At 42.5% G+C, this 72,089-nt stretch overlaps 1 protein-coding gene across 1 annotated transcript; it reads right to left on the bottom strand.

The window, feature by feature from the left end:
- Positions 1 to 19,792: 19,792 nt before the first annotated feature.
- Positions 19,793 to 66,190, bottom strand: IL1RL2 (interleukin 1 receptor like 2; the record flags this gene model as incomplete). Its single annotated transcript, XM_079720425.1, is given in 12 exon segments — positions 19,793 to 20,211; positions 22,066 to 22,227; positions 29,470 to 29,613; positions 33,794 to 33,930; positions 34,705 to 34,834; positions 45,229 to 45,303; positions 48,789 to 48,948; positions 60,997 to 61,192; positions 64,137 to 64,368; positions 65,416 to 65,473; positions 65,475 to 65,485; positions 66,082 to 66,190. Coding segments are annotated over 12 exon segments (1,833 nt in total).
- Between the last annotated feature and the right edge of the window lie 5,899 nt (positions 66,191 to 72,089).

Raw genomic sequence — 72,089 nt, 5'->3', positions numbered from 1 at the left:
TTAGAAAGTCACATCACTTCTGAATCACTGGCAAGGTCTTCCCTTACAGGGGTAGATGCAGGGAGAAGAGGAAAAGAGCAGTGGCTTTCCTGGGGTGGGGGGGGAAGAGTGACCCCACATAGGAGAATGAGTTATGGCCAAAGAGACCAGCACAGATGGGGGTTCTGGTCCACAGTGTAGAATGCCCTAGGACACCTGCCTCAGCTCACTGTACTTGCCAGGACAGTGAATGCAGCCTTGCCCGTGATAGTCCAGATGTGCCCTTCAAGAGCAGCACTTCACTAGATGGATCCCCACCCCATCATTCCGACCACCCTGTACTTACAACAGAGCTCAGATGCAGGTTTCTGTAGCCCAGACCTCCACCATCACATGCTCCTGAGGTAACAGCACCCTTATCAGTCCCTGAGCTGTGAGGGACAGGAAGTGACAGGTTAGAAGTGAAGGTACCTTTCACATGTGCCCTCTGGCAACAGGTATGCTTACGGCACTTTTTTTTTTTTAATTGGGGTATAGTTGCTTTACAATGTTGTGTTAGTTTCTGCTGTACAGTGAAGTGAATCAGCTGTATGTATACATATATCCCCTCTTTTTTGGATTTCCTTCCCATTTAGGTCACCACAGAACATTGAGTAGAGTTCCCTGTGCTATATAGTAGGTTCTCATTAGTTATCTGTTTTACGCACTTTGAACAATGTCCAAGTTATGCTTGGCTGGACATAGTACTTAGCAATTTGTGAGTAAAATGATTTGAGAATGTGCAAACTTGGAATCAAAGTAGTAACAGGAAAATTATCATCTTCCTTCTAATGCCAATGGGATTACAACAATGTGTGCAAGACATTATTTAACACTCTACAGTAAGTCCCCTACATACAAACAATTTCCATTCTGATAGTGCGTTCATAAGTTTAATTTGTTCATTAAGTCCAACAAAGTTAGCCTAGGTACCCAACCAGCACAATTGGCTATATAGTACTGTATTGTAATAGGTTTATAGTACTTTTCACACTAATAATACATGAAAAACAAAGACAAAAAATAAACATTTTTAATCTTACAGTACAAGTACTTTGAAAAGTACAGTAGAACAGTACTTCTTAGCAGTACCAGCTACATCACCGCTGTTTTTATGCTTGCTTCCGGACATCCTGGGCTTGAAATAAAGATACTGTACTACTGTACTCTATACAGTATGTACAGTAAAGTAAACAAAAGCACAATCACTTGTAGAGGATGAACGCACATGACAATGTACGCCAGACACGTGAACTAATTTACATGATTGGACATGCGAACACATGTTTGCATCTTTGAAAGTTTGCATCTTGAAGGTTCATATGTAGGGGACTTAGTGTATTGTAAATGGTAAAGAATAAATCTCCTGGCCATGATGCAATAAGACTAGAAATAATTAACAATGTTACACGCAAACAAAGAACCACTAGAAAAAAAGAAAGTCACTAAAATTGGTGAAGATGGAAATTGAGACTTAAAAAATCAAAACTTATTGTGGTAATCATTTCGTGATTTATGTAAGTCAAATCATTATGTTGCACACCTTAAACTTACAGTGTTGTATGTCAATTATATCTCAATAAAACTGGAAAGAAAAAAACTTAAAAATCAAAACTTAAATATTAGCCAGAAGAATGTCACATATCAAACTTCTGGGATACAGCTAAAGCTGTACTGAGGGGACAATTCTTTATATCTTAAAAATAAAGTACTTGAATTAAGTTATTAAGTACTTATCTTGGGAAGTTACAAAAATCAGCAATCACAAATAAAGTTAAAAAAAGGGTAGAAAGACTTAAAGATAAAAATAAAAAGAAATTAATTGACTAGGAGAAAATGTTTGCATTGATAAATCCAAGTGGTATGGAGGGTAGAAGGTGAAATAGACATCTCTGCCCGGTCAAAAGGCAGGAGGGAAAAGTGAAAGCAAAAGGAAACAAAGTTAGAGATGAAACAAAGAACAACAGTGTGTACATTTAGGACAGAGTGCTTTTAGGAGGATTACTTTTATCTTTCTATGGTAATTAATTTAAAATTTTTGACGTCTCCACAATTTCTAGATAATTGTAAAGTAGCAAAATTGATTAAAGAAAACTTTTAAAACCAAATTAATCAATAAATGTGACAGAAATAACAAATACCATGTAAGGATCGCCACCAAAGTGATACTGTACTCAGATAGTTTCATGGGCAAAGTCTTCAAACCTATAAGGAAGAAAGAGTTACCAGTCTATGTTAACACTTCCAGAGCCAATAAAAGATGGAAATCTTCATATTCACTTTATAAAGCCAGCAAAATTTCTACAGGACAGAGTTTTAAAAAGTAAAGATCAATCTCATTTGTAAATATAAATGAAAATTCCAAATAAAATTTGATAAATGTAATGTATTAACAAATAAGAGAACAATGCGTATTCAGGAATACAAAAATGGTTTAATACAAGGATATGTATTAATATGTTTAGTCACATCAAAAAGTCAAAGGAGAAAAAGCATATAATCATCGTAATATATGCCAAAGACTCATGATAAAATTCAAGCACATTCCAATATAAACTTTCAGTAAATTAGTCCTGAAAGATTATTAAACTTAAGACAATTTGAATCTGAAATAATTTAAAAATCTTAACAACAGCAGCCAACATCATAGCTAAAGTTAAAACATACAGACATATCTATTCTCATTTCTATTAATAAAATTCTAGACATTCTAACAATTAGACAAGAAAAAGAAACAAGTACCATAAATAATGGAAAGAAAAAGACAAGTCTATTACTATTTTTGGTTATGATCATTTATGTAGAAAAATAATTGAATCTGCCCCCAAATATTAAAACTAGTGGCAATTGGCCAGTTATAAAATAAAAATACAAAAATCAGCAGTACCCCATTAGTCAAGAATTAACGGTTAGAAGAAAACCAGGGAAAAAAGATACTAGTAACAGTCCCAATAACAAAAAAATACAAGATGATTCCTGAGAAGGAACTCTATAAGAAGCTTGGGCAAAGACCTATATGGAAAAATTATTAAATTATATGAAGGGGCCTTAAAGAAATATTGAGTTGAGAGATATTACAAGTTTTTAAAGAGGCATAATGTAAATTAATGCATAAATCCAAAGCAGTTCAAATCAAAATACCTTTAGAAATGTGTTGAAACTTGGGAAACGAATGAATAAACAAGGGAAGTGCGAAAGGAAGTATAGTAATAAGTATAATAGTAAGGGATAGCTCGCATTTCTAGGTGTGAAAACAAAGTATAAAAATATGAACAGTGTTTATGTCTGTATGCTAAGATTGTGAATGTTTTTCCTTGTGCTTTTTTGCATTTTCAAAATTTTACTCGAGTATTTATAATCAGAAAAGTCTTTTAAAATGTAATCCACATACGAAATCCTAACCCTCTCTCAGTCTGTGCCCTGCTCCAGGCTCCCACTCACCCCCTTCCATCACCCGCTCTGCTCACCCACGTTTCAGCCCCACCCTCCTTCCAGCTTCATGCTCTGGCTCCAGTTTGATTGGGGATCACATTTTCCCAAAAGTTTTCTCTGACCTCCTGTGCCCCATCCTCACTGCTCTTCCTACATCACATTAAAATCATGTGTAGGTAAGACAATTGATGAAAGAAGAACAGACTTAGATTGAAGATGGTGTTTCATTGCAAGAGGGAGATATATTTTATCTTATGCTGAAAACACTTCAATTTATTGCTTAATCAGATTATTTTCAAGATCTGTGTCACATTCATGTTTTAATCTTGTAGGGGAAGAAAAATAATTTTCCCTCTACTCTTCTAGGTTCTGTAACTGAGGTCTCCCTGCAATAAAAGACAGATTCACAAGAGAAAAACAAACAAAAGTTTAACAACAGGTATACCTTCTGCTATATGGGCGAAACCCAGGAAAACTTAGTAAAACTCCCTGAAATGGCCCAAGCCACCACCTTAAATATCATCTCCAGTTAAAGACAAAAGAAAGATGTTGGGGGCGGGGACCAGTTATGGGAAATTATCAGAAAAAGTACAATAAACAAGGGTCAGGTTGTTATGCAGATTTCAAAAGGGTGCCTTCTCCCTGGATGAGTTTCTTGTGATTCAGAGTCCTCCTCTTCCTGGTACTGAGGGGAGATTTACAAATGGAGACTTCCTTTATAAATGTAAATATCTCTTAGAAAATGGTAATTTCTACTCTGTTCCAAGTTTCTCCTGTATCTGCCATTTCTTAAAAATAATCAGCTCAAAATACTCCGTAAGCCAAACAGGCAGATTTTGAGGTGGCATATTTTGCTCCTCTCCAACCCTCAGACTTTAAAACAGCTTATTGTTCTCAATCAAAATATCTTTTAAAACACAAATCGGTAGCATTACGAGGGACGTTTATAGTTCTGTTCTTCAGTCAGATTTCAGTCCCGTGGGCAACGAGCTAGGACAGGCACTGAGATGCCCCAGGAAGGGGGCTGCCACCATGTACAGTCAAGGATACAGGCTTCTATCTTTTCTGTCTCACTGCTCCAACTAGGATAGGAGAGAGAGAGCAAGAGGAGGGGTGCATGACCTACACCCACCGTCAATCCGACCACTAGAGGCTCAGCTCCCATCTCCCCCTAGCGGCAGAGAGGAGCAGAAAGGCTCTGACTCAAATGATGACGTAATCTGGACTAGAGCTGCATCCTCTAGACCCCAAATGACACTTCAAAGCACCAAAAGTGACTAAGAAGCTATCAAATCCTGCCAAGTGCTCATTAAGAGAGCTGATGGGGAAGGGGGCTCAGCATTGGCGGGTGGGGGGCGACCACCTTAGTACCACAGTCATGGAGCTCAGTTACCTGGGGACACCTGTCTTCCACCTGCTGCCAGTCTTAGGGAGTGGTTGCGATGATGGAGTGAGATTTCATGTTGCACTTTTCCATCCTTGATGGGCCATGTCTAGAAGAATCACGAGCAAAGCACTTACCCATCCCACCGTACCAGAAGCTAAGGCTGTGAGTTGTTTCTAACGGACGTTTCTTGTGTTTCTGAGACAAGGAGGAGGAATGTAGAATCCGCTAGCCAGTCTGTTCTCCCCCCGTATTTTATTAGCATAGATTTTTATTGCTTTCTGTCAAATCAACGTTACAGTTCTTTACAGGAACCCTTAGAAATTGAAGAAAAAAGTGGCAGGATGCCCCCTGCAGGACACTTGGAGCAATCGCGGGCGCCACGTGGGCCGCCTGCTTCAGCACCAGCTTTAAGGGTCTGGGACATCCCTGCAGCTGTCTGCAGGGGGTTTAACAGTGCGTTCTTGTCCTTGGGAGCAGACAAGTAGCCACCTCCCAGGGGAGTCGGCAGCGTTCCCAAGAGGGGCTGCGCCACAGCGACCCGCCAGCCGTGATTGGGGGCGGGGCTCGGGGGCTGGGGGTTGCCCTGGGGCTGAGGAGGGGACAGCAGCTTTGAGGACAAGCCATTCTTCCCCAGATTCTCTGTCATCAGCAAGGCTGAACCTTCCCCCCTCCTGCAGCTACCGCCACCCTCCCCAACCTCGGGACAATTTCCCTGAGTACTAAGGGAAAACCACTTTAAATGATTTATTCTCCATTCTCCGAAACGGACATGTCTGGTGGAGGGTTTAGTCTTAGGTTTAATTTAAACCAACCAGCTTGGCAGATGCCACAGCCCTGTTCAAGGATCCCAGTGGCTTCTGGCCGCAGCTCCTTCCCACGTGGACGCCTGATGGCCATGGGGAGCCGGACCATGGGGGACGGGGGTGCTCAGTGGAAAACAGCTGGGTCCCCGCAGCCTCTTCATTTAGCAAGGTAACATCCAGGCCAGCCATGTCTCCTTGTGACCTTTGTTGCATTTAAAATACTACAGATGATACAGATAGCTAGAGATACAGATAAGATATACGATCTCCAATCAGTTAACTTTCTCCCCCATGATTTTTTCTTCTCTCCCTCTGCTCGGCACCCCCCTGCACCCTCTGCCCATCTCCCCTCCTTTTTAAAAAATATTTATTTATTTATTATTTATTTATTTTTGGCCTGTGGGATCTTTAGCTGTGACATGTGACCTTCTTAGTTGTGGCATGCATGCGGGAAGGGATCTACTTCCCGGACCCCTGCATTCGGAGGGTGGAGTCTTACCCACTGGACCACCAGGGAAGTCCCTCCTCTCCCCTTCTTGTTGCTACCTCACCTGTCCACTAGCTTGCACAGACCATCAGGGCACAGACGGGGCTGTCTTGTTCATCTTTGGATCTACGTAGGAGGCCCATTTGCTGAATGAACACATGGTAAAAGATGACAATAAAACCACAAAAGTCCTGTTTGGGACACGTGTTGGAGCACAGTAGCTCTGCCAAACGACCTCCCAGGGCTCTTTCCTGGTCTCTTGAGTGTCTACAGACTGGACTATCGCCGTTGGTTTGTAAGGTGAAGGCTGCAGCAGGTGTGTGTGTGTGTGTGTGTGAAAGATGGGGCTTCTAGGAACACAGGCAAAGCACATCTTCCGGGTTCCATGGCCACACCCTGAGAGGCGGGGCAAGCACAGCCCTGGGAGGGGCTCCCGCTCAGTGTTGGGCTGCTCACCAGTTCCCCGCTTCCCCGGGAGCCACACTGGGCAAAATGTCCCAAGGGAGACCAGCACTGCAGCAGTGCAATGGAAATCTGGCACAATCTCAGATTATAGATACAAAGAACATCAGGCCAAAAGTAAATGTCCCTGCGTCCCACGTTCCCATTGCTCATTCATCCACCGACCTCTGCCAGCACCATGCTGTGCTGGAGGCCCTCAACTTCCCCTGGGGGCACACATGGCCACTGTCAGAGTGAAGGGATGCGGATGCTTTATTTTCACCCTGAACGAGACGGACAGAGCCTGCCTCTCATTCAGTTAGTCATTTGTGGGGATTTTCCAAGCTGACTGATGTTACTTGAAACCGAAAAGGGGGAAAACTGAGAAGGGAACGGTTTTTCAAGCACAAAGGCTAGGAGCACATATCCTGCTATTGTGCACCCACCCCTTCCCCAATAAAGGATTTGGTTTTGTTGATTGATTCCAACAAGTAGATATTAATACTTACACACAAGACCTATAGTCTTCTCAAGGGCCCAAGCATCTCTTCTCAAGAATATCTGTGCCCTATCCACTATGGTGTGTGAAATGAACTCAGAGAGGGTGACATCAAAGCAGGGCAGGGACATCCTGAAAGCCCAAGCCTCCTGTTAGTTTTAGGGGCTCGCACTCCTCATAGGGGAGCAGCTCACCACTGCAGCTTATCTGACTGAACTCCGTCCCCTTCCCCACGGGGCCCTGAAACCAAAGACCCCAAAGACATTGGCCTCTCTCACCTGGGGTGGGGTGGGAAAGGAGAAAACACAGTCGGGTTGTGACTTGCTGTTGTGGCAGTAACTTAGGCTACCAGAGTGGGTGGCGGTAGCGGCAGCCTAGAAGCCACTCCCCTTCGTTTGGAGCCCCAGGCCTCTCCTCACCCCAATACTATGGCTCCTCAAGGTTTAGGATGCAGCCAACTGGATGGGGCAGCAACAGAACCCAAACCTGCAGGAGTGGCCCCGCCTCCACGTCAAAGTCCTGCTTGAGACCACACCCTCCAGGGCCTCCAGCAGCGTAGCACACTGGATCCCACAGGTGCCCGCTCCAGGGAGACGGGCCTGGGAATTGCACAGCTGCACCCCAGTACCGAGAAGTGTGTGACTGCGTCCTTCAAGACCCAAAACATCCCACCCCATCCATCTTGTTGATCATCTCTTTGAAACATGCAAAAACATATGAAACAAGAAATTTCCCATTGTTATGACCAAAATAGGAACTCAAACTGAAATTCTTCACTGGGACACCTTAGAATAAATACTTAACTCTCTGGCATCTTCAACCAACATATGGTATGAGTCACAACCACAAACTTTCTGGAGGGGAATTTGGAAGGATGTTTCAGATGTCTTAACCTAGAAATTCTATTTCTAGTCATCTATTCAAGGCAAATCATCAGATGAATGCACCACATTTGCCAAAGTAACCAATTGGAAACAACCTAAACATCCTTAAATCAAGGATTAGTTTAAAAATTATAATACATCTATCCAGTGGAATGTTATGCAACCATTAAAAATGGTGTGTGGGGACTATAGTTAATAATCCTGTGTTGTATATTTGAAAGTTGCTAAGAAAGTAGATCTTAAAAGTTCTCATCACAAGAAAAAAAAATGGTAACTATGTATGTTAAGGGATGTTAACCAGACATATTGTGGTGATCATTTCACAATATATACAAATATTATATCATTATGTCATACTCCTGAAACTAGCATAATGCTATATGTCAATTATGTTTCAACAAAAAAAGATATAGTTCTATTTTACTGGCTTGTAATTATGTCCATGATATGCTATTACGCTGATATATTACTATTTTATTGGGGAACAATTAGATATGTATTGTAAGATCAAATCCATGTAAATAGCCATATATACACCAAAACGCTAATAAATATTGTTTTTTAAATAATTTCATGTTTTTATGAATTTTTCCAATGAGTAAATAATCAGGAAAAGAAGAAGCTGATTATATGTTGAAAACAAAAGAAAACCAAATGCCTTTTTCCCTAGCTAGAAAAGAAAAATGTGTTTCTTTTTTCATAGGCAAATTTGCTCAAGTGTCTGAGAGTTAGTTGTTGTTTTTTTAAAAATCTTTTTAACTACTTTAATGTTCAAGCTTACTTTGGAGAAGATTTCATACGTATCCAAAAATAGAGAAAATAATATGATGGGCCCCCATGAGCCTCATTCACGGCCATCTTGTTTCCTCCATCCTCTGAAGGGCTCCTCTCCTCCCTACACTGAATTATTTTGAGGCAAATCTCAGACATCTTAGTATTTCATCCATAAATGCTTCACTGTATCACATCAAAAACACAAGGACTCTTTTGGAAACATAACAATGCTACTATTATCACACCAAAAAATTTAATGGTAATGTTACAGTATCAAGAAACACTTAGTGATACATTTCCTAGGGCATTTCTTTTTTTTTTTTTTTTTTTTTTTTTTTTTTTTTTTTTTTTTTTTTTTTTTTTTTTGCGGTACGCGGGCCTCTCACTGTTGTGGCCTCTCCCGTTGCGGAGCACAGGCTCCGGACGCGCAGGCTCCGGACGCGCAGGCTCAGCGGCCATGGCTCACGGGCCCAGCCGCTCCGCGGCATATGGGACCCTCCCGGACCGGGGCACGAACCCGTATCCCCTGGCATCGGCAGGCGGACTCTCAACCACTGCGCCACCAGGGAGGCCCCTAGGGCATTTCTTACAACTACATTACCCCTGGGTGATCTCTTACATCCTTAATTTATTCATTTTTCCAAGTGGGGAAAATATAGGATCATTGAGAGTAATAAATGAGAGAGTATATTAAAGAGATTAGCATAGAGTCTGGCACATTGTAACTGTCCTAAACCAGTAGCAACGGGTGATTTGCCATGTTTTCCACTTTCTCACTCACTAGGCATTTGCAGGAATTAGCCCTTATTTTGTGAATTTCCTGTTCATATCCTTTGGCCTATTTTCTAGGGGGCATTAAGAATGGCAACCTTTATCTTTCATATGCTTGTTCACATTCTTTTTCAGTTTATTCTACATTTTTCTATTTTACTTGTGATTATGTAGTAAAATATGTCCTTCCTTTCCTTTGTTTGGATCCAATATAATATACATCTATATTTTTTCAGTGTTTTGTGGTTTCGTGTTTTTTTAATTTGATTCATATAAACTTTGAGAATCACTCATCAAATGAGCCCTGTACTCTATACTTTCACTAAAAAAGCAAAAATATAATCACTCTCTGAATTCATGAGCTTATATATTTTTTAGTAGAATCAGGTTTTTCTTGAGGTGGAACTACTCTAAATATGTACTCAGTGACATAAGGTAATCTTGGGTTTACCATATTCACAGTAATACCAACTAGCCATTTTGTCTAGGGCTTAAAGTGCCTTCCACATATTGCATTTAATACGTACCATCCTCTTATCAAGGAAGTATTATTCTCATCTGGATTCTAAGGATGGAACACTGGGCTAATGGAACAGAGAGATTAGCTACCTTGAACGCAGGTTATCTGCCTCCCAAGCCCCTCTAACACCAGACTATGCCTCCTTCCTCACCTGCAAAGTGAGGAAGGTCCTTAGGGTGCCACCTCACAGAGCTGATGATGAATCAATGAGTATAAAGCATGCAGAAGAATGTCTGAAATGTTGTGAGTGCACCATAAATGTTACCTTTCATCTTCGTCATCATTACTGTAGTAACAAAAATAATAAGTGCAAACTAATAGAGTAAAAATAATATTAATTATTACAATATAATAATAATAAAAGCCAATGTTCACTGAGGTATTGCTAGGTACCAAGAAGCATTTTACTTGCTGGTTATCCTACAAGGTAGGTACTTTTATTATCCCCTTTTTACAGAGGAAGAAACTGAGACACAGGGTTTGTGACTTGCCTGAGAAGCTAAGAAGTCACCCGTTGAGCAAATGCACTCAGTTAGTAGGTGGTGGAGCTGTGACTGGAATCCAGGCAGTCTGATGGCAGGGCTACCTTTATGGAACCACCACCTTAGACCCCTGCCTTGTGGGCATATAATCAGGACCTCCTGTTCCCCATCACAGTTTGTGGAAGATGGCTGCCGTCTCGGAGGCCCAAGGATTAGGAACACAGTGACAGATTTAGAAAATGGCACTCTCTCAACGTTTGCCACAGCCTAAGAAGAAGAAAGAGACTCTTGGCCTTAAGGTGGAGACCCTGACAGGCTGCGCGCGAGCGCCAGCAAAGATGAGGATGCGTTCTTGGCCCAGCGATGCAGCCCCTGGCCCAGGGGGTTCCGTGCCGAGGGATGGAGAGCAGCGTCTCGGCCACCAGCAGAGAGCGCAGTGGCGCCGTGGGGAGGACCCACGTGTCCTCTGATGTCTCCAAGTTGGGGAGTGAACCTCGGTTTCCCTGGGTCTCCAGAGAGGACATGCTTTTTTCTTTCACAAGGTTCTTCACCCACGGGGCTACTTTCTTTTCCTCTTGATGTCATCCTGTTACACAGGCAGGAAGTTCTGTTCACTTGGCTGTTGGGAAGACTTCTCCTGCCCTGTGGTCACAAAACAACAAATAACACGAATTGACCCAGAAGTTAGGCAATCAAAGAGGAGCCGAAATCGGTACCTGATAAAGCCTGTTGATTGAAGAAAGTGGACTATCATTCCTGCGTGGTGACCCACAGGCTGGGAAGCTGGATCTGTGTTCGTCTAATTGCTTTGGAAGCACGTAGGTGGGTCCTTAAACAATCGAGGGACTGGGCTCCACATTTCGAAAAAATTGAGCAAAACTAGACAGAATAGAATAGAACCGATAATAGAACAGAATTTTGTTTTCATTCTTCATGTGCGTGCATGTGCTTACTGGGTTGCAATGTAAAATATAACTGATTCTGTAGTTCTCAGTTTAAAAAATGTGAAAGCTGCTGGTAGATGATGCGAGTCCTTCAGCCAAATCCTGGGAATCCAGGCTCTGCAGCCCTTGTCTGTCTTGCACGTGGCTTGGTCTGGGGGGCTGGCCATGTTTGATAGATATTTTGAAAAATCATCCAGCCCCTGCCCAAGCCTCGGTCCTTATTAATGTTTTTATTTTCCAGAAAGATGCTAAGGGGAGTGATGGCAGAGATGGTGGTGTTTGGGGGGAAGGCGAGTAAATCCCGCTGATGCAGCCCTAAAAACAGAGGGAAATGGGGGTCAGAGGGCCCGCGGGAACCACAGCACCATCACCATATAAATCTTCCATCCCCAGGGGTTTCCAGGTAAGTTCAGGAACATGAATAAATCGATAAAACAGTAGATGCCAGTGATGCAGGTTAAGAAATAATACATCCACTGAGTAAGGGGGAAAAGTTTTTCTTTTACACATTGTCCTCACATTTTTCTGTACATGTAACCACACTTTGGGTTTTGCCAGTTTTTCAGTTGACACCAGCACCGAGGTATAACTATCTTAAATGGTGACCAGCTGGTTACTTAGATGTAATAGAAATAGGTTTTAATTTTCTCAATGGATAGAAAAGAATTTTGATCACTTTCATGAGTGCTCAACAAATAAAACTATTATTTATATTTCAAAATTGAGAATGAAATTTTCTTCCTGGTCTGCTGATATTTGCAACAGTTATAGCTTATTATTTCACTGTGGACACAGAGGGGAAGGGGCATACACACAGGCTTCCTGTCCACCGAGACCCCAGGCTCTCACCCCATCCAACTCTCCTCTGTGGCTGAGCCCAGCTGGGTCTCCAGAATCCCACCCCAAGCCCCTCCTGCAGCAGGAAATTGGAAGCAGGCAGAGAAGATGAGACAGAGCGAAACGCAGCACGATCCATCCAGCAGAACACTTTAGTGCCGCCTGTTTCGGCCGGTGTGAGTGCATTCCTAACCCCCTTGGCCCCGTTTGGGGCCTGAAATCCGAAAAGATGCACGTTCGCGTCTTCCGAGGGGAGTAGGAGATGGGGGCTGGGCAGCCTCCTGATAAAGACAAGAAAACCTCCACCTTGTGGTCTGATCATCTGATGGCGTCTCCCGGTGGATTCCCTTTTCTCTTGCTCTCCCTTCTCCTTCGGTAAAGCTTTTTGGTCCTTGCAGATAAGTGTCAACCCTGCTCCTAAGAATGGTTAGGCCAGAGCACCAAAGGTGAGCAGTGGCCACTGTCATTAATAAGAGAGCCTCTGACAAAGACAGCTTAAAATGCAAACCCTTCCACAGCAGTCAAGAAAGGCAGGAAAAACAAAACAGCTGCTTGTCACATTAAAGCAGCTTGTTTATACCCTGCCAAAGTAGAAAAGAGCTAATTTTTGTGTTTTGTCAGAGTTTGAGTCAATGGTTGACCCAAACCAACAGATTATCTAGGAAAAAATAGACACATTACTGAAAAACCTACCTAAATGGATTGGTTTTGTGCCGGCAAACACGCAGATTATGGATTCCGCACTTCCCTTTACCGCTCACAGGCAGGCACTGTGCTGGCTTTCTCGATTTTGTGGATTTGAGTTAAAAAGTAGTAATACCAATAAAAGAGCCTTTGGGGAGAGGTGACTCAGGACAAGACCCAGGGCTACAAGGTCTGCTTCTCCCTTCCTCTGGAGGACGAGGAGGACAGGACGAGGGTTCGGTTTCACTATGAAAACGTCAGCATCCCTTACAAGCTGCCTGGGTTCGGAAAGAGAGAAGGGATGGGTGCACACAGAGTTTCCCTCCTTGAAGGGCCCCAGAAGAATTCCTTTTGAGATCTGTGGCTTGCAGCAGTTCAGGCCCAATGTCCTGCCGCTCTGAGAGCCCGGGTCACCACCCGACACAGCCCGTCACTTATTCCAGATGTTGTGGCTTTGTCACCTATAGAATAGTCTCTAAAAAGGAAACCAGGGAGGAATTATCCACTTTCTTAACTTTCCAGACACAGCCCTGGATAAATCAACCACACAAATGAGTGTTGAAGGAAAGTTTATAAATATGAAGCAGGATGGAGAGCTGAGGAAAGGTCAGCGGCCCGGGACCCAGCAGGAAGCCTTGTGAGTCACTGGGGTGGGGCATGGGGTGTGGCAGGAGGCACAAAGGGACAGGGGCTCCGCTGCCCACTCCCCACATTAGTCAGACAGTGCCTCGTGGAACCACAGAGCGTGCCAAGCACTTACACGTGTGTATCTGCATCTCAGTCTTTTGGGAAAAGACCAGCCCTCCCTGGACCCTTTAACTGATGTGACTCAGCCTTTACCCTGCCCTTTCTCATGGGCAGACTTACGGTGTTTGAGGCGAGAGACCAAAGGAAGTGGGGTTTGTGGCCAGCTCAGTCATTACAAGAAGGTGAACCAAAAGGTAATGTGGGGCGCAGCACCTGTATTTCACCTTCACTCTGACCTATTCACCTCTCACTGTAACCAAGAGGGACCCCATGGGGCCTTCCCGGGACAGACCTCCCCTGCCCCCATATCCTCTGCTGTAGCCCCTCTCTGAAGTACCCAGATAACAGTATCTGATGCACATTTCCCGAGTTGTTGTTACAGATGTAAAAAGCCTCCCCCTCTCCAACCAATGGAAGGTGTTAACTGATGACCATGAGCACATGGCCCCAGGCCTCCTGGAGCTGAAGGACTGACAATGTTTTGTTCTGTTTTGTTTTTAAATATTTATTGATTTGGCCGTTCAGGGTCTTAGTTGCGGCATGCGGGCATGTGGGATCTAGTTCCCTGATCAGGGATCGAACCTGGCCCCCCTGCATTGGGAGCACGGAGTCTTAACCACTGGACCACCAGGGAAGTCCCAAGACTGATCATGTGAACCCCTGTGACACCGCCCTGCTACCTTACCATCAGCCAGAGAATTGTGCACAAGCTGATCACAGACCCTCCAACACCCCTCCCTCACCTGGCTTTTAAACGGGCTTTGGGAGACTCAAGAGGGAGGAGATATATGTATACGTACAGCTGATTCATTTTGTTGTACAGCAGAAGCTAACACAACATTGTAAAGCAATTATACTCCAATAAAAAAAATTTTTTTAATAAAAATAAAAGCGCTTTTCTGAAACCCTTTGGGGAGTTTGGGCTTTTTAGGGCATGAGCCACCGGTCTTCTTGCATGGCCCTGCAATAAACCTTTCTCTGCTCCAAAGTTGACGTTTCAGTTTGTTTGGCGTCAGGCAAATGAACTTGCGTTAACATCACCCCTACCTCCAGGCCAGTTTCTGTCCCCTCTGGTTCACCCAGGGGACATGGGGCCCACCCCCAAGGACAGGTGACAAACCTCCTTTTACCTCCCTAAGCCCAGCGGCTGAAACATGAGTGAATGAATTAGTGGTGCCCTTCAGTTCTCCTACAACCTGCCTTTTTGTCCATGTCCATTGGCACTTAAACCTTCTTTCTTATGCACATCTGGGCATGAGCCCGTGTCAGCCAACAAATGAACATTCTCAGCCCTTACTGGCCAACCTACATTTCAGTGGCAAAGCCAGGCTAACTCCTTTATTTGTCTTTTTACCTTATTGCATCCCAGCGATTTCATTAAAAACGAGTGGAAATTAAAAGTGAAAGTGCTGAAACTACTAGTAATAAAACTGAGAATGACTTGGAAATCACTGGGTATTCACATGGCAAATATTTCCCATGAGGTTTCTACTTCGTTATCTTTAGCAGCTTAGTGATCTGTTTAGTTGCTGAGATAAAATATTAAAGAACGTCTCCAAACTAGTGGAAATGCACATTTTAAGGACTGTATTGTGGATGTCACTAGTTCCCTTAAATCTCCTTTGGGAATCAACCCACTCTCTGACATGGGTAATTAGCGGTGTCTCCGTCTTAGATAAATGGCTTTCTATACACATGCTGCGGCAAGTCCTTTCCTCCCACCATCACCCCAAACAAAGGGTGCCTCTGAGCCCCTGCTGTAGAAATTCCGGAAGGCTCTAAGGGAAGCACAGTCTTCAGGGAAAATTGGCAAGTCTCATTTCGGGAGTGCTGGGATGAAACAGACAGGAGAAGTGAGCAAACTCGAGGACCTGACAGGTTGTTTGGAATCAGAGCCACTGAGTGTCCGAGGAAGAAAAGATCCTGGTCTGAGAGGTGGTAGAGGCTGGAGGAGGGGTCCATGGCGCGGTCCCCAGGAGCCCAGGGTAGGGATGGCTCTGTCGATGGGGTCTCCTCATTTCAGGTACTTCCTTCAAAGACTCTCCTGGCCTGGGATCCTGCGTGGTAGAGTGAGTGCAGGTGAAGGTGATTCCTGGCTCCCACCTCCCAGGTCCAGGCTTCACAACTCCTGAGCCCCCATAATCACCAACAAGCAGCAAGTAAGGAGAGTCATCCAGGACCACATCGGAGTGGAGCTGCATGTGTACCCAGGCGAGCAGGAAGGCCAAGGTCCTTGCAGAAGTGGGAGGGAACACCGGCTAGCACACAGGGCAGGGTGGTTTGGAAAGTCACTCCAGCTGAACGTGCACAGCTGGGGGGTACAGTCATGGACCCCATAGACCCCAATATGGAGAACCCCGTCTCCAGGGGCATTTTGTGTGTGTGACTTTAAGAAGCTAGTAGAAAATTTTATGAGCTGCCTACTGCAAAACATTCAACATCGATTTTTTTTCCCCTTCAATTAAACCTTTTCCCTAAATATTATGGTTTGAGTTATTTCAAGTGCATCCAACCTGTCCATAAATAACAACTGCTTTTCATACTGTGCCTCACGTATGTCATCTCTTCTGCTCACATCATCACAAAATGAGGAAACAAGCTCAGGGAGGTTGACCAGCTTCTCAAAGACCCATCCAGGTAATTAGTGGAGAAGTTTCAGACTCGAAACCCTCTTGCTCTTAACCACTAGGCACAGCCTCAGATGCTCAGATTCCTAGGGGGCGATGTGGCTCCAGGAAAGAGGTGAAATTAACTCCAATGTTTCCCCCCTGGAGGAGTGTCTCAGATAAAGTTGTCCCAGGAAGAAAGGAGATTAATTGAGATGTAGCCTCATTCATCAATCTCATCTTAAGATCTCCAGCCATGCGAAAGGATCCATTCAAGAAATGTAAAACTCATTGAAGGAGTTCTCCATCTTGAATGTTAAATCTCACATGCACCTAAATGCTATAGTTTTCTTCACTGCCAGGCAAAAACAAGGCAAAACAAAACAAAAGTGTGTTCGCTCCCGAGAAAGCCCAGAGTAAATCGAGGGAAATCATTCAGAAGCCTTCACTGTGTACTTCCAGAAGTCAGTGTCCAGGTTTCTAGAAGTTAGTTCCAACCAGCAATTGGTCTCACAGGAAAGAGAGAGCCAGAAAAAGTTGCTGTAGGGTAAGAACCACAGCACAGGTAGCAGACCACAGTGCTTGCCCGACAAATGACTGTGTCTCTGGTTTATCAACCTCGCTTTTCTGGGCCTCGTCTTCCTCCATGGTGCAATAGGCACTGTCATATGGGCTCCACATAAGACCAATCGAAGGACAAAGCGTCAGCCGTCCTACAGGTGAGAAGACTTCTCCAGCATTGCAGGTAACAAGGGACAAAGCAGAGAGGAGGAACAGGATGAGAAGCATATGTGGTGGTCATCATTGCGCTCTTGGGGGCACCAGGAGAAACAGCTTATTTGACCTAAACTGGAAAATCCTCCATGAAGAGCTATGATTCCCAGCTTGGAGAGATACACCAAGATGCAAAAAATTTATAAACATCTGATTAGAAGGGCCCTAATGAGCTTATGACTTCTGGTGGTCATCCCTCTCCCTGTAATAAAACAGAGAATCTGCCCTGCCCTCACTGTGCCCTTCAAGTAGGGAAGGAAAATAAGGAGGGAGGGACGAGGTGAGAGTAATGAACACGAAGCAAATATTATGGAACTCTGAGGGCAGAATGCTAAAGAAAATAAGCCAGTCACAAAAGGACAAATACCCTGTGATTCCACTTCCGTGAGGTGCCTAGAACAGTCCATAGACACAGGTACCATAGACACAGGTACCACAGACAGAGGAAGTTGCCAGGAGCCGAGAGCAGGGGGTCTGGGGGGAAGGGGGAATGGGGAGTTAATGCTTAATGGGGACAGAGTTTCAGTTGTGGAAGATGAAAAAGTTCTGGAGCCAGATCATGCTGAGGGTTGTAAAACAGTGTGAATGTACCTGATGTCACTCTACTGCACACTTCAAAATGGTTAAGATGGTAAAGTTTACGTGTTATATATATTTCCCACAACTTAAAAAAATTTAAAGAGCAAATAGTAAATAAAATAAAGAGTGGGTTGATGTTCATTCCGGACTTGAGTATGACGATAACAAATGTGTAAAGCTAGGTCATCTCGGAATATGAATCCTGACAGACGAGAGTGGGCTCCTTGGCACCTAAGATCCCACCAGGCACTCCGTGCCATCCACGGCCTGTGAAGAAGGGCACAGGCCCACCTGACCCTGCTCCCCCAACACATGGGGCCTCTGCTGTCCCCACTAACACCTGCTACCCCCCCACCCCGGCCCTGATACATCTCTTGTGTTGCCCATAGACTGACCACCTCCAGTCTCTATGATGCTTCATTAGGGCCATGCCCTCATCTGCTCGGCTGCTATAACAAAATACCACAGACTGGGTGACCTATAAACAACAGAAATTTATTTCTCAGCGTTCTAGAGGCTGGGAGTCTGAGACCAGGCTCTGGAAGAGGTGAGGTCCCTCTTCCAGATTGCAGACTTCTCATTATACCCTCATGTGGTGGAAGAGGCAACGAAGCATCTGGGATCTCTTTTACAAGAACACCAAAAAACGAATACCGTATGCTAACACATATACATGGAATCTAAAAAAAAAAAAAAAAAAAGGTTCTGAAGAACCTAGGGGCAGGACAGGAATAAAGACGCAGACGTAGAGAATGGACTTGAGGACACAGGGAGGGGGAAGGGGAAGCTGGGACGAAGTGAGAGAGTGGCATGGACATATATACACTACCAAATGTAAAATAGATAGCTAGTGAGAAGCAGCCGCATAGCACAGGGAGATCAGCTCAGTGCTTTGTGACCACCTAGAGGGGTGGGATAGGGAGGGTGGGAGGGAGGGAGACGGAAGAGGGAAGAGATATGGGAACATATGTATATGTATAGCTGATTCACTTTGTTATAAAGCAGAAACTAACACACCATTGTAAAGCAATTATACTCCAATAAAGATGATAAAAAAAAAGAACACCAATCCCTTCCATGAGGGGTCCTCCCTCAAGACCTAATCATCTCCCAAGGCCTCACCTCCTAAAGCATGACATTGGGTGTTAGGATTCCAACATATGAACTTTGGGGACAGGAACATTCTCACCATAGCAGCCACCTTTGAATGCTGTTGTTGTCAACCACAGAATAAGAGAGTTGGACTATATCTAAGCTCCAACAGTTAGGGTCTTTGAAAATAATGATAAGAGTTTACAGCTAAATTTTAGTGTCAAAAATCTTTGTGACTTGTTAAGTCATAGACTGACCTGTGATGAGAGTGTGCTGGCTAACTGAAAGATGGCTTTGTTTACTTGGACTAGAAGTACATCCTCTTGGTGTGGTAACTGCGTCTATCATATGTGGCTCAGAATTCTGGCTGATGTAGGCCAGCTGGAAAAATAATGAGTTATTACTTATTTTGGTTTGACAGGTAAAGTCTTTCAAAGCATGGGGCCCACCGGCAGGGTGATTAATGGGCAATCTCGGTGGCACCAGAGTTGGTCCCCACAGGTCTAGGTGACCTCCAAGTTGCTTCCAGTGTCAAGGTGCTCAGACTGCGGGGTCACAGGTATTTATTTACATTTGAGGAGTGAGAGGGGCTCAGAGACACAGCAAATATTCCCTGAGGACGAGGGCCTTGCACATTGTTCAGGCATGAAGAGTCAGGGCCATTACCTTTGCCAGCCCTACCCAAGCCCACACTGCCCTCCTGTATCCTGGCTACCCAGCCCCACCGGGGCCACACCACATGCCAAACCACCTGACAGCTGAACTGCCACTCTACAACCCTCCATGTCCCATCCCCTGGGGCTCAAACGCTAATGCTCCATGCTCATCAGTGCTCATGAGTGTTCAGAGCCAGTCAGTTAATGAGGGCTTCGGGAGAGGTAATGTCTTTCCCTAAAGAAGTAGCTCTGAGCAAAATGAGCAAATAAACACAGTCCTTTCCTCAAGTACACAACTGTAAGCTTTAAGCAAATGGCCCAAATGCAATACATACTTATTTAAATGTGAGCCACCACATGACAACCAACTGTCCATCACGGGGTGATGAACCCCACGTTGGCCTCCCACTTGCTGTCCATGAGGTCGAAGGGCATGTGCTTTAGCAGCTGGACAGGAGGAGAAGGTGGCCACCTTTTGGGTGGCATGAGATACCTCACTTTTTTCCAGAACTTGGTCTTTGCACACTGTGACTGCTCTGTGAAGTCCCCACTCCACTGGATGGCCCCATGCTTCTGTTTGATGTACTGAATGGACTCTGGCAAGGTTGTATAGTCCTTGACCTTCTCCAGTTCAATCAGAATGACCTTTATCCCATCCTGGATGAGAACATTGTAGACTGCGATTTGTTCTTCTGACATGTTCCTTAATAGGTCAAGGCTCAGTGCTTCAGGAGCTATGATGATGATCAGTCTTCTGCACAGCTTAATATTTTCATCAATGACATTGACCATATCTGGAAATAAAGAAAGAAGATGCAGAACATCTCATGATTAAAAGAGCCACAGACCACGCACTACTCAGAACAAGGATCTTATCATGTCTAACTTTGTATCTCCAAACTGAGCTGAAGGTCTGGTATATATTAGAGGATAAATACTTTAAAAAAAAAACAGACTTTAAAAGGATAGGACACATGTAGTTAGCTCAAATATTGTACTAATCTTTATTTGTGTTTTCCTCTTGTGCTTCATAGCTATTTAAATGACCAGGACTTATAAGACTAACTTGAAACCAAATAACATATCCTAATGATTTCTTGGGAAGGGGAGTGGAAAGTTCTTGAAATATCCAACTATGGATAAAACTTGGTCTTTTTTCAAAACAAAGGCCAAGTTTTATTATTATTATTATTATTATTATTTTTTTTTTTTTTTTTGCGGTACGTGGGCCTCTCACTGTTGTGGCCTCTCCTGTTGCGGGGCACAGGCTCTGGACGCGCAGCCTCAGCGGCCATGGCTCACGGGCCCAGCCGCTCCGCGGCATGTGGGATCCTCCCGGACCAGGGCACGAACCCGTGTCCCCTGCATCAGCAGGCGGACTCTCAACCACTGTGCCACCAGGGAAGCCCTAAAGGCCAAGTTTTATATGCTCCTTATTCTTAGGATACAAGAATAGACTGTAACCTCCCCAAGAGCACTTCCTTCTTCTCTTTTGGTTTATTTTAATATTTCTAGTGCCTACAACATTACCTGGCACGTAGCAGGTGCTCAATAAATATTTGTTGAAGAAGTGAATGAATGAATAAATATTGATATGCTTATGAAATGAGAGCTCTTCTGCAGGTTTATAGCAAGCACTGGATCACATTTTCATTTCCTCATGGAGGATGATTTCATAACTTGAAAAGGTGTGATAAGCTATGGATAGAAGCAGCCTACAAATCCAAAGTTCTTAGAAACCTTTTAAAATGACCCAGAACAGGCCACTAGGTAGTAATCTTGGTTTCCTGATGATATTTCAAATATCAGCTGTTTACTGTATCGCCTTCTAAGAAAGAGAAAGTATAGGATAAGATGGATGTTTTCATCTATTGAGTATCTAATATGTGCTAAACTCCATACTGGCCCCTACTCAGGTTTTACCTCATTTAATTCTCTCAACTGAGTCAGGAAACATTCTCAACCCCATTTGACAGATGAGACAACTGAGGTTCAGTGATGTTAACTGCATTTCCCAAAGCTACTCTCCTATTAAAAGGGGGAAATAAATAACTTCTATTTTATTTAGGTAGGGCAGGGTTGGAGAGAGTTGAAGTTTATAAAACCAGCCTTAAACATGAGCTCTTTTACAAATTCAAATTGACAGAAAATACTCAGCGGTTAGTCTCAAAGATGTGACAGCAAATGACCCGTTGTCCCTTTTTAGTCTCTTGGTCAAGGTTGTGTATGTCATCATCCAGCGGTTCATACAAATGGGTCAACTATATCCTTACCCAAAGTGAAAGTCACATGATTTCAACCAGGAATCCCAGTTATCCTGTTGTAGGGATGAGCCTAATGAGAGAAGAGAGCCTGGTCCTACCACCTCAGCTCAGGGGCTGTGGGCAGGGGAGTGAAAGGCTCCCTGTGGTTCTGTGGGAAAGGCAAGCATAGCTCCTTCTGTTTGTAAAGTCAAAGAAGAGGGAGGTTTTTTTGTTTTTTTTTTTTTTGGCTGCATTGAAGCATGCAGGATCTTAGTTCCCCAACCAGGGATTGAATCTGTGCCCTCTGCAGTGGAGGCACGTAGTCCTAACCACTGGACCATCAGGGAATTTCGGTTCCTTTCTATTTTATTCATTTCTTATTTTTATACCTCATTTAAAACATACCTTGTCCAGGAAAGTCATCCCTGCCAAATATAAATAACTTGTATCCACACTGCCTCTCCAGCACCTCGGTGAGAATCTTCAACACCAGAGTGTCCACATCACTGCTCTGGCTTTCTCTTTGAGGCTTGGAGTACAAGACGTATGCATCATACAGCTTCCCATCTGAAAGGGAAATGGGACAAGCTCGTGAAATTATTCCTACCAAATTATGTGAACAAAGTGAAAATCTGAGTTGCTATCATGATGTCTTCTTCCTTGGGTTCAATGACTTCAGGGTGCCCAGTTGGCTGACTCATTGCCAAGCACTGCATCTCATTCTTTCAACACTTTAAATTTTCACTCCAATCTCTTCTTTCATGCATGGTTGTTTGAGGATAAGTTGAATGTAATTCATCTTTGTTTCTCTAGAGGTAAGGTGTCTTTTTCCCCTGGCTTTTTTCAGAATTTTTTCCCTATCTTTTATTCTGTAGTTTGAAAATGATATGCCTAGGTGTAGTTTTGTTTGTTTGTCTTTGGTATTTATCCTAATTGGAGTGCTCTGAGCTTCCTGGATCTGTGGTTTGGTATCTGACATTAATTTGGAGAAATTCTCAGTAATTAGTGTTTGAAATCTTTCTGGTCCTCTCTTTCTTCTCCTACTGGTATTCCCATTACATGTATCTTACACTCTTTGTGGTTGTCTCACAGTCATTGGATATTTACTCCCCATTTTATGATGCTCTAGCAAGATCTTTAGCTGCCCATCAACCTATGCTTCCCATTAGATAATGGGAGTGAAGAAGAGGCCAGTCTTGCACATATATAACTGGGCTGAAAGATCACCTCCAAGAAGTTTATTCAGATTGACTGCTTCCAGAAGTCCAAAATCATATAGAGAGTCCACTACACTGCCAATCAGGATGTGGTCCTGTTGCACAATTTGGGAATTCCAAATAGTTAAGATAGCCTTCTGACCAAGATATATTGGATATTTTGTTCTGTTTTTTTCTTTGTTCTCTTTGTTTTTCAGTTTTGGAGGTTTCTACTGAGGTATCCTCAAGCCCAGAGATTCTTTTCTTAGCAGTGTCTGGTCTAGTAATAAGCCCATCAGAAGCATTCTTCATTTTTGTTTGTTTTCTGCTAGCATTTCTTTTTGGTTATTTCTTACTATTCCCATCTGTTTACATTGCCCATCTGTTCTTGCACGCTGTCTACTTTATCCTTTAGAGTCCTAAGCATAGTAATCATAGTTGTTTTAAATTCACAGTCTGACAATTCCAACATCCCCACCATATCTAGTTCTAATGCTTGCTCTGTCCCTTCAAATTGTGGGGGGGTTTTTTTGCCCTCTAATAGGCCTTATAGTTTTTCTTGATAGCTGGATGTGATCTACCAGGTAAAAGGAATTGCTCTAAATAGGTCTTTAGCAACATGTGGTGAGGAATGGGGAGGGGGAAGTATTCTCTAGTCCTATGATTAGATCTCAGTCTTTTAGTGAGCCTGTGCCTCTGGACTATGAAATTCACAAACGTTTCTCAGTGTTTTCTCCCCCCTTAGGTTGGGCAGGATGGCTAGAGAGGGCTGGAGTTTATTTTCCTTTGCTCAGGCCAGTCAGGCCCCTGATAAAACCCCAGCAGGTTAGGCTCTCATTTACTAGTGTATCCTGAGGGCAGTCCTTGTTAAGAACAGAATGTTCTGGTGTCTTTCAAAATAGTTCTTTTTCCCCTCTCCCTGCTGGAAGCACATAAAGGAATTTTTCTCTGTTATTTACCATCAGAGCTTGGTCAGGCTCCTGGAAGTAAAACTCATGAAAGTGTGAGGGCGCCCCTTTATGATTGGGTCCCTGAAGAGGGTTCCCAGACCCAACTGCAATATGTGTGTGTGGAGGTTTCCCCACACCAACAAGCAATTCTTGGATGCCAGCAGGGTGTCTAAGAATTCAACTCCATTCTGACACTTTCTACCCAGAGATAGAATCAGATTGCACAGGGAAAGGGCTCAGTCCCACAAGATCACATTCCACTTCAGACGCCCAGCTGTTACCTGTGCTTCTGACCAAGGCGCTCCAAACTGGAGGTTCCAACGACTCCCCCCACCCCCAATGTAAACAGCTCCTAGCAGGAAGCAGCTCTTTGCAGGAGGCCCTTTTGTCCTGTCACTCTAGCAAAGCTATATTTTAACTTAACCTTTACACCTAGTGCCTCCAAGCTTAACTAACCTCTGGCCAAAGCACACCTTTCAAATCTTTTGATCACACAATGCCTTGCCTAACCTGTTGATTCTTTTCTTAGAAGTAGAAATGAAGAATAAATAACTAACAGATTACTACATCTCTTCCCCAGCTTCCCCTTCAGTAATCTCACAAGCAGACTGTGTGAACAAGACAGCATCTAAAGAAAGATCATGCGGAGTCAACAAGCCTGCGCGCAGTGGGAGATGGTGAAGAATCTGACCGCCTTTCTCAGAGATTAACTGAGATTATTTCCCCTTTTCCCTTTAACACTTTCATGGCCACGCAGAATCTTTGGAGTTGGTTCTGGGACACCAGTCCACCTTCTCCCTGGGTTTCCAGCCTCCTGAATAAAGCAACATTTCCTTTTCCAACCAACCCTTGTCTCTCGAGTATTGGCTTTCGAGTGATGAGCAGCTGAACCTGAGTTTGGTAACACTAATTCAGGATACCAGTAGCAAGTCCAGGGTGTCACCTGTACTCCGGACCAACTGGCTATAAATCAGATTCCCACAACCCCATCCTTGGGTTCGATTAATTTGCTAGAACAGACTCAGAGAAACATGTTACTTACTAGACCACTGACTTATTATATAAGGATCTTAAAGGATATGAAATCAACAGCCAGATGAGGAGATGTACAGGGCAACGGATGGAGAAGGGGTGCAGAGCATCCATGCCCTCTCTGGGGGGCACCACTCTCCCCAAATTCTACCTGCTCACCAGCCCAGAAGTTCTCCAAAGCCTGTCCTTCCAGGTTTTATGGAGGCTTCATTACATAGGCTTGATTGATTAAATTAGGAGAAGGAAGCTTCACAAAGCTCATCCCTGATTCATCCTGTGCAACTGTGTCAGATGCTATTTTCCAAAAATAGCCCCAGCAGTATTCCCAGTCCCACATGTTCTTTCTGCACTTTGCCACACCCCACAAAGAGGCAGAATCTATTTCGCCTTCCTTAGAATTGGGTAAGACTCTGAAGCTGCCTTGACAAATGAACAAGGTAGAATTGATACTAGAAATTCAGGGTCTGAGTCATTAAAAAAATAATGGCTTTTACCTAGCTCTGCTGTTCTTGAAACACTAGCCCTTGGAAGCCATCACATGCTGTGAGGAAGCCCAGTGTAGTAGCCCCCATAGAGAGATTATTTGGAGAGGAGCCAGGCCACCAGTCAACAGCCCAAATCAGCTGCTTGTCCTCCAGCTGAAGCCCCAGGCATCATGGGGCTGAGACAGGCCACCTCCGCTTTGCCCGTCCACCCTCCTGACCCACAGAATCCATAAGCAAAATAAGTGGTGGTTTTATGCCATAAAGTTTTGAGGTAATTTGATTCCCAGCCACGGTAACTGGGCCAGAATTGGGGAAATAACAATGAATAGCAACAAATAACAATGAGGTGGACCACCCCCTGCAACTGTCTACATCATCAAGAAAGTTACAGGGACACAGATCTACTAGTGAGTTTCCTAAGGAAAGTGGGCTCTGCTCTCTGTGTAATGGTGGGGAAACAGGGCATCCAGGTTCTGGTGAAGTTCCTTTCATTTTCTAAGGAGATTCATACCTACTTTTGATGTTAAAGCACCTGCGTACAACCTCATTGGCTGTTGGCAAAAATACACTCATTTATTTGCACAACTTAATGTTTATGAAAGCTGCCTAAAGATTATTTGATTCCCTACTTCTCTCAATACGATGTTGCTAAATTTTAAACCTGATCAGACTGGTCCTGTGGAAAAACCAGATGGAATCAATTTGACCTTCAGGTCAGTGCGCTAACTGAATTACATGAGTTTTTGGCCTTTTTGCCCTAGCATGAAGACACTGGGAGAAAAGGCACATTAAACATGCTTTTACACTTACCATGGGAATTTTGTTGCAAGCAAAGTTCATTACATCACATGCTTTGAAAACAAGATCTCCCTACAAAACAATTTTCCTGGGGGATTGGCCCAGAAAAAGCCATGTGCTCTCATGAGCCAATGAAAAGTTTGTGTAAACAGTGTCATGAACCTTGTCATGGCTTTGCCTTCACTTTTAAAGCAAGAGCATCTTTAAAAACCATCCAAGGTGAGTCATTAACTGTCCCCTGCCCTGCTTATGTTATCATTCTACCCTTTGTTCACTGTACCTGTTTTGTTTTTGTTTTTAATTTATTTTATTTTTGGCTGCGTTGGGTCTTCGTTGCTGCGTGCAGGCCTTCTCTAGTTGCAGTGAGCGGGGGCTACTCTTCGTCGTGGTGCACGGGCTTCTCATTGCAGTGGCTTCGCTTGTTGCTGGGCATGGGCTCTAGGCACATGGGCTTCAGTAGTTGTGGCACGAGGGCTTCAGTGGTTGTGGCTCGCGGGCTCAGTTGCTCCGCGGCATGTGGGATCTTCCTGGACCAGGGCTTGAACCCGTGTCCCCTGCATTGGCAGGGGGATTCCCAACCACTGCGCCACCAGGGAAGCCCTTGTTTTTGTTTTTAATCATCTGTTCTACAGGTACATTCCCCACAAACCTATTTGGAATAAGGGGAGGCATAGACATATCTCTCGTGTAGATTTGAAAACTAACCCTTATATTTGTGTACACACATGCACACCTGGAATAAGAATTTTTAAACTCCCTCCTGTGATTTAACAGACAATAATACATAGAGCTCGTGGACTTAGGCCTGTCCATGACTCTTAATAAAACTGTGAGTTATACACAGCTCACTATTAATCACAGCTGCAGCTTGACTAATCTGGTTGGAATAAACAACTCATCATGAGAAGGACACATGTTCTCTCTCTCCCTCACTTGTATTTGTTGTCCATTACTCCACACGTTCCCAACTAACCAGAAAATATCCTCAAGGGACACAAAGCTGGAAACGGCATCCGGGACTCATCTCAGGGTCTCATCACTAACTCACTGTTGAAGTCACACTCAAAGGGGGCTCACAGAGCAGTTCTCAGAGACTGAGATGGAGGAAATTTAATCACAAAGGGCGCGTGTACTTTTCTGACTTAAAAGGAAGAAGACCGCCGGCTGACTGTAGGTTCCCATCTCCAAATCCTCAGCCCGCCGGTACCAAATCTGGGCAGCAGCCCGGTCTATCAACTGTCAATCAACTGTCCAGTTTCCCCTTCTCAGGGTGAGGCACGATTCCTTTTTTCTCTTCCTGCTACACTTGACCTCACTCGTGGCAGTTTCACCACACACTCAGCATTCACGCTCCGGGGATCGTGGTAAGTCAGGGAGGGAGTTCTGGGGACAACACTGAACCCACGCAGTCCCCTGTCAGTCAACAAACAAAGCGTCTCTGTGTCAGAAAAGACAAGCAGTAGTGCTGCCCTGAGGTCTCTTCTCAAACAGATGCAGGAGGACCACAGGCAGAGGTGGGCTTACGCAGAGCAGGCTCTACAGGGGCCACGGCCCAGCTCAGCGCCTACAACACTAAAAGAGCTTCAGGCTGCATTGGACATGCAACACCGATTTCCACAAATGAATTGTGCCGTTAAAGAAAAAAAAAAAAAAGAATCCGTTTTTTTCCAGGTTGCTCAACGGCCGCCAATTTTGAATTCTGAAATTTAACTTAAACTCCAAGTTAGGACACTTACGCTTTATCAAACGTGTGGACAAACACGTGGTTTTATATGCCAAGCAGGCACTTAGTGTGACTACCACCCTTCTGTGAAACAGGGATTCCTAAAACGTGCTGGGACCCACCCCACCTCCTTGAGTTCCCGTCAACACTGCAAGTTTATGGACTTGAAAGGGATACGTTTGTGTATCTCCGTGCAGGAAAGCTGCACAGACCTCTCTCAGCCATGTGTGACTTTTCTATCCAGTTAGGACACGTTAAAGCAGATGTATTACTTTTTTGCGAGGCCTTGATTGATCACATCTATTCTGAGATACAAAGAAAATAGCACAGAGTTAAAAGCACAGTGATGGGGGCTTCCCTGGTGGCGCAGTGGTTGAGAGTCCGCCTGCCGATGCAGGGGACACGGGTTCATGTCCCGGTCCGGGAAGATCCCACATGCCGTGGAGCGTCTGGGCCCGTGAGCCATGGCTGCTGAGCCTGCACGTCCGGAGCCTGTGCTCTGCAACGGGAGAGGCCACAATGGTGAGAGGCCCGTGTACCGAAAAAAAAAAAAAAAAAAAAAGCAGCACAGTGATGGGAAATGCCGGATCCTCAGATTTGGGATCACAGGGCACTTCTCTGGTGACAAGCGCTGGCAGGACACGGCTCCCCACGCCAAAATAAGCCCACAGGCAGAGCAGCAGGGGCAGCTTGCTTGGACTTTCAGACATGGGAGCCCCCTGCACCCCAGAACCCTCAGTGCTTTCCTGAGCTTCAACTCTGCTATTCCTACAGGACTCTGTGAGGCAGGTTCTGATCATTGTCCCCTCCCCTCTTCTCCCCTCCCTTCCTCCCTCCCTCCCTCCCTTCTTTCCACCTATACCTGAGAAAGAGAAGAGAATTAAATACCTAAATCACACAGGGAGTAAGTGGAGAACTCAAGTTCAAACCCAGGTCTGTCTCTCTCCAAACTTGAGAGTTGGAGACAAATCTTTTTGGGCACCAAGCCCAGGCCCAGAAGGAGCTGCAAACACAGGCAACTCCTTGCTCTCTGTGACATAAATTCTGCATGCACATGTGCTGTGTTGAAGATGTACCGTGGACAGAGCTCACACTGCTCCAAGAGAAATTTTTGTCTTTTGCCAACACCAGTGGATGTGGGAACCTTCCTAAAACAGTTGCACTGGGAGCCAGAAGATGATCTGCCAGGTCACTCCTAGCTCGCAAGCCTTATGCAATCGTACAGTGCTGGTGGCTATGGGCAAATCCTTTCTCTAAAGTATGAGAAGCCCCAGGGAGACGCTCTCCTCTAAAGTTGCCAACAACACGAAAGGCAAGCTAGTAAAGATGATCAAGTAGGGCTCCCCTGGTGGCGCAGTGGTTGAGAGTACACCTGCCGATGCAGGGGACACGGGTTCGTGCCCCGGTCTGGGAAGATCCCACGTGCCACAGAGCGGCTGGGCCCGTGAGCCATGGCCGCTGAGCCTGAGCGTCCGGAGCCTGTGCTCCACAACGGGAGAGGCCACAACGGTGAGACGCCCATGTACCGCAAAAAAAAAAAAAAAAAAAAAGATGATCAAGTAGATTTACAATGGTTATACGGACGAGCAGATTCCAGGACAATGCATTTTTCAATGGTTACTCACCTTCTAGGGGCCCTGCAGAATGGAAGGCACTTCGATACCAAAGTACAATGTCGATCTTAAAAACGTTGTAGATACACACAGCAGACACCGCCGCACTGGTCAAGACAAGAAGCCCTCCTATCAAGTAAGCTCGAAAATCTGGAACTACAAATGACAGCAAAAAAAACCCCAATAAATAATAAAATAATAATACTACAAAGAGTCAATTATACACTAACTTACACAAGTCCCATTACATACGCCAGATGGGTATAAGATGACAGAGAGGGGAGCACTTAATTATTCCTTTACAGTTAAGTAATAGGTATGGGGAGTAGAATAATTTGGTCTTGATCATGAATTTGGGGAAGAAAATGTGCTCTTGGGAATCTGGAGAGGGAAATTCTGCAGACCCCTAGCTCCAGACGGTGGATGTGGCATGGCTCTGACCGCAGGAAGACGGCTCACCTATCAAAGCACACATGGCCAGGTCCTCCTTACTCAACCCTAGACTCTCCATAGGTGGAACCTGAGAACCTTTACTGGCAAAGTTCCCCAGGTGGTTCTGCTGCATGTTCTTGATTACATTACTGTTATTACTGCCTTCCCAGTTACTCAAACTTGAGCAGCAGGACCCTTGTCATAAATAAAGAACCTTCAGTTGCCTCCCCTGGAAGCCATCTCCATGGCTTCATAAGACTGGCCGAGAGCCGAACTCCCACCTCATCCCCTCTGGGCCAGCAGAGGCCGGGCTGGGCACCTGTCTGCAAGACATGGTCTCAGGAAGGGCGTTTACACCCTGCTCTGTTTTGTGAGCACATTGCCAAGCAATTAAAGCAAACGCAGTGAGCAAGAGATGACCAAGGAGAAGAACCACTTTCTCTGGAACTCCAAGTCCCCTCAAAACATGCTCCTACATATCTGAGAAGAGGAACAACACAGCTTTCTGCCTTACCACAGCCCAAAGCAGTGCTGTCAAAGAAGGAGGCTCTAGGAAGGAGAGAGAACTAGAAAAGAGGAAGAGGGAGAGCGGAAGAGAAATCCTCCCCATTCTTAGGATCCACCGCACATCCACCACTTCCTTCATTGGCCCCCTCCCTGGTCCTCCGGTCCCCACGGGAAAGTGTGTGTGGGTAGGAGGGTGGGCGGGAGGGGGGAGGGGAACTTACTAAAGAGCCGATCACAACCTGCCCTAGGCCACACCGTGTTGCAAACCTTTTTTTTTTTTTTTTTTTTTCGTTACGCGGGCCTCTCACTGTTGTGGCCTCTCCCCTTGCGGAGCACAGGCTCCGGAGCACAGGCTCAGCGGCCATGGCTCACGGGCCCAGCCGCTCCGCGGCATGCGGGATCATCCCGGACCGGGGCACGAACTCGCGTCCCCTGCATCGGCAGGCGGACTCCCAACCACTGCGCCACCAGGGAAGCCCCATGTTGCAAACCTTTTGCAAAGAAATCTCTTTGCGTGCTTGTATGTCTTCCAATACATGGCATAATAAAGCACAATAACTAAAAACACATTCTGTGTCCCCAAAATTAATCCACCAATTAAGTCCCAGCATAGCCAAGTGGATCTGCTCTGCACGCTGGTGCCAGTTGGTCCTGACCGTGTGTTTGAACCTCTAGCTTCTATCTGTTGATGGAATCGCCTCCTCCCCACTGCCACCTCCCACTTCTGTGCTTTTTACCAGCTCTTGGAGCAACAGTGCCACCTCTCCCCTCGGGAAGACCTGTGTCTGGGGACCTTTACTATAAACATCAGGGATCTTGGCATTGCAAATGGTCGTGATAAAAAGACCATGGCCACAATATTTATGAGATTCAAAAAGCCTCTGGTAAGTAAACAGGAGTGTTGGCCTGAAATTCTTGGGTAGATCATTCACTGCATTCAGGAGTGTCGATACCTTCTGCTCTATAATTGAGCTAAAAGACAATGAAATTCCAAACAGGAAGTTAATAAATAAGTTCAAAGGAAGTATTGGCTTTGAAACTGAAATAAGTGGAAAACTCTCTGTTGAGACATCAGGTGCCCTATTGAAGGCCCTATTTAAGGGGGTATTTACCTTTTGGGTCCACATGGCTACTACCAGCCTTAAACTGAGATGGTAGCTGAGAACAAGTGATTAAAGGAAATGCATAGAAGAGCACACCCAACCCAAACAACTCTCTAGAGAGCCTGCTTCCGATAATCCAAATATGATTCACATCTGAAGGTGGGTGTCTTCAACAAAAATCAGGAAGTCCAACGGAGAAGCTGTAACCTTACTTCAGGTCCCAAGGAAACCAACAAGAGGCTTGGATTTAAGAGCGTTTGTTCCCAAGAATTTAGGGAAAACAAAACAGAGTGCACATGTCCAAATACACATTGCATGTGAGATATAAGTGTTGATAAGAACAAAGATGAATTTAGTAAGCGTAGGTTTCCTAACTAACCTAAAACAAAGGAGATTAAGGACATGTCCCCCCTCCTGTACGATCAGCAGGTGTTAATGGATAACATCATTCGTTGCTCTGAGCCTGGACTTTGCCTCAGAATCCTTCTGAACACAGTGCTTCCACGTGGTTATTACCTATAAGGCAGTATTGACATAGAAATTGACACTGGTCTTCCTCCGTCTAGGTTGGGGCAGATTTCAGTTATAACCACTTCAGGTCTTGTGCAATTTCCAAGGCTTCCCACAGTCAGGTTCCCCTCTTTTCTCTGGTGCGGACCCTGAGGCACTCTCTCCAGCAATTTTACTCCTAATGATGTATCACAAAGGAATGCTTCTACATGAGCACCAGGACCAACACACGAGAATTTCCATAGCATCATGATTTGTTAACAGTCCCAAACTGGAAACAACTCAAATGACCACATAGTTACAGTGGAATGGATACACTGTAACCTAGTTATTCAATGGAACAGGATTCAGCACTGAAAATGAATGAACTTCTGCTACACGCTACATCACCGTTGCCTCAGTGAACCCCACAAACCTAAGAAGAGAAGCAACACATCAAAGAAAACCTACTATGTAACTCTCTTTACATAAAGTTCAGAATCTGTCCAGTAAGCAGTTGGAAATGCAGAGTTGCCACATGGGAAGGGAAAATGTCATTGGACATGTGGAATTTGTTTTCACGCACACAGGCATGGCAGTTGAAACCATGAGGAAGAGGGATAGTATCAGAGAAGAGGGTATAGAAAGAGTGGCTCTGAGGACAGAATCTCAAGAATCGCCCGGATGTGCCATAGAGGGAGATGGGATGCACATGACTGATTGGGGGAAAGGGATCCCAAATGACTTTCTATGACAAAGAAAAGCCATTGAGAAGAGGAAAAATGGACAGTGATGGCAGATGAGCCAAAACTCCTTCTACCTGAGGCACCCAAGAGGTCTCCTCCTGGTCCAGAGTGAGAAGGGGGAGGTACTGTGTGCTCATTCACAGGAAAGGCACCTGGGGACAGTGTGACCTTGGCCTCCGGGCATGGAAGTGAGGTAGGGAAAGAGCACAGTCAGGACTGCAGGCTGCTGTGGACACACACCTACTGACTGCTGTTCAAAGGGAGGGGATGGGCACTAGTGGGAATTTAGCTAGATGCACGCAAACATGGCTTTAACTGATCCTTAAGGGACACTGGAAAATTCAAACCCTCTCTCTTGTGTGTAGCTATCCAAAAAAAAAAAAAAAAAGGTGATATTAATAGAATATAAAAAAGCTGTCTTGGTAAACTACAGGCTTGGTAAACCTCTTACAAGGTACTTCAAACCTTTCCAGATACATTTAAGAGTTGAAGGTTTTTCTTGAGATTATGATTTCATCCTTCACTACTTACTCTCTGGTTCCATCACCTCCAGTGGATAATCAGCACACTCTGTACAGTGTTAAGTGCACAATCTGTGTACACACATGGAATCTGAAGCCTTCCTGCTCAGATATGAGAATTCAGCCTCTACAGATAATTTTACAAAGTTACATGATAAAAATATACATTAGCACTTTATTTTTACATCACATGGTTTATAATAAACAACCTAAAAGCTGAAAATCACAAGTACATGATTATAGAAGTTGAGCAAGCGGGTTTAATAAAGGAATACTTCTGTTTTCTAGAGTTCTGATGCATAAAATCTCAATGCATGTTAATAGGGAGCTTTCTAAGGACACTGTAGTGAAGCCACAACCTGACCCCAAGAACATGATCAGACAGGGTATCCACTTTTATCTAGATTTCATATTGAGTTTCCCTATTTAATACCACTCTGCTGCCTCACACCAAACATTTAAAGTCACTCCTCTTTCATTTGTTTCCTTGACATCTCCTGTAACACTCAGAGCAGAATACATCCCACTAGAGTATTACCTGGGAGTTTTAGTATAACGTAAGCTGCAGACACTCCAGCGTGGCATGTGAAAGGGTGGCCATAATCTTCCATTTTCACTTCTAAGAAGGTTATGTTCACCGTGTAAAAAATATGTCCTGGAAAAACAGTGTAGTTTCTATGAAAGAAGAGCCAGTCATTAATATGTACATGAGTTGTATTTAACCAACATATTTTATAACCTTTTGTCTGGAGAATAAAGTTCTTTCCTGGAGAACACTTGGGGCCATCATTTCACCCTAAGAATACCCTGCTGGCTCAATGAGGTGATGGATTGTGTAGCACCAAATTTGCATTTTCTTCTGGACTGTGATGCAGAAGTGTAGTCCTTTTCATTAGAGACACCATCCTCAGCCCAAAGGGGCCTTCCCCTATCCCTCTCCACTCATCCTAACCTACCTACACTGAAAAGCCCAACACAAGTTCTTCTGCCGTTTGGCTTCATTAGTCTTGTTTCATACCACTCAACTTAAACCACCATAAATTGGGTCTATGCCACTCCATTAGCTAATGATCATGCATTGCCTCTCCCAAGAATCCCTGTGTTGTGGCCATTTTGCTATTTAAGCCTTGAAGGCCCATGGCCTTCCTAAATAGGAATGAGACTCATTGAAAGGAGTAGCGGAGAGAAACTGATCTTGCTGCTTGAAGCTATACTTTGTTGTTTTGCCTCCTCTCTCTATGGTCCAAGCAGGATTAATAACATGAGCATCTTCTCTGAACCAGATGCTTGACCCCACAGTACTGAAAAGGGCTTTGAAAGCTACAACCAAAAGGAGTGAGGGGAGAGACAGTGAGAGCCACCTAAAATAAAGCAGTACCAGCACCAAAATCATTTAGATGGAGAAATTCTTGCTAGGTTTTAGGGAAGCCAGAAAAGCAAAACACCTACTCGATTCCTTCTTGAATTCGTTTGGATTCCTTGTAGTAAGTATTGACCAATGTGTTATTGACCGTCCAGCAGCGCAGGTTTGTGTTACCCCATGTGTCTGTTATATTGCAGTCCACGATGAGGGTGGAGCCTGTACAATCAAATTCATAAATACACAATGAAAACACTACCAAAGTGACCTGCTTAACAAAGGCACCTTGCTTCTGAGCCTTGAATATATTCAATTACCAAAAATGTCCCCCTGAGGTCAATGTTCACCTACTGTACATTATTCTCTCCCTGGATGGAGATGACAAGGACACATGACCTTCCAGGATGCCTATTGTGCAGAGACAGGAATAAGCTGTCAAACATCACCAGCTTCAGACCAATTTTCCCACAATATCAGGGGCACACATACTGCTTCTACTCTCAGTAAACTTAGCAAAGTTTACAAAATATTTCACACACGTTTTCTCATTCAGTCTTCTTATCTTTCAGACACTCCTACAAGGCAGAAAAGGGGCACAGCTATTATCCCCATCTTATAGATGAGAGCACTGAGGATCAGACAGATCAAGAGCTTTGCCCAAGGTCACACATTAGAGGAAGGAAAGAGATGTGACTCTGGTTTCCTAATTCCAAATGCAGTGATATTTCTACTTCAGCATTTGTGACCCCTACCCTTTCCTTCTTTCCTTTATCCTGCCTCCACATGCATTCAAAAATTATCTTAAATAAATTTACATTTCATCTTATTTTGCCCCTAAAGCCTAATAAATTTGATCTATTTACTACATGTAAAAATATTACTGTACTTCTAACAGTCTACTTTAAGTTTCTTTATTCTAGGTGGTATTAAGTTTTTTTTAATTTGTAAAATATAACACAGTTATGGTAAGAAGTATAGAGTATAAGTGTAAAGTTACCAAATTATTAAAAATCAAATATCCATATCACCTTCACCTCATCAAGAAAATAGTGTATTGCCAAAACCCCAGAAGCTGCCCACTTGCTTTCCTTATTTTATATTTTATCACTTCCTACTCATCCCTGAACCCTGGCTTCCAATGATCGATGTTTAGTTGGTGATGCTCACCCATGCTGTTGGACGTCACCATAGTCCATACAGACAATGGACCATACTAGTTCTTTGTTGTTGTTGTTGTTGTTGTTTTACATTTTTATTGGAGTATAATTGCTTTACACTGTTCTGTTAGTTTCTGCTGCATAACAAAGTGAATCAGCTATATGTATACATATAACCCCACATCCCCTTCCTCTTCCATCTCCCTCCCACCCTCCCTATCCCACCCTTCTAGGTGGTCACAAAGCACCAAGCTGATCTCCCTGTGCTATGCGGCTGCTTCCCACTAGCTATCTAGTTTACATTTTGTAGTGTATATATGTCCATGCCACTCTCACTTTGTCCCAGCTTACCCTTCCCCCTCCCCGTGTCCTCAAGTCCATTCTCTATGTTGGCATCTTTATTCCTGTCCTGCCCCTAGGTTCATCAGAACCATTTTTGTTTTAGATTCCGTATATATGTGTTAGCACACCATATTTGTTTTTCTTTATCTGACTTACTTTACTCTGTATGACAGACTCTAGGTCCATCTACCTCACTACAAATAACTCAATTTCATTTCTTTTTATGCCTGAGTAATATTCCATTGTATATATGTGCCACATCTTCTTTATCCATTCATCTGTCGATGGACACTTAGGTGGCTTCCATGTCCTGGCTATTGTAAATGCAGTGAACATTTGGTGCATGTATCTTTTTGCATTATGGTTTCCTCAGGGTATATGCCCAGTAGTGGGATTGCTGGGTCATATGGTAGTTCTATTTTTAGTTTTGTAAGGAACCTCCATACTGTTCTCCATAGTGGCTGTATCAATTTACATTCCCACCAACAGTGAAGAAGGGTTCCCTTTTCTCCACACCCTCTCCAGCATTTATTGTTTGTAGAATTTTTGTTGATGGCCATTCTGACTGGTGTGAGGTGATACCTCATTGTGGTTTTGATTTGCCTTTCTCTAATGATTAGTGATGTTGAGCATCCTTTCATGTTATTGTTGACAATCTGCATATCTTCTTTGAGAAATGTCTGAGGTCTTCTGTCCATTTTTATATTGGGTTGTTTGATTTTTTGATATTGAGCTGCATGAGGTGCTTGTATATTTTGGAGATTAATCCTTTGTCAGTTGCTTTGTTTGCAAATATTCTCTCCCATTTTGAGGGTTGTCATTTCATCTTGTTTATGGTTCCCTTTGCTGTGCAAACCTTTTAAGTTTCATTAGGTCCCAATTATTTTTTTTGTTTTTATTTCCATTACTCTAGGAGGAAGGTCAAAAAGGATCTTGCCGTGATTTACATCATAGAATGTTCTGCCTATGTTTTCCTCTAAGAGTTTGATAGTGTCTGGCCTTACATTTAGGTCCTTAATCTATTTTGAGTTTATGTTTGTGTATGGTGTTAGGAAGTATTCTAATTTCATTCTTTTACATGTAGCCATCCAGTTTTCCCAGCACCACATACTGAAGAGGCTGTCTTTTCTCCATTGTATATTCTTCCCTCCTTTGACAAAGATAAGGTAACCATATGTGTGTGGGTTTATCTCTAGGCATTCTATCTTGTACCATTGATCTATATTTCTGTTTTTGTGCCAGTACCGTACAGCCTTGATTACTGTAGCTTTGTAGTATAGTCTGAAGTCCAGGAACCTGATTCCTCCCGCTCCGTTTTTCTTTCTCAAGATTGCTTTGGCTATTCGGGGTCTTTTTGTTTCCATACAAACTGTGAAATTTTTTTTTCTAGTTCTGTGAAAAATGCCATTGGTAGTTTTGATAGGGATTACACTAAATCTGTAGATTGCTTAGGGTAATACAGTCATTTTCACAATATTAATCCTTCCAATCCAAGAACACAGTATATCTCTCCATCTGTTTTTATTGTCTTTAATGTTTTTCATCAGTGTTGTAATTTTCTGCATACAGATCTTTTGTCTCCTTAGGTAGGTTTATTCCTGGGTATTTTATTCTTTTTGTTGCAGTGGTGAATGGGAGTGTTTCCTTAATTTCTCTAATAAAAAGATTTTTCATTTTTAGTGTATAGGAATGCAAGAGATTTCTGTGCATTAATTTTTTATCCTGCAAGTTTACCAAATTCATTGATTAGCTCTAGTAGTTTTCTGGTAGCATTTTTAGGATTCTGTATGTATAGTATCACGTCATCTGCAAACAATGACAGTTTTACTTCTTCTTTTCCAATCTGTATTCCTTTTATTTCTTTTTCTTCTCTGATTGCCGTGGCTAAAACTTCCAAAACTATGTTGAATAATAGTGGTGAGAGTGGACATCCTTGTCTTGTTCCTGATCTTAGAGGAAATGGTTTCAGTTTTTCACCATTGAGAACAATGTTGGCTGTGGGTTTGTCATATATGGCCTTTATTATGTTGAGGTAGGTTCCCTCTATGTCCATTTTCTGAATAGTTTTTGTCATAAATGGGTGTTGAATTCTGTCAAAAGCTTTTTAGCAACTATTGAGATTATCATATGGTTTTTATCCTTCAATTTGTTAATATGGTATATCTCATTGATTGATTTGCATATATTGCAAATCCTTGCATTCCTGGGATAAACCACACTTGGCCATGGTGTATGACACTTTTAATGTGCTGTTGGATTCTGTTTGCTTGTATTTTAGTGAGGATTTTTGCATCTATATTCATCAGTGATATTGGCCTGTAGTTTTCTTTTTTGTGACATCTTTGTCTGGTTTTGTTATCAGTGTGATGGTGGCCTCGTAGAATGAGTTTGGGAGTGCTCCTTCCTCTGCAATTTTTTAGAAGAGTTTGAGAAGAATGGGTGTTAGCTCTTCTCTAAATGTTTGATAGAATTCACCTGTGAAGCCATCTTGTCCTGGGTTTTGTTTGTTGGAAGATTTTTAATCACAGTTTCAATTTCAGTGCTTGTGATTGGTCTGTTCATTTTTTCTATTTCTTCCTGGTTCAGTCTTGGAAGGTTGTACTTTTCTAAGAATTTGTCCATTTCATCCTGGTTGTCCCTTTTATTAGCATATAGTTGCTTGTAGTAGTCTCTCATGATCCTTTGTATTTCTTCAGTGTCAGATGTTACTTCTTTTTCATTTCTAATGCTATTGATTTCAATCTTCTCCCTTTTTTCTTGATGAGTCTGGCTAATGGTTTATCAATTTTGTTTATATTCTCAAAGAACAGCTTTTAGTTTTATTGATGTTTGTTTTTGTTTTCTTCATTTCTTTTTCATTTATTTCTGATCTGATCTTTATGATTTCTTTCATTCTGCTAACTCGGGGTTTTTTTTGTTGTTGTTCTTCTTTCTCTAATTGCTTTAGGTGTAAGGTTAGGTTGTTTATTTGAGATCTTTTCTTGTTTCTTGAGGTAGGATTGTACTGCTATAAACTTCCCTCTTAGAACTGCTTTTGCTGCATCCCATAGGTTTTCTGTCATTGTGTTGTCACTGTCATTTGTTTCTAGGTATTTTTTGATGTCCTCTTTGATTTCTTCAGTGATCTCTTGGTTATTTAGTAGTGTCTTGTTTAGCCTCCATGTGTTTGTATATTTTACAGTTTTTTTCCTGTAATTGATATCTAGTCTCATAGCATTGTGGTCAGAAAAGATACTTAATACGATTTCAATTTTCTTAAGTTTACCAAGTCTTGATTTGGGACCCAAGATATGATCTATCCTGAAGAATGTGCTATGAGCAATTGAGAAGAAAGTGTATTCTGTTTTCTTTGGATGGAATGTCCTATAAATACCAATTAAGTCCATCTGGTATAATGTGTCATTAAAGCTGTGTTTCCTTATTTATTTTCATTTTGGATGATGTATCCATTGGTGTAAGTGGGGTGTTAAAGTCCCCTACTATTATTGTGCTACTGTCGATTCCCCCTTTTATGTCTGTTAGCATTTGTCTTATGTATTGAGGTGCTCCTATGTTGGGTGCATAAATATTTACAATTGTTATATATTTTTCTTCGATTGATCCCTTGATCATTATGTAGTATCTTTCTTTGTCTCTTGTAATAGTATTTATTTTAAAGTCTATTTTTTCTTATATGAGGATTGCTACTCCAGCTTTCTCTTGATTTCCATTTGCGTGGAATACATTTTTCCATCCCCTCACTTTCAGTCTGTATGTGTCCCTAGGTCTGAAGTGGGTCTCTTGACAGCATATATATGGGTATTGTTCTTGTATCCATTCAGATAGTCTGTGTCTTTTGGTTGGCACATATAAGCCATTTACATTTAAGGTAAGTATCTATATGTATTTTCCTATGACCATTTTCTTAATTGTTTTGGGTTTGTTTTTGTAGGTCTTTTCCTTCTCTGTGTTTCCCTCCTAGAGAAGTTCCTTTAGCATTTGTTGTAAGGCTTGTTTGGTGGTGCTGAATTCTCTTAACTTTTGCTTGTCTGTAAAGGTTTAATTTCTCCATCGAATCTGAATGAGATCCTTGCTGGGTAGAGTAAACTTGGTTGTAGATTTTTCCCTTTCATAACTTTAAATGTGTCTGCCACCCCCTCTGGCTTGCAGAGTTTCTGCTGAAAGATCAGCTATTAACCTTATGGGGATTCCCTTGTATGTTTGTTGCTTTTCCCTTGATGCTTTTAATATTTTTTCTTTGTATATAATTTTTGATAGTTTGATTAATATGTGTCTTGGCATGTTTCTCCTTGGGTTTATCCTGTATGGGACTCTCTGTGCTTCCTGGACTTCATTGACTATTTCCTTTCCCATATTAGGGAAGTTTTCAATAATCTCTTCAAATATTTTCTCAGACTCTTTCTTTTTCTCTTCTTCTGGAACCCCTATAATTCGAATGTTGGTGTGTTTAATGTTGTCCCAGAGGTCTCTGAGACTGTCCTCAATTCTTTTTTCTTTATTCAGCTCTGCAGCAGTTATTTCCACTATTCTGTCTTCCAGGTCACTTATCCGTTCTTCTGCCTTAGTTATTCTTCTATTGATTCCTTCTATTTTTAATTTCATTTATTGTGTTGTTCATCATTACTTGTTTGCTCTTTAGTTCTTCTAATTCCTTGTTAAACGTTTCTTGTATGTTTTCCATCCTATTTCTGAGATTTTCGATCATCTTTAGTATCATTACTCTGAATTCTTTTTCAAGTAGACTGTCTATTTCCTCTTCATATATTTGGTCTGGTGGGTTTTTACCTTTCTCCTTCATCTGCTGCATATTTCTCTGTCTTCTTTTTTTTTTTAACTTACTGTGTTTGGGGTCTCCTTTTCACAGCCTGCAGGTTCATAGTTCCTCTTGTTTCTGGTGGGTGAGGTTGGTTCAGTGGCTTGTGTAGGCTTCCTTGTGGGGGGGACTGGTGTCTGTGTTCTGGTGGGTGGGCTGAATCTTCTCTTTCTGGTGGGCGGGGCCACGTCCGGTGGTGTGTTTTGGGTGGTCTGTGAATTTAGTATGACTTTTGGCAGCCTGTCTGCTAATGGGTGGGGCTATGTTCCTGTCTTGCTAGTTGTTTGGCATGGGATGTCCAGCACTGGGGCTTGCTGGCCATTGGATGGAGCTAGGTTTTAGTGTTGAGACAGATCTCTGGGAGAGCTCTCACCAATTAATATTACATGTGGCCAGGTGGTCTCTGGTTGTCCAACATCCTGGACACGGCTCTCCCACCTCAGAGGTCCAGGCCTGACATGCAGCCAGAGCACCAAGACCCTGCTAGCCGCACAGCACAGAAAAAAAGGAAGGTTAAAAAAAAAAAAAAGACAGAACCCCAAAACAAATGATAAAAGCAAAACTAAACAGACAAAATCACAAACACACACACACACACACACAAAGAAAAAAAAAAAGAAAAATAGAAGGTAAATAATAGAAACCATGACAGACAGAACCCCAAGACAAATGGTAAGAGCAAAACTAAACAGATGAAATCACACAAAGAAACATACACACAGACACTCAGAAAAAGAGAGAGAAAAAAAAGGAAGAGAACAATGAAACCAATAAACAAACCCACAGATGAAAACAAACACTAAAAACTAAACTAAGGTAAACATAGAACCAAAAACAAATCAAATACAGAAAGCAAACTCCAAGTTCACAGTTGCCCCCAATGTCCCCTGCCTCAATTTTGGGAACACTCGTTGTCTATTCAGGTATTCCACACATGCAGGGTTTATCAAGCCGATTGTGGGGATTTAGTTCGCTGCTCCTGAGGCTGCACAGTGAGATTTCCTTTCTCTTCTTTGTTCCCACAGCTCCTGGGGTTCAGCTTTGGTTTTGGCCCCGCCTCTGCGTGTAAGTCACCCTCAGGCATCTGTTCCCCACCCAGACAGGACAGGATTAAAGCAGTGGCTGATTAGGGCTCTCTTGCTCACTCAGGCCTGGGAGAGGGTGGGGTATGGTAGTCACATTGGGATGCCAGGAGTGCCTGCTGTGGCAGAGGGCAGCATGATGTTGCAACAGCCTGAGGTGCACCGTGTGTTCTCCTGGGGAAGTTGACCCTGGATCACAGGAGCCTGACAGTGGTGTGCTGCATAGGCTCCTTTGAGGGTATGGGTAGAGACCTGTGCTTGCACATGGGACTCTTTTTTTTTCCTGTGGTACACAGGCCTCTTACCGTTGTGGCCTCTCCCATTGCGGAGCACAGGCTCCAGACGTGCAGGCTCAGCGGCCATGGCTAATGGGCCCAGCCTCTCCGTGTCATGTGGGATCTTCCCGGACCAGGGCACGAACCTGTGTCCCCTGTATCAGCAGGCAGACTCTCAACCACTGTACCACCAGGGAAGCCCCTGCACATGGGACTCTTGATGGCAGTGGTGGCAGAGGTAGCAGTCTGTGCCTGTCTCTGGCATCCAAGATTATAGCTGCAGCTCATGCTCATCTCTGGAGCTCCCTTAGGCAGTGCTTTGCTGTCTGCAGGCTCACGGAGCAGGACGCCCCTCTCCTCATGCACCCCGAAACAATAGTGTCTTGCCTCTCTGGCAGACCCAGACTTTTTCCTGGACTCTCTCTTGTCTAGCTGTGTTGCACTAGCCCACTTCAGTCTGTGTTCACACAGCCAACCCCAGTCCTCTCCCTGGGGATCTGACCTTTGAAGCTCAAGCCTCAGCTCCCAGCCCCTGCCCACCCTGGCGGGTGAGCAGACAAGCCTCTCAGGCTGGTGAGTGCTGGTCAGCACTGATCCTCTATGCAGGAATCTCTCTGCTTTGCCCTCTGCACCCCTGTTGCTGTGCTCTCCTCTGTGGCTCCAAAGCTCCCCACCCCATCCCTGCCAGTGAGGGGGCTTCCTAGTGTGTGGAAACTCTTCCTCACTCACAGCTCCCTCCCAGACATGCAGGTCCCGTCCCTATTCTTTCGTCTCTTTTTTTTCTTTTGCCCTACCCAGGTACGTGGGGAGTTTCTTGCCTTTTGGGAGGTCTGAGGTCTTCTGCCAGCATTCAGTAGGTGTTCTGTAGGAGTTGATCCACACGTAGATGTATTTTTGATGTATTTGTGGGGAGGAAGGTGATCTCCACATCTTACGCCGCCACCATCTTGAAGGTCTCCAACATACTAGTTCTTATTCATTTCTCTTACTGTTGCTATATACACACTGGCATGGTTTTTTTTATTATTTTTTTTATTTTATTATATTTTATTTTTATTATTATTATTATTATTTACCTCCTATGCCTATGGCCTATTTGAACTCTCTTCTCTTCTGCATGTCTCCCAGGTCACATGTGTATATACCTCATGTATAGTTGTTTAGTTGCTCTTTTTTATAGAGTTAAATGGTTAGATTACGGATTTTAATGTTTTCTACACTTATTATTAATCATAATGATATTTAAAGATACATCTTGTTTAGAACTCACCATTGGTCACATTCCATGAAATTTGATATGTTCTCTATGCCATTATTTTCTAAATATTCTGTACCAATGGCTTTGGCTTAATCTAACCAAGAAAGTAAATAATTAGAAGCTAAATTTGTTGTTGCTTAATTTTTTTAATTAGTGGATTTATTTTTTGTTGGGTTTATCATTGTTTTGACTTTAGCTGTAAATTTCTAGATTACCTACATGGGGATTATACCACGTGGTCTGTATAATTTCCTCTTTTGGGTCTCTGAGTTTTTCATAGATGTTTATGAGTACTATCCATTAAATACATTATTCTTAATATATTACTAGAGTATTTTAAATCCTTATTTGACTAGCAAATTTGTCAAAGCCAGAGTATGTTAAAATCTCCCACTATAACTGAAACGATTGTACTGTCTTGTTGTATTGTCCTTGTATTTCTGAGAGTTCAGCTTTATATATTTTATTTTGATGCATGGCTATTTGACACATAAACATTTTTATTTGGGGAAGGATAATTTTTATTAGTATAAAATGATTCAATTTGTCATTTAATTTTTTGCATTGAAAGATATATTATCAGATTGAAAGATTAATATTGTGAATCTGATTTCTTTGTATTTCTATTGTATGCAAATCTTATGCATATCTTGCTTATGCACTGATTTTTAATCTTCTAGGACATGTATTTTTAGATCTGTGTATTTTGAGGAGAGCATATAATTGGATTTTAATATTTGACTCAACCTGAACATCTGCCTTTTTTTTTTAATTTTTTTATATTTTGGTTGTGTTGGCTCTTTGTTGCTGCATGCAGGCTTCCTCTAGTTGTGGCGAGTGGGGGCTACTTTTCGTTGTGGTGCATGGGCTTCTCATTGCAGTGACTTCTCTTGTTGTGGAGCATGGGCTCTAGGCAGGGGGGCTTCAGTAGTTGTACAGCGTGGGCTCAGCAGTTGTGGCTCACAGGCTCTAGAGCTCAGGCTCAGTAGATGTGGCACACGGGCTTAGTTGCCCCATGGCATGTGGGATCTTCCTGGACCAGGGCTCGAACCTGTGTCCCCTGTCTTGGCAGGAGGATTCTTAACCACTGCACCACCAGGGAAGTCCCGAGCATCTGTCTTTTAATAAAAACTTTGTTTAATTTATTTTTTCTTTAGAAGGTACTCAACACATTTTTACCTTACTAGTGATTACCTTTAAATTTTAAAAAATTATTTGAGTCCCTTTTTCTCCACTTAGATCACAAACTGAGGCAGTGTTTATTGATCCCTTCCTATGTAAAATAAGGAAAATAACATGATAACTTGCCCTACTCCTTTCATATCCTTCCTAGTGTGAGATAATATAACCCAGGACTCTTGATCAACATTACTTAATAGTAGTTTGATATTACATATCATGTCTTTCAGGAAGTATTTATCTTTGCGTGAACAGATTTACAGTAATCTTTCAGACCCATAGTGATCGCAGCCAGACCTTTCATAGCACAACCTCCCCAGCCTTTTGCTCTGTGATTTTTTTATTTTGATACCTCTCCTGATGAATTCAGGTATATCCAAAGCTGGAAACTGGATACACCTGTATGGGATTTGTCTTCATTCCTGAAATTCAAAAACATTCACAAGGATGTGTGGACCTACTGATTCCTGCCCTTAGGATTTCAGTGGCTTCAATAAGTTTACTCACCAAGTTTTACTTCAATTGAATTATTTTTTGGATAAATGATCTTAGGGATTCTTCTTCCATTTCCCACTTTTCCTGCTAAGAAATCAAACCCACATGAAATTGTATTAGAAACATTCCCAACTACTTGAATGAAATAATAACATAAAGAAAACATGGTACTGAGCAGACGTTCGATAAACATTGGTCAAGAAAAAACAAAACTCATGATGTGACAAAATATCACTCCATAAGTGCATAGTTTTCAACCAGAAATAATTGAATTGCTAAGGGGAAAATCTAAAAGCTGGGCTACTAAGAGACTTCACATCATCATTATATATTTGACATAAATATAAACTGATGAGATTGTGTAATAAATTCCCATTGCCTAGTCATTCAGTACACGTCTTAAGCAGTGGTGATAAGCAAAGCTCTGGCCTGGGTCCTAGACAGAAAGAAACAGTGACCCTAATGGTCTGTCCTCAGGTCCACTCCTCCATCCTCCAACCCTGCTATTCCATGTTCTTCGCAGACCTTCCTTATTCTTCAGCTTTTTCATCCCTCTCCCCCACTTTATAACTGCCTCCTTGTATTGACTCCCTACCCCTTTGTCTTTCTCTACACCTTCCCTCCCCCATTTGTCTACCAGTATTTAGCAATCACCCCCTGGATCCCACATTCCTCCTCTCCATTTGGGGTGAGAGGTGAAAAAGTTATAAGAGGAAGCTATAAAAATGCAAAACCATATGTCCTTTATGATGGCAATAATATTTGCACATTCTACAAACAATTCAAATTCAGTACAGTAAGTCCTCTGCTTACAAACCTTCAAGTTGTGAACTTTCAAAGATGCTAACTTGCGTTTGCGTGTCCACATAAGTCAGTTCATGTGTCTGGAGTACATTGTCACATGTGTGCATCATCTACAAGTGGTTGTGCTTTTGTGTACCTTACTGTACAGTACTGTATAAAGTAGAGTATCTTTATTTCAAGCCCAGGATGTCCAGAAACAAGTGTAAAAGCAGCGGTGATGTAGCTGGTACTTTCCTGTTCACTCGATGCCAGCCCCTGTATGCCAGCTCTTGTACTGTACAGCTGTACTTTTCAAGGTACTGTACTGTAAGATTAAAAATGTTTATTTTGTGTGTTTGTTTTTTATGTATTATTTTTGTGAAAATTATTATAAACCTATTACAGTACAGTAATATATAGCCGATTGTGTTAGTTGGGTACCTAAGTTAACTTTGTTGGACCTACAAACATGCTCTTGGGATGGAACTTGTTCTTATGTAGGGGACTTACTGTATGTCCCAAACAGAAGTCATCACCAGCCAGTTAATATACCATCTCCCACTCAATCACACACATAGAAAATCTAGATGTCATTCTAAGTAACAGCTTTCCTCCCACCCTCTTCATATGATCATCACCCGGCCAAACTAATTTTACCTCTTAGCATTTCTCAGTCTGTGCCTCTTTCTTTAGACCTAAACCCTATTTTCTACTCTCTACTCTTTCCCTAGGCACTCTCATTCACATCCACCTCTTCAATTACCGTCTAAAGTTCAATGACTTTGCGAGGTGTAACTCTAAGCTCCAGACCCATATAGGCCATGACCTACTTGACATCTCAAGTCACCAAGTACTCAGCTCACCCATGACCAAACTCATGATCTCACTTTTAAATCCAGTTTTCCTCCAGAGTTATCTTTTTTCCTTGAATAGTATCACCATCCAAAAGGCCTAGCTTCCTGGATCTTGCCACATCTCTCACCCCACATTCAATCTGACACCAAGACCTGTGGATTTTACCTCCTAGAATGCCTGGAGTTCATCCACCTGTGCCTACCTGATGTCTCACCTGCATTTCTGCACCTGCCTCCTAACTGCCATTCTTATCTATAGGGATCATTCTGTGCACAGTGGCCACAGTGAGCTCTCAGAAACATATTACACCATGCTACTCTCCTGCTCTCAACTGCTCTGGCTGCTTCCCATTGTTCTTAGGAGAAAATCCATGCTCCCCACATTGGACTGAATGTTCCTACCTAACGTTGGCCCCTGACTGCTTCTCCAACCTCTTTACCTACTGTGATCTCCCTTATTCAGCATCATCCCACCAACCTACCTACTTCCCATCCTTCAGACATACCATGGTCTGACTTGTTGTAGGGCCTTCACTTTGGCTGCCCCCTCAGTCTAGAAAAATTTCACTCGTTTCAGCAGTTAATGCTTCCTGACCATCAGCATCACTATTATTGGGAAGCTTTCCCTGACCCACTTCCTTCTCAACAGATCCTTGTCTGTTTGATATCATATTTTCCTTTCTGCTCAGACTTCAAAGTTCCATCCAAGCAGCGGTCATGGCTGTTTTCCTCACCATCATGTTCTCCCTACCCAGCACAGGACCTGACCTTGATGGGCACTCAGTAAAGGGTCACTAAATTACTGCCTGAAGAAGAATCTCCTACCACTTCCAGCAAAGTTCAGATGGTTACATCCAGATGTTGCAGCAGCCTTCTAAGTGGGCTCCAGGCCTCAAGACCCCCTTCAACTCCTGCTCAAACCATCTTAGGACTGATCTCATCCATCACAAATGCAGCCTCGTGGCTCTGCATTTACACTCATCCAAGGGCTCTTCAGTGCTTCATGGTAAAACTTGCATATAATCAGCCCCCATGACCTTTCCCCTGTTTAACTCCATGACTTCAGTTCCCACCACTCCTCTGCTCACAGTTTTTTATGCTCTAACAAAATTACTTTTAGATCCAACATAAACTATCATGGTAGACACTTCCATGCTTTGCCTTAGACACTTCTCTCTGCCCCTCCTCCCTCTTCTTTACTTCTGTAAATCCTGCTCGTCCTTCAAAATTCAGCTGAGAAGACATTTCCTCTTGAAAAGCTTCCAAGACCATTTATTTACTTGCCACCTATGCAGTTACTTCTGATTTTTTTCCTGCTCCCCTGGACACTGTCTATAACACTCTCCTTACCACATAATGTTAAGATGATCCATTTACATTTCTAGCACCACTACAACCAGGCTGAGAGCCTCTCAATACAAGAAAGAATTTTTTTAATTTTTTAATTATAGGTTTTAACAAATTTTGGCATATAACAGATTATAAATAAACATTTATTGCAATGACATAAAATACAGATTATTGGACTCAATGATCTCTTAAGGTATTCTTCATTTTGCCTTTGAAATTCCATCTTATAAAGAATTCCCTCAGAAACCAATGTAAGACTAGAGCATAAGATCATTGAGGTATTCATGTCTGCCCTTTACTGAATACCTATACTTCGCCAGGCACCCTGGGTGCTACTCCATAGACATGATCTCATTTAATTTTCATGAATAAACCAAGAATTTTAGTCTTCCTTTTTTTCAGATGAGAAAACTAAACAGCCCATGCCCTTTCGCCTCACGCTTCCTACCCTCTGATTCTAATAATGACGTGTTTGAGGGACTGCTAACCCTCAGGAAAATCAAGATCGGGAATCCCTTCTGCCCAAAGCCAACCTCTCACGCAAAGCCAAGAGGCAGTTAAGGTGATGGGTAAGAGTGTACTTACTGATGTTCACAGAAATGCTATTTAAAACAGTGTGCTGCTTCTTTGCATATGTGAGCCTGGCTTGACATGCATAGTTCCCTCCATCCTCTGTCGAGACATTCTTCACTAAAAGCTTTCTGCTCCAAGAAATAAATCGTTCTCCTTCAATCTCTTTACAGTCCTAAATTTAAAAAATATATTTTTCATTTCAAAGAGTATTTTGGGGTATCAGTTACATTCCTAGTTAGCACCATTCCATGAACCATGGGGAGACAAGAAACCTATGTGATCTCTAGACCTTAGGTAATTTACAATCTAATTGAAGACATATGTATATTTATATAAGATATATACATATCTCCCCAGAAAACTGATAAAGAATATTCTACAGGTTACAGTGAGAGCTATAAATATGAGGTCTACTGGGAGTTGAGAGGAGAGAGGCCTATGAAGGCTGGAAGGAAGACTTTATGGAGAAGGATTGGACCTAGTCCATAAAGGAGTTTGGTAGGAGGATGTGAACAGGCAGGAAGGTCCTCCACATCTCTCAATGGACCACCGTCTAATGGCACCAAGCCCCTTTGCAAGACTGCAAGCCCAGGTGAATAAGGACTGTGTTCTCTGTGTTACAGGTCCAATCACACCTTCTCCACCTATCAGGGGTTGGACTTTGCCGAGGTCCAAAATAACTCTTCACCAACCTTCTATCTGGACGCCTAAGCAATAGTCAAAGTACGTGGCAAGGTTAAGGGGAGCAGATATCACGTCACTTCTTAAGTCACCCAGGCTTCCACTGCATCAACAAGGAAACAGCCTCACACAAAACCAACTTGAAGGCTGGTTAGTCTCAGGAAGGCCTTTCTCATTGTTCTCCTCAGTTTCCACCCAGAGGGCAAGCCTGACCATTCATCTGTCCTGTCATAAGCTTACATTCTCATGTGAATCATTTTTTCCATCTCAGAGGCCCACTCCTGAACTCTTTCTCAAACCTTTTCCCGTTTCTAAAGGAAGTGCCAATCTACAAAATAACATCGGGGATAATTGAGTCCATTTATTCATTCAAATATTTTTCTTGCTCTTTGCTAGCATTGTGAGAGGCCCTGGTCATGCAGGAATAAGATGCAGTACCTCTCCTCAGAAAGCTCACAATCCTTATAATAAAGAAGACAAATATACAACCCCTAATTATATAAAGATGTAATCGCTCAAGTTTTGAGCTCTCTCCTCACTGAGTCAACCATGGTCAGAACTCACTCTCCACCATTGGAACAGTGTGAATGCATCCATCGTGGAAGGTGAAACTCAATAATGCCAAAATGAACATTTGTTTATTTATTTATCATGTGAACAATAACTTTCTAGAAGTCATATTATTTTTTCTGTAAACACCCTATAGGGGAAACCAAATTATAATCAGATAATTGCTTACTGAGTAGAATGGGAATTACTAGTGAGAGTCAGATGCTGATAATATGAGTGATGTTGCCCCCTTTAGAATAGGGACAAACAAAAAGTGTGAGTGTTTGGATTATGGAAACCTCGTTCCTGGGTGGGGTTTGTGTGGGCGCAATCTCTGGGACTCTATTTCTATGCTATGATCATGATCAGTCCCCTTTCTGAATGACTCATTCAAGACATACAAACATTTAATCATATTAAAGTTTAGCCTGGAAAGCTGAAGAGCCATTCTGTCCTTTTTCAGTAACTACAACTGTCTCTATTGTAACCCGCTGCATTATTTTAGAGTTTTAATTCTCAGAAGGCTTTGATTTTTAGTTAAAAATGAGTGGTGATATCTCACTAATAGGATTTTAATTAGTAATATTAGCAGCCAACATTTGAAAATTTTTGTCTTTCTAGCACCAAGAAGAACAATTCTAACCCAGCACGTACAATGGTTCACAGGTACAAAATAGACGAGACCATCCTGGCTAAGCTGTAGTGGTCATAGGAGAGTGATGAAGATGAAACTGGTGAGGGAGTCAGGAGCCCAATCATAGAAAACCATGAAAAGGGGAGGAGCACCTGAAGCTGTCTGTGCAAGGGACCAAAGTGTGCATATTTGCCTTTGAGCACAATCTGTCTGGTTGCTGTGTGGGAAAGGATTAAAATGGGGCAATCCTAATGACTAGGGAACAATTTAGGAAGTTATTTCCATACACTAAGGCTGAATAGAACATGAACTAAGGCAGTACACTGGGGATAACCAGAAGGGAACAAAAAACAGTGATTTTAAGCAGTTCTAATTCTCAGCCTTAGTGACAAATTTGGACTATGGAGAGGGAACAGGACTGGTATGGTCCCAGCTTAGGGATGCAAAAGTGTCCTTAGATAGGATATGGAATGCAAAGAAAATACAGAAGAATGATCAGATTTGAGGTTAAGATAAAAAAGTGGCTCTAGACATGGTGAATCTGGTGAGTTGTGTGATGGGAATGTCTACATGGAATGTATGTTAGGTTGTTGGATGAAGTATCTGGAGATGGGAGAAAGGAGAGTTGGGAGCCAGCTGTGTGCGATGGTCCTATGAGCCTTCCACCTGAATGCAATCAAAGCAAGAACTGAAGATGACCATGGCTGAAACTGGGCACCCCTAAAATCTAAGATCCAAACACAGAGAATGAGAACACAGTAATGATTACTAAGGAAAAGCCAGGGAGTGGGGAGATAAAGAATGAGTAAGTTTCAGAAGGGAGAGAAGATGAAGCTCTCAGCTCATGGGCACGTCCAGCAGTGATGGACACCACAAGAGATCAAGATCAGGATCAAGATTGGAAATGAATGTTAGATTTGGCAGCTGGGAAGCCAGTAGTAACTCAGCAACTATAGATCAAGTATGGTGGTGGGGCAGAAACCATTGTATTGAGGAGTAATTTGGAATTGAAAAAAAAAAAAGGAGACATTCCTGCTTTTCCAAATGTGGATACTTCAGAGTCTATGAACATGGATGTTCTAACACCTGAACTTTCTCCTCTGGAACACCTTCAATCTCAAGGACCACCTCTACTCCTATGAGTCTTCAATTCTCCCTGCCACAAGCCAGATTTTGTCATTATCCAGAACTACTCTGTCTCTAAATTCTTAAAAATAAAAATATACCATTCTGGGGAGGACCTTCCAGATGGTGGAGGAGTAAGACATGGAAATCACCTTCCTCCCCACAAATACATCAAAAATACATCTACATGTGGAACAACTCCTAAAGAATAGCTACTGAATGCTGGCAGAAGACCTCAGACTTCCAAAAAGGCAAGAAAATCTCCACATGCTTGGGTAGGGTAAATGAGAAAAGAAAAAACAGAGACAAAAGAATAGGGACGGGACCTGCCCCTCGAGAGGGAGCTGTGAAGGTGGAAAAGTTTCCACACACTAGGAAGCCCCTTCACTGGCAGAGATGGTGGGTGGCGGAGGGAGGAAGTTTCGGAGCCAAGGAGGAGAGTGCAGCAATAGGGGTGCAGAGGGCAAAGCGGAGAGATTCCCACATGGAGGATCGGTGCCAACCAGCACTCACCAGCCTGAGAGGCTTGTCTGCTCACCCGCCGGGGTGGGCGGGGGCTGGGAGCTGAGCCTCGGGCTTCGGAGGTCAGATCCCAGGGAGAGGACTGGGGTTGGCTGCGTGAACACAGCCTGAAGGCGGCTAGTGCACCACAGCTAGCTGGGAGGGAGGCCTGGAAAAAGTCTGGAACTGCCTATGAGGTGAGAGACCATTGCTCTGGGGTGCTTGAGGAGAGGGGATTCCTTCCCTACTGCCCACAGAAGGCAGAGCACCGCCTAAACGAGCTCCAGAGAAGGCACAAGCCACAGCTATCAGCACGGACACCAGAGACAGACATGAGACGCTAAGGCTGCTGCTGCAGCCACCAACAATCCTGTGTGCAAGCACAGGTCACTATCCACACCACCACGCCCCCCGGGAGCCTGTGTAGCCCACCACTGCCAGGGTTCCATGATCCAGGGACAACTACCCCAGGAGAATACACGCATGACTCAGGCTGTTGCAACGTTATACTGGCCTCTGCTGCTGCAGGCTCGCCCTGCATTCCAATTATAACTACCTTACCCCTCCCTCCCCACTGATCTGAGTGAGCAAGAGCTCCCTAATCAGCTGCTGCTTTAACTCCATCCTGTCTGGGTGGGAACAGATGCCTGAAGGTGACCTACACGCAAAGATGGGGCCAAGACCAAAGCTGAACCCTAGGAGCTGTGCGAACAAAGAAGAGAAAAGGAAATTTCTCTGTCTAGCCACAGGAGCAACGGATTAAATCACCACAATCAACTTGATGTTCCCTGCATCTGTGGAACACCTGAATAAACAACGAATCATCCCAAAATTGAGGGAGTGGACTTTGGGAGCAACTGTAAACTTGAGTTTTACTATCTGTGCCTGATTTGTTTCTGAATTTTATGTTTATCTTAGTTTAGTTTTTAGTCCTTGTTATCACTGGTGGATTTGTTTATTGGTTTGGTGGCTCTCTTCTTTTATTATTATTTTTTTTAATTTTAATAATTTTTTCATTTATTTATTTTTTTGTCTCACTTTTCTTCTGCGTTGTGTGGCTGACAGGGTCTTGGTGCTCCGGCCTGGTGTCAGGCCTGAGCCCCTGTGGTGGGAATCCCCACAAGGTTAATAGCTGATCTTTCAGCAGAAACTCTGCAAGCCAGAAGGGGGTGGCAGACATATTTAAAGTGATGAAAGGGAAAAGCCTACAACCGAGATTACTCTAACCAGCAAGAATCTCATTCAGACTTGATGGAGAAATTAAAACTTTTACAGACAAGCAAAAGTTAAGAGAATTCAGCACCACCAAACCAGCTTTACAACAAATGCTAAAGGAACTTCTCTAGGTGGGAAATACAAGAGAAGGGAAAGACCTACAAAAACAAACCAAGAACAATTAAGAAAATGGTAATAAGAACACACACACTAATAGTTACCTTAAGTGTAAATGGATTAAATGCTCCAAACAAAAGACATACTGTCTGAATGGATACAAAAACAAGACCCATATATATCCTCTCTACAAGAGACACACTTCAGACCTAGGGACACATACAGACTGAAAGTGAGGGGATGGAAAAAGATATTCCATGCAAATGGAAATCAAAAGAAAGCTGGAGTAGCAATTCTCATATCAGACAAAATAGACATTAAAATAAAGACTATTACAGGAGACAAATGACACTACATAATGATCAAGGGATCAATCCAAGAAGAAGATATAACAATTGTAAATATTTATGCACCCAACACAGAAGCACCTCAATACATAAGACAAATGCTAACATCCATAAAAGGGGAAGTCGACAGTAACACAAAAATAGTAGGGGACTTTAACACCTCACTTGCACCAATGGACAGATCATCCAAAATGAAAATAAATAAGGAAACACAGCTTTAAATGACACATTAAACAAGACGGACTTAATTGATATTTATAGGACATTCCATCCAAAAACAACAGAATACACTTTCTTCTCCAGTGCGCATGGAACATTCTCCAGGATAGATCATATCTTGGGTCACAAATCAAGCCTTGGTAAATTTAAGAAAATTGAAATCGTATCAAGCATCTTTTCCGACCACAATGCTATGAGACTAGATATCAATTACAGGGAAAAAAAACTGTAAAAAATACAAACACATGGAGGCTAAATAAGACACTACTAAATAACTAAGAGATCACTGAAGAAATCAAAGAGGAAATCAAAAAAATACCTAGAAACAAATGACAATGAAAACACGATGACCGAAAACCTATGGGATGCAGCAAAAGCAGTTCCAAAAGGGATGTTTATAGCAATACAATCCTACTTCAAGAAACAAGAAAAATCTCAAATAAACAACCTAACCTTACAACTAAAGCAATTAGAGAAAGAAGGACAAAAAATACCCAAGGTTAGCAGAAGGAAAGAAATCATAAAGATCAGATCAGAAGTAAATGAAAAATAAATGAAGGAAACAGTTGCAAAGATCAATAAAACTAAAATCAGGTTCTTTGAGAAGATAAACAAATTGATAAACCATTAGCCAGACTCATCAAGAAAAAAAGAGAGAAGACTCAAGTCAGTAGAATTAGAAATGAAAAAGGACAAGTAACAACTGACACTGCAGAAATACAAAGGATCAAGAAAGATTACTACAAGCAACTATATGCTAGTAAAATGGACAACCTGGAAGAAATGGACAAATTCTTAGAAAAGCACAACTTTCCAAGACTGAACCAGGAAGAAATAGAAAATATGAACAGACCAATCATAAGCACAAAATTGAAACTGTGATTAAAAATCTTCCAACAAACAAAAGCCCTGGACCAGATGGCTTCAAAGGAGAACTCTATCAAACATTTAGAGAAGAGCTAACACCTATCCTTCTCAAACTCTTCCAAAATACAGCAGAGGAAGGAACACTCCCAAACTCATTCTATGAGGCCACCATCACCCTGATACCAAAATCAGACAAAGATGTCACACACACAAAAAAGAAAACCACAGGCCACTATCACTGATGAACATAGATGCAAAAATCCTCAAGAAAATACTAGCACATTAAGAGGGTCATACACCATGATCAAGTGGGTTCTATCCCAGGAATACAAAGATTCTTCAATATAGGCAAATCAATCAATGTGATACAACATATTAACAAATTGAAGGATAAAAACCATATGATCATCTCAGTAGATGCAGGAAAAACTTTTGACAAAATTCAACACCCATTTATAATAAAAACTCTCCAGAAAGTAGGCATAGAGGGAACCTATCTCAGTATAATAAAGGCCATATATGACAAACCCACAGCCAACATTGTTCTCAATGGGGAAAAACTGAAACCATTTCCTCTAAGATCAGGAACAAGAAAAGGTTGCCCACTCTCACCACTATTATTCAACATAGTTTTGGAAGTTTTAGCCACAGCAATCAGAGAAGAAAAAGAAATAAAAGGAATCCAAATCAAATAAGAAGTACAACTGTCACTGTTTTCAGATGACATGATACTATACATAGAGAATCCTAAAGATGCTACCAGAAAACTACTAGAGCTAATCAATGAATTTGGTAAAGTTGCAGGATACAAAATTAATGCACAGAAATCTCTTGCACTCCTATACACTAATGATGAAAAATCTTAAAGAGAAATGTAGGAAACACTGCCACTTACCATTGCAACAAAAAGAATAAAATACCCAGGAATAAACCTACCTAAGGAGACAAAAGACCTGTATGCAGAAACTATAAGACACTGATGAAAGAAATTAAAGACGATACAGACAGATGGAGAGATATACCATGTTCTTGGGTTGGAAGAATCAACATTGTGAAAATGACTATACTACCCAAAGCAATCTACAGATTCAGTGCAATCCCTATCAAACTACCACTGGCATTTTTCACAGAACTGGAACAAAAAATTTCACAATTTGTATGGAAACACAGAAGACCTCGAATAGCCAAAGCAATCTTGAGAAAGAAAACGGAGCTCGAGGAATCAGGCTTCCTGACTTCAGACTACACTACAAAGCTACAGTAATCAAGACAGTATGGTACTGGCACAAAAACAGAAATATAGATCAATGGAACAGGATAGAAAGCCCAGATATAAACCCATGCACATATGGTTACCTTATCTTTGTCAAAGGAGACAAGAATATACAATGGAGAAAAGACAGCCTCTTCAATAAGTGGTGCTGGGAAAACTCGACAGCTACATGTAAAAGAAAGATATTAGAACACTTCCTAACACTGTATACAAAAATAAATCATATGCCATCACGGCGAGGAGGAGATCATCAACAGAACCAAAAATTATATAAGAATACACCTGTGAAATGCATCCTGTGTATGTGATAGATTGGTATTGAATCTGCATGTTCATCAGTATCTCTGGGACAGTGACAGATGAAAAGGAGACATCAGTGAGGGCCAAGTACCTGAGGAAGAAGTACATGGGGGTGTGGAAGCAAGAGTCCAGCCTGATGAGCAGGAGGATGAGCTTGTTCCCCAGCACCGTGGTCAGGTACATGCCCAAGAACAGGGCAAAGAACATGCCCTGCTGCTCTGGAAGGGTGGGGAGCCCCAGGAGGAGGAACTCAGACATACTGCTGTGGTTCTCCCTCCTCATGCCGTTCTTATCTCTGCTGGGAATGAATAGAAACTGGAAATGTCAGGAACTTAGACGTACTGAGCATAGCAACTACCATATGGTCACATACTTTCTCCAAGTCGCTGTGTCACTGTACAGAGAAATCTCACTGCATTGCACTCACACATTGGTGCCTCATCCAGTCTGGTGAGAACAGTGAAATGTGATTTGTCTGAACACTGACACAGTCACTTGGAGACATCATTCAAACATCAATGAAAGCAACATCAATCAAACTCTTCAGCTGAAATCAGGAAGAGCTCATTCTTTTTTTAATAGAGTGAAGACACTACGATAGACTTTAGGGGGAGAGTAATAAATAAGACACAGTCCCTTCCATGGCTTTATAGCCAGACAGCTTATGTGTGTGTGTCTGTCTTGCACACACAAACACACACACACACCACTGAAAGCATTATTGGGAAAGTAATGTGCCATGTACAGAATAAGTGCTGAATACATAAACTCACTTCTTATCATTAGAATGACAAGAAGGAAGGAAGGAAGGAAGGAGAAAAGGGAACATTATGGCAGTCCCTCAGAAACTTAAACATAGAATTACCATATGATCCAGAAATTTCACTTCTGATAATATATCCAAAAGAACTGAAAGCAGGGCCAAAGAGATATTTGTACACCCATGTTTAAAGCAGCATTATTCACAATAGCCGAATGATGGTAACAATCTGTGTCCATTGAAAAATGAATGGATAAATAAAATGTGGTCTATACATACAATAGAATATTATCCAGCCTTAAAAAGGAAAGAAATCCTGACACATGGTACAACACGGATGAACCTTGAAGCCATTACGCTAAGTAGAATCAGCCAGTCACAGAAGTGTAAATACTGTAAGATTCCACTTATATGAGATTCCTAGAATAGTCAAATTCATAGAGACAAAAAATAGAATGGTGGTTGTCAGGGGCTTATGAGTGGGGAGGAAAATGAGGCGTTATTGTTCAGTGGGTACAGAGTTTCCATCTGGGAAGATAAAAAAGTTCTGGAGGTGGATGGTGGTGATGGTTGTACAACAATGTGAATGTACTTAATGCCACAGAGCTGTACACTGAAAAATCATTGAAATGCTAAATTTTATGTTGTACATATTTTAGCACAATAAAAAATTGTTAATTTAGAAAAAAATATACCATTCTGATGATAATTTCTTATTATTCCACCTGTTTCATTCTTTTATTTTAACTAAGTAATAATACCTAGTATTTATTTATTAAGTAATTACTATGTACCCACACTGAACTAAGGGCTTAGTGGATAGATTATTTCAATTACTCTTCCAAACAATTCTATGAGGCCATGTCCCCCAGACTGGATTAGTTTCGAAAAAAAAATTCTAGCTCTTTTAAGCAGAAAAGGATTTAAAACAGAATATTAGGTGCTGAAGCACACTGCAGAACTAGTTCACGTGATAGCTGCTTCCTCCACCACCATCCTGATGGTGGGAATCGAGACTTTGAGATATACCACCTGCAAGTCAGGGACCGTGAGTTGCCACTTACACAACTGCAGCAAGTGAAGTCCCAGAACGTTTGGTGGAGCCACACCAACAATAAGTCAGAAGACATGCCTACTTCTTCTCAGCTCCCACGAAGCTGGAGACTGTGCCCCAGAACACTGTGGCAGAAAGCCCATGTCCAGTAGGAAAGCAGAATATCACCACACTCACTTTAGCTTTTCAGTGAAGCCAGCTGGAGAAACTGTACCACATCCAGAACCTTAGCTATAGGTTAGGAAAACGTAGGATGTGGTTCTGGGTGCTTTGTTCTTATTTTTTTATCAATAGCTTTGCAACCTCTATAGTATAAAGAGCCTCCCCATGGATGGGGAGACTGTACCCACCACATCCATCATGTGATATGGTGAACTTTCTAGCCATCCAACCCATTTTTCGATCTTAACCTGGATCAGTCCTTGGACCCCTCTAATTTCTCCTGATCACCAGTATCCTTCAGGCATCATTTCCTTTCCTGTCCAACCTAGACTCACGTGGCCATCACTTGAATGATCCCCTTTTGAGTCCTCAAGTCAAGGATTAAGGAAACCCTTCATCCTTCCATTGTATTCATCCAGAGAAACCCCATGCTGAGTTCATCCTGCCATCCCTCTCCTACACCCCTATAACCAGATGAGCACGACAGGGGCTAAACACACAGACATAAACAAATCCATGGTCCTCATCATAGAAAGTCTTTGCATTTCCTTCAACTCTCTCTCCCACCTGCTCGCCTGTCTGCTCTTTCACACTCTCCACATAACACCTCCCTCCACTTGACAGGGACAATCGGGGGCAGCAGGAATGAGTTCCCTCCCCCTGCTCACTCTCCCCTTCCCCCTCATTCTATCCGTTCTACTTCACACGCTCTCTTGATGATCCCCGCTTCCTAACTCAATTTCTGAAATAGCCTAATGATCAATGTGGCACCATACTCAAGCCCTGCCAACTGATTCACCACATGAGGATTTCACTGAAAGAATGTCCATCGACAGGTGAATGAATAAAGAAGATGTGGTACATATATACAATGGAATACTACTCAGCCATTAAAAATGAAAAAATGTCATTTGTAGCAAATGGATGGACCTAGAGATTATCATGCCGAGTGAAGTAAGTCAGACAGAGAAAGACAAATATTATATGATATCATTTATATGTGGAATCTAAAACATGATACAACCAAACTTATTTACAAAACAGAAAGAGACTCATAGACATAGAAAACAAACTTATGGTTACCAAAGGGGAGGTGGGGGAGGGATGAATTAGGAGTTTGGGACTAGCAGATACAAATGACCATATATAAAATAGATAAACACAGTCCTACTGTAGAGCACAGGGAACCATATTCAATATTCTGTAATAAACCATAATGGGAAGGAAAAAAAATAATTTATTAAAAAATATTTTATTAGAATGAAATAAAATACAAGATAAGGGCATTCATTGCCACATTCCTTGTGAGAGGGGAAAACAGAAACAAGCTAAATGAATGTGAAATACATAACAGAGAGGACTGACAAAGGCAAAAATTCGTGCTTTGAAAGGAGCAATAGAACTGACTGACAAATCTTTTATAAGACTAATCAGGTGAGAAGGAGAAAGAGAGTGTGTGTGTGTGAGAGAGAGAGACAGAGACAGAGACAGAGAGAAACATATTGTAATGGGGATAAAAGATGAACCTTACTACAGAAGCAGACATTAAAAGCAGAGAAATGATAAACCACTTCATGCCAGAGCATTTGAAACTTTTAATGAAGTGAACAATTTCCTAGGAAACAATCTTACAAAAACCCATTCAAGAATAAATAAGAAATTTGTATAATCCTATCACCATTAAAGAAATTGAAACAGTAGATAAAAACCTTCCCACAAAGAGTACTCATGACCCAGATGGTTGTACTGGCAAACACTAACAAGCAGAGCTGGGGGAGAACTAATTCAGATATTGAATACCTCGCCTGTGTGCCTCTGTGCCAAGGATTATGCCTTTTCCATTATTATCTGCCAGTGCAGTCAAGAAAAGAGAAGGTTTGAAGGTGAAAACACAAGGTGTAGGAAGGTGAGTATAGGATGCCCTGTTTCCATAAAAAAAGAAAGGACAAGGACGTATAGTTTTATTTGCTTGTATGGCATTGCACAAGAATAATGCAAGGCCTGCAAGGAACCAATAACAGCAGCCACATGTCGGGGAAGGTGAGATGGACCTGGGCAAATATGAATCAGGAGTGGGAAAGGGACTTTCCTGGGCATGCCTTCTGATACTTCATGATTCTTGAACCCTATGTGTGTACTACCCATTCAAAGAAACTACTTAATTAATCTTAATTAAAAAGAATAACGAAGGATAGTCTAAAAAGTAAAAATAATTGGGGGAGGGGTGGATTCCAGTAATAAGCTATGACCAAGCTCTAATAACTACAAATTAAAAAAATAAGTAATTAGCAGCGTTAAATTATCAATAGCAATTATCAAAAGCAATCTGCTTCAAAAGGTACAACTTAAAGTAAAAAAAAACAAGTAGGTTTTAAAGAAGAGGAAGGAAAATATCAATAGGAAATTTTTTTTTTACCTTATACCACTTTACTGAATCCAAATCAAAACTGTTTGGGAAGTTCAGATGACATATAAGAATGTCATATTTTCCAACATATAAAATTTGTTTGTACTCATCTGGCACATTCAGTTGACTGTTTCTGGAAGTACCACACCAGTGTTTTTTAAATACAGTGAGGTTGACTTGCATTCTGGGACAGATGTTTGTATCACTGTAAGAAAACAACAGATTGAAACCTCATAAACTCAAACAGTCACAAAACCAAATAATTCTGTTTATCTCCAAATATTTCCAAATCCTCTTCCAAGCACTGTGCAAACCCTCTGCCTCAAACAAGACAGCATACATCTCACAAGTCATTCATTACGAAAGGAAAAAAGATGTATTTGGATGGTGGAAACATGGGAGGACATCTTAACCAAATGATCAAAATGAACATCACCAAGCAGGGACACGTGGATGCTAGGTGTCTCTGAGTGTGCTGTCTGAAGAGAATGCAAACCATTTCCATAGCATTCCAGCCAAGAAGGCTCAGCCTGAACCGGCTCATGAAGAAATATCTGGCAAACCCAAATTAAGAGATACAATATAAAATAATTGCCTGTACTTCTTAAAAATGACAATGTCACACACACAAAACAGGCTGAAGATCTGTTCCAGATGAAAAGAGATTAAAAGTACATGACAACCAAATGCAATGCAATGATCTTGGATTGAATCTTCCACAGGAAAAAGAAGAGAAACATTTATAAAAGTCATCATTGAGAAGATTGATAAAATTAGAATACAAATTGGTTACTAGATAAAGTATTGTGTGATGGTTAAATTTCCTGAATGTGATAACTATTCTGTGATGATGTAAGAGAATATTCTTGCTGAGAGGAAAGACACATTGAAATATTAAGGGGTAAAGGGACCTGATGCATACAACTGAGATGATTTGGAAAAAAATGGTTTAGAAAAAATACTGTGAGTAACATACACAGGGGATGATGGGGAAAATGTGGCAAAATGTTAAATAATAGAAATCTAGATAAAGGGTAGACAGGAACTCTTTATACAATTCTTGCAAATGTGATATGAATTTGAATTATTTCAAAGTAAAAATATATAGTTTACTAAACATGTATCATATTTGTATATTAAAGATTTGTGAGAATTCATGTTTACTTTCTTCCATGACAGACAGTATTGATGTCTACATTCTAGGAAAGATTATTTTGCCCCATTTCACAGCGGCCATATTTAAATATTTTAAATCCAGCCTGTGATCCAGCAATCCCACTCCTGGGCATATATCCAGAGAAAACCATAATTCGAAAAGATACATGCACCCCAGTGTTCATTGCAGCACTATTTACGAAAGCCAAGACATGAAAGCAACCTAAATGTCCATCAACAGAGGAATAGATAAAGAAGATGTGGTATACATACATATATATATACACACACACACACACACACACACACACACACACACACACACACAATGGAATATTATTCAGCCATAAAGAGAACGAAATAATGCCATTTGCAGCAACATGGATGGACCTAGAGATTGTCATACTGAGTGAAGTAAGTCAGACAGAGAAAGACAAATATCATACGATATCGCTTATATGTGGAATCTAAAAAAAATGGTACAAGTGAACTTATTTACAAAACAGAAATAGAGTTACAGATGTAGAAAACAATCTTATGGTTACCAGGGGAAAGGGGAGGAGAGGGATAAATTGGGAGATTGGGATTGACATATACACACTACTATATATAAAATAGATAACTAACAAAGACCTACTGTATAGCACAGGGAACTCTCTACTCAATACTATGTAATGACCTATATGGGAAAAGAGTCTAAAAAGAGTGGATATATGCATAACTGATTTACTTTGCTGTACAGCAGAAAGTAACACAACATTGTAAATCAATTATATCCCAATAAAAATAAATAAAAATGAAGTCCCAGTTACAATAAAAAATAAATAAATCCAGCCTGGACGTCCAGACAGAGTTGTGTGGCATACGATCTCCAACTCTGGTTAATGAATAACCTGGAGTAAAGCAGAGAGCAGACCCCCTCAAGACGTCAGCAGCTGGTCTGCAGAGTGAGTGAAATTTGGGGGAAGGGGCTACTGGCACTTCCACCTGTGCCACTGAGTAACCATGTACTTCGAGTCAATCACACAGAAATGAGGAATCTGGCAGGAATCAGAGAAGGATGTGGCCATCCTGAAACACAGAAGGAGGCTGGCAAATACCAAGGAACCGCAAGAGAGAGAGGATGCAGCTACGTTCCTGGAGTACCTACTTCACACATGATCTGGGGTCATTTTTACTTCTACTCTATCTGGCTGGCATTACTTCCACTTTACAGATAAGAAAGCCAAGGCTCGTGGAGGTCAAATAACTCATGAAGGTCATGCACATTAGCAAAGGAGGACAACAAAATTGGGGCCCTCAGCCAAAATATGGTCCACAGATGTGTTTTAATAAGGACACATGCACAAAGCTTATTGGAAAGTTAACCCCACACACACACATACACACACATTCCAATTTCCAGGTTACCTTGAAAATTTGGAAGATGGACTTGAACTGCTGCATAGACTGCCGCCTTTGGTGTGACATATGCTTTCTGGTTCACCACAGTGCCAACCAGGCTCAACTATCTCCCACCAGACCTGGGTCACTTACTTACATTACTAGCATAAGGCTTAGCATGGGGTCTAGAACATACTTGATGCTTGGTCACTGTTAAATTCCTATAGCAGAACCCTTACAAAAAGTGCTTGAAGGAGGCTTATACCTATCTGGATGTACCACCTGTCACAAAAACTTTTGGCATTCCAAGAAAGAAGGCAGCAATCATATAGGGATTAAACAGGCTTTGTAAGCTGGTCTGGCCTTGGACATCATTTCGATAGGAAACGATGCATTTCACAGTCCAACAACTGATTTACAAATCTGTTCTGCTTAAAAGTCTGTTCATTGAAACCACCTCATAACAATTACAAAACTATATTCTTCTCATTGTTTTCTACATTGATTAAGAGTTTATCAAGAGTTTTTCTAAAAGAATTATATATTATATAAATATTATACATATATTATATATATATGAGAGAGAGAGTTCTCATGAATGAGAAACTTACTTTGTATCACAGTGGTAGATCCCAGAGTCCTCCCCTTTCACAGGGAGAAACAAAATCCAGTTTTGGTCCTGGTGGATTCGAGACTGTATGTTTTTGGATATTGGGATTTTTCTAGGATATTTATACCATGTTGCATCTACCTTCCCAGATGTTGGCAGAGAGTATATGCAGTTAAAAGCCGTAGGCTGGCCTACTGACACAATCTCCTGCATACTCACGTCCTCGCAAGCATCTAGGGAAAGAAAGGAAAAAAATAATCACAACCGAGAGCGTTAGTGTTGGTTCTTATTGGTTTCCACAAACACCTCAACTTCCTTGCTGATTTGAAATTTTATGTGAGAGTTTTCTCAGTATGGGAGTTTGCTAAAAACAGTCTGCTGATGTGAAAGCATAACCCGAAGTCCTCTTCACATCTGTCCGTAAGAGGGAATTTATTCAGTCCTCCCCTCGACAAGTGATCTCCCCATTGGGAACAATTCCCCTCTTTCCCTTCTATTCTAAGACCCTTAATTCCTTCATCTTCCTCCTTCAGAGTAAACGTTCCTGTTCTGAGCCCCACTTGACCTGTTTTCCTTCTGCTCTGCTACCCGGTTAATTCAATCCGTCCCCAATAAAAGGTATAAGTATCTCCTCCCCAAAAGGATTGTTAGACAATCTGCTCGCTTTAAAGTTCGTTTCTAACAAATTGCTTAGTGTTTCTTGGAAGTAATTTGCTCCGTTGCTGGTTTCTTTGCTATTACCTTGGGTCTGACATGTCCCTTTGTCATATAAAGTAGACGGTATTATAGATCTCTTTGAGCATTTTTTTTTTTTTTTTTTTTTTTTTTTGCGGTAGGCGGGCCTCTTACTGTTGTGGCCTCTCCCCTTGTGGAGCACAGGCTCCGGAGCACAGGCTCAGTGGCCATGGCTCACGGGCCCAGCCGCTCCTGCGGCATGTGGGATCTTCCCAGACCGGGGCACGAACCCGTGTCCCCTGCATCGGCAGGCGGACTCTCAACCACTGCGCCACCAGGGAAGCCCTCTTTGAGCATTTTAACTCGAGCCTTGACTTGCAGATTTGCCCAACTCCTCCCCCTCTTCAAGTCACTTCAAAGCTCAAAGGGGATGCTTGGGGCTGAGCGTCTCCCGCGGGATTCTGCCTGGACCCCTGGGGCGAGCGTCACCGGCTAGGGCTCCGGTCTCACGCGATCCACCAGGAGGTCTGCACAGGGGCTCGCCCAGGGAGGCAGGGTGGCAGGGAGGGAGGGGGGCCACTGAGACCCGAACCAACCGAAAGTACCTGCTCTGATAAATCGTGGAAGAGCGGTGGACACGACGCAGAGCAGCAACAACAGCATTTCCCCTACAGGCTGCGAGGAGGAAAGAGAGAGGGATGGAAAGGGGCGCAGCGGGCGGAGCGCGCCCTCCCGCGGCACGAGGCAGGGGTTCTGCGACCTCTGAATCTCAGAGATCCCAGCTAGGCTTTTGACCTTCCCTGCTCCATGGGGAGACCTCCAACTGTGGCCCCAGATGTATCCGGACGCGCCCCCAAAGACTGCTCCCTCCCTTGCCCCGCCCTTGCTCCGAGCGCCCACCTCCAGAATCCGGGGGGAGAGGCATCAGTGAGAGGGGTCGGGAGGGGCCGCAGTGTGGGCATCGGGGCGGGTCCCCTCTTCCAGGCTGCCCGGTCGCCTCCCTTGGGGGCGCAGGGACATCCCCTTCTGCCACGTAGCTCGCTGCCCGGCCCGCCTCAGCCCGCGGCCCCCGCTCCCCGTGGTGGCGCCCGGGTGCCCACCGTGCGTCGCGCGTAGCCTTCCCTGCACGTCCTTAGCCTGAGGATCCTCCTGGGCCTGGCCGTCTAAACGGAAACCTGCTCGCTCAGGAGAAGGCAGCTTAGGCCTATATGGCAAAGGCCGGCAGGAAAAGAGGGAGGAAGACGGGCCGGAAGTGGACGCGGGCTCCACACCTTCTTCCACAGACGGAGTCCGCTCCCCCAAGGTCGCCCAGACGGTCAGGGGCCGCCCGGGAGTCCCGACCGCCGCCCCCCCGCGCCCAGTCGCGCACATTTTTGCCATCTCCTCGTCCCGCCCGCGCCCTGCTCAGCTGCAGGCTCCGCGAGCCGGGTGTGTACCTGCAGGACTGGATCGGAGCGCGCAGGAGCTCGTAGAAAGTGGAGACTGACAGCCCGGGACTGAGCCCTGTCGTGGCATTTCCGTACCAGGCTAGCTCCTCACTACGGTGGGCGGGGCAGCCCTACCTTCCCAGTGGTAGCTTAGGAAGGAGCGTGCCATCGCACTAGGAAGTGGGTTTGAAGGCTTTTTGCCGGATTTTCTGGCCGCTGAGAAGTCCTCCTTCCCCATTAATTGTCTGCTGAAATCTATTCCAAATTGTCCTACCAAATGAACTATTCCTTCCTTTGCGAACTCCTTTCGAGCAGTTATTACATGCCCTGCATTGGTCTGTATAGAATACCCTCAGAGTGGACGCTGACCCAGATGGCTTTTAAGGAATATTATTTATCTGCCTGGGTCATGCTGTTAACTTCTGTAAAGCAGACATCCCACGGGGATCCTCAAACACCCGGAGCAGGAAAACTATTCCTGTCTGAAACTTCCAACTCTGATGATATCAACAGGGACCTGTTGCCCTGGCCATCAGGAGACACCCAGAGAGAGACATCCCGGAGGACACTGAGACTTAGAAAAAAATATAAAATGTGATCTCCATTCAACAGATTTCTGGCCAAGCTATTTCTGATGGTCCTTGTGGGATTCCCAACATGCTGAGAAAAGCAGCCATAGCAGCAAGGGGAGATGACAGCAAAGCTTTCCGTGATAAGCTGGAAGCCAGTGGTTTGCAAATTTCTACACTCTTAAAAATTATTGAGGATTCCAAAGTGCTTTTGTTTATGTGGTTTATATCTGTCGATATTTACTATGTTAGAAATTAAACTGGAGAGTGTTTTAAACATTTATTTTCATATTTACTTAAAATAATAAACTCTCTACACATTAATATAAATATCATACATTTTATAAAAAATAACTCTACTTTTCAAAACAAACAGACTTATTGAGAAAAGTGGTATTGTTCTACACACCTCTGCATACCCATACTTAGTGTTTGGAAATCTCATTTAACGTTTAATTTAACAGAAGACAGTTGGATTCTCATATCCAGTCTCTTACGATGTTACATGTCGTGTAACCTCTGAGAAAGTCCACTGTCCGCTGGTGAGGGAATGAGAGTAAAAAAGACAGAGAAGGTCTTAATATTACAATGAAAATGGTTTTGGTTTCAGGGATCTTTTTAAAAGACCTCAGGGATCCCTAGGGCTCTCTACTCTGAGGCCCCCTTGGTAAGCCAGAAGTGGAGATCTTTATTACTTTTCCCCTGGCATCAGCATTAAGTGAGGTTCCTCTGTACTTACACATTTTGCAAGGTTTATGCCCCCAAACTATCATTACTATAAAAAATATCAAGTGACTCGCATACAGAATTATTGTTATAAGCAGTGTTGAAAGCTATTTCTGAATCTTTTTTTTGGTCTTGTTCAGTTTCTACCTTATAAATAGAGGAATCTGTGTCCTATCCTGTTTTGTATAGTTTGAGGATCAACTTGCATGCCACGTCCAATCAGTATAGTTGCTCCAAAGCTTAGGAAGTTAAGATGGGCGTCCCAGCCCTCCTGCATGCCTCCCTCTTATGGGATATGGCTGACACTTCACTTTGTCGGTGAGGCTAAGGACGCGAAACTTGCACTTCCAGAGATGGTTTCTGTACCAAATGTGTTTCCCGGAACTGGGGGAATGAACCCCTTGGCTCTGAAGGCAGAACTGACTTGGGGACTGCAACCTTTGCAATTAAAAACAATAGAAAATCAAAACTTTTACTGCAGGTTCTCAACTACCCTGAAAAATCAGAGAAACTGGAGAACATTGTTTGCTAATGAGAAAGGGGAAGGAAGGAATCCAAACAGGTTTGCTTTGTTATGACGATGAGAAATGCTGCTTTCTGCAGAAACTTCCTCAATTCATTCACTTTATTCTTCCTCTCTGATTTTCACTTTTTAAATTTTCTATTTAAATGGGCATCAGCAATAGTCAACAGCTAAATAATTCAATAAGTCATAAGTCATATAAGCAAGACCCAACCTCAGAAATCATAATTACCAAGTTTCCTGTGTATATCTCTCCCACCCTCCAGACTCACCAACCTAAAAACTTGTTTATCATTCTGACGTGTGTGTGTGTGTGTGTATTCCTTAAGCAATATATTGTTGTGTAGGGTTTTTTAGCATTTATATAAAAAGTACTATATACTTATGCAACGTTTTATTTCATTCAATATCATATTTGTGACATTCAAATATTTTGAGAAGTGTAATTCTAGTTCACTCAAGGTAACTACTATATTGTATTCTATTGTATGAATATTTCACAATTTATGTATCTATCTCCTTTGGATATTTAAGTTGGATATTTAAATATCAAATTTATGTTTTGCTTTAAAAATAGTGCTGCTGTGAAGATTTTTGTAATGTCCTCTTGTATGGGTTTTTGAGAGATTGTCCGGTGAGTGAAAATGCAGGATCACTGGGTAGATGCATCTTCAACTATACTAGGAAACCCTAATTTTCTCCACATGTGGTATTCTTTGGAGGATAAGTATTTCATTGCTTCATGTTCTTGCGAATATTTGGTATGTCAGACTTCTATATTTTGCCAGCTTTTGCCAGTCCAATGATGGGAAAGCTATTGTGTGCATTTATTTTACAATTCTCTCATTACTAAGAAGGTGGAACATCTTTGCCTAAGTTCATCCAGTGTCCTCTGTGTGGAATAACTTCTCATGTTTTCTCCATTTTACCCACCTGGTTGTTTGTCTTCCTCTCATCGATTTGTAGAGAACTCATTAAATTCTACCTCTGATGTTTCATGTGGTTACCTTCAAAGTGAAGCACAGGTGTACCTCACTGTTCACTCCCTGATGGGGAGCTCAAACCCAGCAGCACTGGTTATCTATAAAATAGCAATGATTAGACCCACTTTTCAGAGGTGACATGTGTAAAACCTCTTTTGCAGAGTGCCTGACAATAATAGAAACTTGAAGAGCACAGTGTTTGTTACCATCATGTTATGACTAATTCTTCCTTGCCACAGTAGTTAATATTGCAGATAGCTTTGCAGTGAGAATATCCTTAGATATTCATGCCATTAGTCACAAGCCATAGGTAATGGACTCTTTCAATTGTTTTTTTTTTTTTTTATGAGCTGAAACAATTCCTCTACCAATTCATAACCTCATCCTGAGAGCAGGTGTGAAGCAATGCTCTGAGTACAACGGATGCATTGCTCAGTTCGAACTAGTTGAATTTTACCCTCAATTGATTTGATCTTCAGACAAGGATGTGATGTACATTCAGAAGAGTAGCAGGGCAATACATTTTATTAAAGATTTCATATACGAATGTATATATAATATAATGCATAGTAATATTATTTGTTCTAACTAACTAGCTGATCATTTCCCATTGAACATAAACTGCAGCTAGTTTCCCAGTAAGAATGAGGTGATGTGGCAGGTGTAGGCCGATGTCAGTGGACATGCACATATGGAGACCCATTTGGGATACATTAGAGGGTCTCTCTGTTCCTTCTTCACGTCAGTCTATCTTAAATCAAATTCAGAGAATCACGACATCACAGGATTGGAATAGAACCTGAGGTTTGGCTATCACTTGAGCAGAGTAATAAGCACCCTCCTACACATGGGGCAATAATTAACACTTTTCAGGCCTCACAATTTACGTGCATGCGCGCACACACACACACACACACACAAAACTGCCGTAATCGCACACCCCCAACCCAGCCGGCACCAGTCTACTTGGCTCTAGACAGCATCCCTCTAGAGACATCCTACCCACAAGTCACCCATCTTAATCTCACACCCAGTGTTCAGATATCTTCATATTCTTGCCAAGAGTTTATCCAGATCAGGCTTGAGGGAACTCATTCCCTCCAAGGCAGCCCATTCCAAATTGTAGGCCCACCAGCCAATCCCTCCTTCCTAACAGGAGGAGGAAACCTCAGCCATGTAGGGATTCTTGTTCCATCCTTCGGATCCATAGAAAGAAGAATGCAGTCTTCCACATTGCCACACCTGCAATGTCGCCAGAGCTCCTGCAACCACTGATCTCTCCAGACCTATTACCTGAAATCAGGGCCTCCAACAGCCCACAAGTCAAACATGGAGGACATAGGACCTTCATCCCTGACATTCTAAGTGTTAGGCTTGTGTTAACATCACCTGTGGTCTGGTTGGGCTTGTAAATGTTTGTTTTGTTTTGGTTTTGATCATTCATTCATTCTGGGGTTACTGCACACCAACATCCTAAATGTTTTTTTTTGTCACTTTTGTAGCCACTAAGCATATTTTTTCCACCAGGGCTTAGGCATGTTCCTTACTGCAAGTGAAGGGCCTTACATTTATCCTTAGTCAATGTCATCTGGTAAAAGATGTTTGGTTAAAGAGGTCATTTATCTGGGAGGCAGAATATCTGGGCTCCCTTCTCAGCTCTCTTGCTAACTAGCTGAGAATTGTAACAAATTTGGGGGCAAGGGCTGCCCCCCACAGGTACAGTGAATGTTGACTGAACCTTTCAACCATATTTATTACAGTTATACCCTTTGTGTCTATCAAGCTCACAAAGATTTTTAAATGACTATTTTCAGTGTCACACGCTACCTATGGGAAAGCAAAGCAAATGTCTCTACAGAACACAATTAGTGAAGAACATGAAAAGGTCCATTGCACTCTGGCCCATTGATCCTAAGAATCTATGCTAAGCTAATCATCAAGGAAGTGGACAAAGATATTTGGGTAAAGATGACTACTTCATTTTGACCCCTGATAGATACATACTGGAAATAATCTAGATGTACAACCAAAGCAGAAAAGCTGAAGTATAGAGCATCCACTTGAAAACTGAATGATCATTCATAGATCATATTTTAAATAATAATAATGTGGGCAAATATTTTTACTAAGCTTAAAAAGTTAAGGTGTTAAACTGCGAATATTATATGATCTCAATTATATCCATAAAACTACAATAAAACGTTAATAATTATCTCTAGTTGTTAGTTTTTTCTTCCTTATACTTTTCAGAAATTTCTGTGTTCTCTCAAACCTACATTGCTTCTATCATACAAAAAAGTATTTTTAATTTATTTAAGAAAAATATTCCTAATACAATCAACTCACAGAGGGATTTCTGTCCCAACGACCTAAGACCTCCCTCTCTGACACTTTACTCCCTTCTAATTTGCCTTCATAAAAATACCCACCCCTCCATCAACACTTTACACCTTAGTGTTCTCCCATTTAAAAATCTCCAAGAGCTCGCATATACCAACTCCAGATAATAAAGTCCAAATGTTTCAGTCAGGGATTTAAGACCATCTATTGTATGAGTTCGTTTCCTGAGCTGCTTTCTCTCCACACTACAGTCTATGACTAGATTGTTTTGAACTTGGAAACTTTCTCAGTGTCTAATATGTTAGGCACATAGATGGCACTTTTAAAACAATCCAAAAGTCAACTCGAGAGCAAAAATATTCCCCTGTTTTAGAATTTGAGGAAAGACTGGGATCCACTTGGGGGAAACATAAGACTTCAGAAGCAATTAAGTGTAGTGTGGAAGGAAGGATTATGGAATATCATGTAACAATAAAGTACTTAACCAGCTACTGTCCACAACTAAAAGGCACATGGGAAGCAGGAATCTGTCTCAGGCTAAGAGGGATAAACGATGTGAGATGGCTGAGGAGGGAAAAATTGGGTAGCCAGGCACGATTCACCACGCAAGCAAAGGCAGAAATGGGTTCACACCATGGCCGTTAAACATGAGATACACTCTCACTGAAGACGTCCAAGAAATCTCATTCCAGTATGTGTTTAATGAAACGA

Source organism: Hyperoodon ampullatus, assembly GCF_949752795.1.
Source record: "Hyperoodon ampullatus genome assembly, chromosome: 15".
In the NCBI taxonomy this organism is placed as follows: Eukaryota; Metazoa; Chordata; class Mammalia; order Artiodactyla; family Ziphiidae; genus Hyperoodon; species Hyperoodon ampullatus.
This window is presented reverse-complemented; position numbering and strand designations above follow the sequence as displayed.